Source organism: Sceloporus occidentalis, unplaced genomic scaffold (assembly GCF_023333645.1).
Source record: "Sceloporus occidentalis isolate IW3139 unplaced genomic scaffold, rSceOcc1.0.p SCAF_209, whole genome shotgun sequence".
Taxonomy (NCBI): Eukaryota; Metazoa; Chordata; class Lepidosauria; order Squamata; family Phrynosomatidae; genus Sceloporus; species Sceloporus occidentalis.
Window position 1 is genome coordinate 761,544 of NW_028317189.1, and position 69,940 is coordinate 831,483.

General features: G+C 44.3%; 7 protein-coding genes across 7 annotated transcripts in view; 3 read left to right on the forward strand and 4 right to left on the reverse strand.

Annotated features, from left to right (window-relative positions):
* Window positions 1–3,977: 3,977 nt before the first annotated feature.
* LOC149277589 (receptor expression-enhancing protein 4) lies at window positions 3,978–11,815 on the forward strand. The gene is made up of 8 exons (XM_089502698.1): window positions 3,978–4,009; window positions 5,846–5,918; window positions 6,462–6,538; window positions 6,750–6,870; window positions 8,584–8,697; window positions 10,862–10,994; window positions 11,261–11,430; window positions 11,750–11,815. The coding sequence occupies exons 1-8, from the start codon at window positions 3,978–3,980 to the stop codon at window positions 11,813–11,815; spliced, it is 786 nt and encodes a 261-aa protein (XP_089358824.1).
* A 4,872-nt stretch (window positions 11,816–16,687) lies between these two features.
* LOC149277590 (8-oxo-dGDP phosphatase NUDT18-like) lies at window positions 16,688–18,023 on the forward strand. Its single transcript, XM_089502723.1, has 3 exons — window positions 16,688–16,843; window positions 16,942–17,155; window positions 17,479–18,023. The coding sequence occupies exons 1-3, from the start codon at window positions 16,688–16,690 to the stop codon at window positions 18,021–18,023; spliced, it is 915 nt and encodes a 304-aa protein (XP_089358849.1).
* Window positions 18,024–21,049: 3,026 nt separating this feature from the next.
* LOC149277591 (FHF complex subunit HOOK-interacting protein 2B-like) lies at window positions 21,050–30,327 on the reverse strand. The gene is made up of 16 exons (XM_089502724.1): window positions 30,283–30,327; window positions 28,884–28,962; window positions 28,487–28,686; window positions 27,753–27,857; window positions 26,496–26,615; window positions 25,171–25,373; window positions 24,941–25,049; window positions 24,529–24,605; window positions 24,092–24,281; window positions 23,583–23,743; window positions 23,381–23,497; window positions 23,123–23,213; window positions 22,891–23,034; window positions 22,601–22,741; window positions 21,421–21,521; window positions 21,050–21,152 (listed from the first exon to the last, which is right to left on the reverse strand). Exons 1-16 carry the CDS (start codon window positions 30,325–30,327, stop codon window positions 21,050–21,052), a joined length of 1,986 nt encoding a protein of 661 aa, XP_089358850.1.
* A 2,785-nt stretch (window positions 30,328–33,112) lies between these two features.
* LOC149277592 (dematin-like) lies at window positions 33,113–44,894 on the reverse strand. Its single transcript, XM_089502707.1, has 15 exons — window positions 44,877–44,894; window positions 44,369–44,443; window positions 44,071–44,226; window positions 40,806–40,850; window positions 40,610–40,721; window positions 39,026–39,076; window positions 38,250–38,390; window positions 37,772–37,878; window positions 37,540–37,645; window positions 37,122–37,159; window positions 36,985–37,033; window positions 33,616–33,623; window positions 33,474–33,539; window positions 33,308–33,388; window positions 33,113–33,226 (listed from the first exon to the last, which is right to left on the reverse strand). The coding sequence occupies exons 1-15, from the start codon at window positions 44,892–44,894 to the stop codon at window positions 33,113–33,115; spliced, it is 1,167 nt and encodes a 388-aa protein (XP_089358833.1).
* Window positions 44,895–55,688: 10,794 nt separating this feature from the next.
* On the reverse strand, window positions 55,689–58,239 carry NPM2 (nucleophosmin/nucleoplasmin 2). The gene is made up of 8 exons (XM_089502740.1): window positions 58,182–58,239; window positions 57,680–57,765; window positions 56,898–57,017; window positions 56,729–56,822; window positions 56,126–56,265; window positions 55,982–56,007; window positions 55,835–55,865; window positions 55,689–55,733 (listed from the first exon to the last, which is right to left on the reverse strand). The coding sequence occupies exons 1-8, from the start codon at window positions 58,237–58,239 to the stop codon at window positions 55,689–55,691; spliced, it is 600 nt and encodes a 199-aa protein (XP_089358866.1).
* A 3,307-nt stretch (window positions 58,240–61,546) lies between these two features.
* Window positions 61,547–64,124, forward strand: PBDC1 (polysaccharide biosynthesis domain containing 1). The gene is made up of 6 exons (XM_089502725.1): window positions 61,547–61,588; window positions 62,132–62,197; window positions 62,502–62,561; window positions 62,779–62,919; window positions 63,161–63,272; window positions 64,030–64,124. Exons 1-6 carry the CDS (start codon window positions 61,547–61,549, stop codon window positions 64,122–64,124), a joined length of 516 nt encoding a protein of 171 aa, XP_089358851.1.
* A 2,760-nt stretch (window positions 64,125–66,884) lies between these two features.
* LOC149277595 (exportin-7-A-like) overlaps window positions 66,885–69,940 on the reverse strand; it is a 19,607-nt gene continuing 16,551 nt past the window's right edge. Inside the window, 6 exon segments of the mRNA XM_089502692.1 lie at window positions 66,885–66,978; window positions 67,485–67,612; window positions 67,716–67,814; window positions 68,057–68,217; window positions 68,321–68,459; window positions 69,203–69,417. Of these exon segments, the coding sequence (XP_089358818.1) occupies window positions 66,885–66,978; window positions 67,485–67,612; window positions 67,716–67,814; window positions 68,057–68,217; window positions 68,321–68,459; window positions 69,203–69,417 (836 nt within the window).

The following is a 69,940-nucleotide window of genomic DNA, read 5'->3' on the forward strand; positions in this document are numbered from 1 at the left end:
CTGTGTGCCAGTTCTAAAAGCGCGGTCCAGCTGGGGAGATAGAGGTGGAGGCATGTCTGCTAAGCAGAGGCACCCTATATGTGATCCTAATTTACTGCATTTGCTGTTTTATTCCTGAAGTTCAGTTATTGACCCTTGGCTTGGCTGACTACCCTCCTGTGATTGTGGACTTGGCTGTTCTGACCTGTGCACCATACCTGGCTTGTCTGACTACCTGCTCTGTGTACTGACCTTGGCTAGTATGACTACCCGTTTAGTGTACTGAACCCGACATTGGAACACTACCTGCTCTACGCACCTGGCCTAGCTTTCTGTGGCACCTGTCCTGGCATTTACCTTTAGCATCACCTGCACAGGTATCCCGCTACTCAACTGATTCTTTGCTACCTGCACCCAGAGACTATTTCTTTGTTTCTTTGTTCATTTATCTAAAGGCCCAACCCTTTGCTAGGTGTTTCGGGGTGAAGAACTCCTGCAGTGAGTGATCCTGGTTCAAATCAATCGTAACACATATCCTTTACGCTGGTAATATGGTTTACTAAACATTGTCTGCATGGTTATTTCTAGATGAAAACCTGGCAGCAGTTCACATTCTGTATTTCTATGTAAAAATTAGATTTGACCTCCTGCGGTGGGATGATTCTCAGCTATGATAAAATTATGTTTTTTCATCTAAAGCGTGTTGCCTGGTGAATGGATTGTCAGCCTGTTATGGGTTAAAGAAAGGGTCTTGCGTCTTAGCTGCACAGAGTCTTCTGAACACCTGGTTTGGTAATTAGGAAGTAGCCTGTTTATCCCGTCAAGCCGCAGGGGTTGATTCCGTCTGGAAGCTTGAGTAATGGAGAAATGTTTTTATTGAAACTATACCAGACCCTGGCTGCTGCTTAAATGGTCTCCGAGGTGCCCGACTGTTTTGTATTCAATAAAACTGTTATTTATTTGCTGAAGGAATCATATAAAGGCCAAAGATATGTGCGAGGAATCTGCCTGCCTGCCTGCCTGTCTTCGCAGGGACCTGTTTGGGGTTCTGCTGAAGGCCTCCTGTGGCCACCGTCTGCTCACGTCTCCTGTGGACTCCCAAAAACATATGGATGGAAGCGGCTGAAGCAGCTGTGCTAGAAAACCACATTTCTCCTTTCATTGTTGATGCTGTAACCCGTTCCATTTTTCATTATGTATGTTGGGATATTTTTTTAGGCTGCTTTATTACTGAGTCACTTCCCTGGACTTGCTGAATAATGCATGCCCAGTGGTTTTGGTCATCAAGGTCCACAGGGTGGGTTTCTCATTACTCTGGGTTTGCCCCATAGCCTTCAGAAATCAGAGCCGAGGGTGCGGGGAATGGAATCTAGATCAAACAGCTTCCCACCGTTTTCCTGCGCTTTCACCACTATTTGACACGGCTAGTCCGAGCTCTTCCTGTAAAGGCGATATAGCTTCCTATATTAATGTAAATCTTTATGTTGCCGGATTCCACCATAGAAAAAATGGGAACAAGAATTTTACCAATAATTTCCCAAGCAAAAAAACCCCAATACTTTTCCACAATGAAAATGCTAAAAAAGAAACAATTTTAACCCACAGAGCTTAAGGAAAGACCAGCACCCTGAACATTCATACTCCCAACATCAGGTCTCCAAAGACCATTGTTGGAAGAGGGAATAGAAAGAGGTGTGGTGGGCATGGTTTGAGGTGGGGCTGGAGCTTGACCACCCATCTACCTTACCACTCCATGATGTATTGAAGCAGAACACCAAAATGTTATTTCATATTGCCGCCATCAACTTTAAAAAGTCATGAGGTGACCACATGAGAAGTGGGATTGAAGTGAGTGCCGCCAACCTCAATGGGCCACTCAAGGAGATTCTGTGATCTCCCCACAAACCAATGGTCCCTTCTACCCGCAAATGTCGGACAATTGGGCAGCTCGGTGGCACGATGCCTGAAAATTGGACAGTCCCCTGCAAAATGGGACACTTGTGAGCATATTCACCGGGGGAACAAACATAATTCAGAAGTTCCAGGATGTTTTTCATTTTATATATAGTTTTTATTAACAGTTTGCCACGCTGTAATCCCTTGGTTTGGATTGTTTTTTTCTTAGTTTTATTGAATTAAAAACATATAGGTCTATTGTTTTTTGTGGTTATATTAGTTATGGCAATCATAATGCTTTGTCTAGAAAGGTGACAACCCTAGGGAAGGTCTGCAGAGGTAAACTAGTTCACAATTTTGACTGAGATGCTATTAAACATTAAAGCTCGACATCATAAAAGCCTCGGAAGGGAGTATAGAGCTTCAACCTAATAAACAATACTATAAACAATGCATCGACTCGCAAAGTCTTCTTGTGTGGATTGAAAACTGGTTGCCAGAACATGATTAAGGGACCATGTACTATGTTACCCACACACTTATCTACTTATTGAGTAGAATGTATTTTATTACTGTCAGTAGTAAAGTTAGAATTGTGTAGTTATATTCATATAGTATATTTATATATATATATATATATATATATATATATATATATATATATATATAAATCAAAATGTTTTTAAAGGGAAAGTAAAGTTTTATATCAGTATAACTGGTTATAACGCGATATATTTCTTTTATAAAACCATATTGCAAAGGTAGTTCAGATCTATACGAGTTCAAACTTGTAACTTTGTAAGCCTAACCCTGTTTTTTTTAACACAAAACTGAAAGCATGAAGAAATCTTGTGTCCTGGTCTCAGGATGCCCATAAGGTCCAAACTTTTTCATATAATGTATAAAACTTTTTCAATGACGTATAAAATGTGATAGTGGTGTTAGGTTTTAAAAGTGGCCCCAGACCCACACATACCTGGGAACTTGTGGGCTTGGGCTACCTGGAGCCTACCCTTGTGGGACACGGCCACGATTTCCCACTGGCATTGCTGGGCGGTCCCGATGACATCACGGGAAACCCCCCTATTTAAAGGGGAAATGGGTGGGGAGTGTCAAAACCCCACTCCTGCGACCCGGATGATTGGGGTCTTGACCTGGAGAGGTGGCGCTTCTCCCGGGGTTTTCTGGCCATACCCGGAGAGTTCCAGGTATGCCCACCTATAGTGTGGTCCAATCAGAAGAGATGTTCCATCTATAGCGATGAGACCACTTGTAACAATTTGCACCTGGATAACAATGTATACATAACCCTTAAGACTCAGATTGCCCAACCATTAATTATATTATTAAAATTAACTGAAACATCATTGTGTATAACAACAATAGTAACTACTAATAACGCATTTATAACACACTGGCTATTTTTCTGCACCCTGACCATAACTTTTTTTTTTAACTAAATGGCTCTAATACTGGCCCTCATGGGAACCCCTCATTCAGTCACATGCATTTAAGCAGGGACCATTACACGCTGGTAGTATAAACTGTAATTATCAGTCTTATAGATGATCACAGCCGTGTAGAATAGGAAGGAATCAGCTCCAGACTGCGTGACCCTCATTATCTGCCCCTTCACCCTAAAATTGGGGCATTAACCCTTAGTTTCAGGGTCAGACCATTAGAGTTCCATGGTATGGATACAAGATTTAGCAGCGTCCTCAATTGGGAGGCAGAAGAAAAAAGCCAACTATGTGATAATTTGTATCCAGAATTTATTATGTTTTGTCTCCCCAAACTTCTGCAACAAATAGTTAAAGGCGACAATATATGTCAAACTCTAGCGCTGCGCACACGATACAGAAGCCGGCATACAAAAAAAAATACGGTCGTCAGATTAGGATTGTTTCCTTTTTATAATGCAGCCATGACGCATTCCCATGGTAACAGAAGGCAGGTATGCAAGGCGTGGCCTCTGACTGCTCTTCGCTGATTGGTTAACAGTTGTTTTCATCCAAGTTTGAGCTTCTGAGGGCTGCGCCTCCCGGAAGCGGAAGTGTAACGAGTTTCTCGGGCGAGTGAGAGTCTGAGAGAAAGAGAGCAGGATGGTTTCCTGGATGATTTCCCGAGCTGTGGTGTGAGTATCAAACGCGTCAAAGCGGGGGCATGTATTGATTTAACAGCACAAGGGCTGCCGTGTCTCGCTAACAAGCGCGGTATATCTCCGCGTTATAACTTTATTTGACGTTATTACTGTTAGATTGAGTAGAATATACAGTTGATATGGAGGTTACCGGTAATCTGCCCGGCACCTAAAGGGTTTGTGTGTATGTACGTTTTGTGTAATAATTCGGGAGTTGTGTTTAACCGACATTGCTGCTCATCTATGTGCCACAGCTTTCCATGCAGCTGCTCTTTCCTGTCTGTGGCATAACATGTCACAGGCTGTATAAGGCCCGTGGCCCTGTAATTACTGGCTTTAGACTAGTAGCAGCATGCGTGGCAGAGGACAGGTGTGGATTTTATTGGGTTTTTTTTTCCTCTCAGATGGCTGACTGATGAATTACGTCCACTGGGATTCAGCATTCTCAGTGTATCGGTCACTTCTAGTCACTGTCGGTATAACAGGAGGGTATCCTGATTTAGACCCCAGGCCTCTTAAAGGGACTGTTTATTGCCCATGAATATACATTCATCAAAAATGAACTACATTCTTCTTCTGTGGACCAATGATTCTTTCCTATGTCTGATTGGATGCTTCAAGCAGCCAATCAGTAGCAGGAAATTCCTCCCATTGACATCGATGAGTGCGCTTTCTGCACGGGGCACTAAATAGACAGCACTGAAGGTGATGTGTATATGTCCTGCATGGAAAATACCGTAGCCGGGGGTCGGGGGAAGGGCGAATGCATATGGCCAGAATCTGCAGACTAACCTTCATTCATTTGCAAAAGGCACACGATGTAAATTGAAATGGACCCCTCACCTGTGCATATGATGGCTTGAGTGGCCCTTTAAGTTCCCTCTGGCGCTGCGACTACTTGTCTGTTACTGGCCCTTGCGCTGAGGTTTGTGCTGCCGGGGTTTGCTGCGGGCCTGACTCTATTTGGGCATAAACATGAGATTTGGCAGTAGAAGCCCTGGGTGCTGGATACACAAAGTCCTTGTCTCACAATAAACAGCGTGTTTCTGTGAGTCACCAGTTTAAAGTGGGAAGGCCACGTTTTAGATAATCCCTGATCGTTATTCATACACGTATATTAACATGCTATGGTTTTCTTTATCGCTGTATGCAGGAGCTGCCATCATAAGCAGATGGATCGATTCTCTGCTGTCAGATAGTTCTAATTAGTTTTCTGAGGAGCTATAAGCAATCTCCAGGACTATGTTGCCCTCCCTCAAACCCTGCTGTATATCACACGTACTCATAATACCCGTTTACCTGTCCGGAGCCTGGCCCCGTTCCTGGCCCTGCATGGTGCCAGCCATTGCACTGCCAGTGTTGGGTCAAAACTTTGTATTACAAAGTCCCGCTGAGCACAGATAATTCTGATTGGCCAGGGAGTTCTTGTGCACACCCCCCAGCCTGTCTGCCCCTGCTATGGGGGCTTGTGGGTAGTCTACTAAAACAATGCCGCTGTTGCCCAAGAGATATGCTATGACTTTTTTTTCTTGAGCAAATAATAAGGATGCCAATACAGTCTTCTGCGAGGGAGTATTAAAGACAATTTACACAAAATATCCTGGTTATGCTTGTTGTGAAAATATAAATCGGAATTTTAAATTAAATACAATAAAAAAACAAAATGAGAAATAGTTTTAGTGCTGGGCATAATTATGTTTCTTAGATATGATGTGATTTCCGTCTATTGCCAGAGCATGGCATGATTCTGGGTCTGTACGTTAGCCGCGTCACGTCGTCTCATCATGGTGTGAATGACTGAGTCTTATTCAGAGATCTGTTCTGTTACAGGCTTGTATTCGGTCTCTTGTATCCTGCATATTCATCTTACAAAGCTGTGAAAACAAAGAACGTGCGGGAGTATGTAAGTACCTGGAATCGTACCCCCAGTGATAATACCCATCTGTAGAAATATATCACTTTGACCGCACCGCACTCCCTGTTGCACCTCCCGGTCCTTTCTCCAGTAGGAGTGCCAGACGTCAATACGACCTCCAATATCTTCCACGCCCCAGTAAATCACCAATTACCCCACCGCTCTATCCCCACTTACAATCTATTGCTTGTATATTCTACGATCATATTCCTCCGTGGTACCTGTATAAATCCATTGGTTTCCGAAAAGCTTTCCGATCCTGCTTGACCCTCGCAGCTCGATACCCCACGCGTTTCTCCCAATTACAGCTCACGTGCCTAAATCCTCATGTATATCGTGTGTATGCCAAACGCTGATAATGATACTGGTTGTATGTCTTTTTTTATTCACTTACCACTGGATTATTCCATTTGTGAATTTGAACGCAGACCTTCATTTTTAATTTTTTTTATATATATAGTGTGAGCGTTGCCACCAAATTACCGTTTTATTAAACGTCATCCTTCCCGTGTCCCTGATTTCCCTTCCTAGGTACGATGGATGATGTACTGGATCGTCTTCGCACTCTTCATGACAGTGGAAACCTTTACAGACATCTTTGTTTCCTGGTGAATCTCCCAATACCGTTCTGTTTGTCGGTCACCATTTATCTTTCTGTGTTCACGCAAACCCTCTGCCTTCCTCTTCTTTAGCCCTGTCAGGTTCTTTTCCGGCGACATCTTTCTCTCCGTCTTCCATACACGATCTCTCTGTTTATCCCCCTCTTCGTTAATCTGTTTTGTTTGTTTTTGCTCTCTCTCACATTCTGTCTTTCCGCAGGTTTCCGTTTTATTATGAGATTAAGATGGCTTTTGTGATCTGGCTCTTGTCTCCATACACACGCGGAGCCAGCCTCCTCTATAGGAAGTGTATCCATCCCGCGCTTTCGCTAAGGGAGAAGGTATGTACCGTGTTACTTATGTGCCAATAATAACCCGGGAAATAACCCGCGCTATATTATATTGTTTATTTTAACATCTTTTAATTTATATTTTTTAAATAAAAAGTATTGAAAATAAAAACTGTAACAAAAAAAAAAAATATTTCCCTTGTTTTTAAACGCTTCATTGAAATGATGTCCTAACTGAAGCACCCCACGTAGAATCATACAAGAGAGAAGAACATGGGTACGGCATGTAATGGTCTCTCCTGCAGAAAGCGTGATCTGCCCCGCATAGCGTGCGATTCCGTTTGCGATTTTGAAGGAATCTCACTTATTTTAACTATGCGTTACCCATCGGCACCGAAGCTCTTCTTTCAGCGAAAGCTCCCTGGGGCTGGCCCTCCGTAGTCGAAGGTGAAGTCAGGGAGTTGAAATTGCGACTCTAATACAGACTCCTGGGCTGGTAAATAAAGTAGGAATTTAGACTTGGCTGCTTCTTTAAAAATATTCTCGTCGTATAAATGTTACTTGATACAGCGTAGGGTATAACTTTTTCTTTTGTGCTTCCGTCCTGGCCGCTTAGGGTGTTCTTTCTGTTCAATAGCAGCCCCCTATAACGTTAGTCACAGTTTTATTGGAGGTCACCTGCGCAGGTTTAATATGATTAATATGTATTACGCATAGTCATTCCAACAAACAGGAAATAAGTAAATTATAGTCTAGGAGTAATTATCTGCCTTCGCGTTCATCCGTGTCTTTTTATTTTCACCTTTCAATAATACGCTTGTAGCTTCCTGGCTGGCGCCGTGCGTTCAAGTCACGGCTTTATGGCAGGTATAGAGAAAGGGAGATTTTTACTTTTTTTTAATGGAAGTGGAACAGCCTCACAGCAGAAGTGGTAGCGGCTAATACAGTGAGGGAATTTAAACATACATGGGGTAGTCCTATGGTTATCCTGAGTCTAAGATGAGACCAAAGACTGACTTGGAAGTGTTTACAGCAGGAAAAAGACTAGACTAGACCTGTCGTCATATCATATGAAGAGCGCTTGTAGGTAACACGTGGACGGTAATTGAAGCGCTAGATCAGCCGTTTTTTGCCACAGGTCTCGGTTCCCGTAACGAAAGACAGTGCTTTATTTATTTTTTTATAATAGGCAAAAATGTAGTAGATATTAAATAGGGGGTTGGTAAATGAAGCGTAGGATTGGATAGCAAGAGAAGACAAACATTACGTAGAAAGCTTTTCACGTTATTTCTGTAGTGGGAATGTTTTCATTTTCATTCAGATCTTGTACTGATTAAATAACATATTAATAAAATATATTACAAATATATATATATATTGCTGCGAGGCATTAGTCTGTGTGTAATCTGTGCGTACACCGCTTTCCTGGTGCACAGACCTATTTGTGCGCCAGCAGATTCAGTAGTCGGTTGGATACATTTTTAAAATCACAAGCAATAAAACCGGTACAAAAGGAGAAGAGAGCCCTGCTCTTGCGCCTGTCCTGTTAAGTAATGCGGCTCTGTGCAGGTAAATGCAGCTGCCCCCCCAGGCTGCGCAGAGCAACGATTCCACCAGCTGCCCCGACTCGTTTTTATTTATTTATTCATCAGGAAAGTACAGATTGTGATGCTGCAGAAGGGATCCGACGCTCTTTCTTGCGGTTTACTTTTTTTTTTTTTTTTTATAGGTCGTCTCTAAATCTCTTTTTTCTGTTCTTATCAGGAAATCGATTCCTACATTTCCCAGGCAAAGGAGCGAAGTTATGAATCCGTCGTGAGCATCGGGCGCAAAGGCCTTAACATTGCAGCCACCGCCGCTGTTCAAGCTGCCGCCAAGGTACTGCTGTTTAATAATTCCGTTTAATAACAGGTGCCATGACTACCCTTTGTCGTGGAATGTGATAATTGGAGAGAATATATCATCCGGTTAGTGAATCATTCTCAGTGTCCCTCCCGTGTCCAGCGATTTCCTGCTCTCATCTCCTTCTGTATGTTTCATAAATCACGTTCCAAGTCAGGCATCATTTCCCTTTCCTGGAATAGTGTATTGAAGTCGGTGACTACACGACGATTAACTCTTGAGATTAACACAAACATTGGCGCCCCCCATTTCAATTTCATTCAATTTCTAGTTTTTGGTCCATGTCGGTATCTTGAAGTTATAATAAAGCAGGTGTCCCATCAATGGATTTATTTTAATTTGATCACAGGAACAATATTTAATATATTTACTAGGAAATACGGAATAAAACGGTCAGTCTGTTGTGTTTATGGAGGATCAGAGGTTAAGTAATGCATGTCAACCTACCTGTGTTGAAACTCTGGTTTATTAGGGTACACATATAATCCACTTCGTCGCTACTCGTTTTTGCCCCTATCATTATCTGTCATTTCAAACATTTACAAATAGAGCTATACATCAATAGCCGGCGCATAGTAATGAGGGAGCATTAAAGCAGAGGAGTAGTGTACGTATTTGTGTGTTTGTAAGCTGGTGTAAATGCGTGTTTATGGGTGTGTGTGTGTGTAAGAGTAGTGTATGTGTATATATATATATATATATATATATATATATATATTGTGTGTGTGTGAGGCAGGGCTCGACAAATCCCAGGCGCCAGGTCGCCATGGCGACAGAATTTTGTCCTGGTGCCTAGGTGTTTGTCAGCCTCTTACATCCACAAAGGAGTCTGGGCAGACCAGCACAGCCACTCCGAGCCCGCCCCCGAGCCTGAGCTCCCTCCCACGGAGTGATCCTGTAGGCTGAAACCGCGGTTGCAGGAAAACCAGCAATCGTGTTTTCAGCTGCCACAGGCAGCTTCAGGGAAGGGGGTTGTGTGTTGATTACCTGGGGACCTGACACAACACCCCCCAGCTGCCTAATCGCTCTATGAGAGCGACAGTGCAGCGTTAACCCCTTCAATTAGGGGTTAATTCTCGTTTTGCACGGGGCTCTGCTGCAGGCAGACCAGCAACAGCAAAAACGAGCCCCCACAAGCCCTTTGATGATTCCTGTAGGCATTGAAGGCTACAGCAGTCATCAGAGACTCCCCCCTGCAATGGCTGCTCTATAGACCAGCAATTGCGTCCCAGCTGCCAGAGGCAGCTTCAGGGACAGGGGGAGAGGGTTCTTCGGTCTCCACATGAGTGTGGAGAGCAGCCCCAACACCCCCCTGCTGCCTGATCGCTCCATGAGAGCGACAGTGTAGCGTTAACCCCTTCAATGCCACAATTGTGTATGACACATTTGTGGCATTGCAGGGGTTAATATTAAATATTGATATTAAATATCAGTCAATGCTGTGCTCCAATGGAACATCAGCATTGAAAGAGTTAAAAAAAATAAATAATAAAAAAATAACCAGCGCTGACCTGAAAGTCCAGGGTGCTTCCAGGTCAAACGCTGTGAGTTTAGTAAGTGGGCTGATGATGATCAGATCACTCCTAACCAACTGTTAGTTTTAAAAAAAAAAATCAAAAAAAAAATCCTGGTTTCTAACTTTTTTAGCTGGTGCCTACAGTCACAACAAATTTGTCAAGCCCTGGTGTAAGGGCAGTGTATGTGTATTCATGGGCAGGTGTGTGCAAAGGTAGTGTAAATAAAATAGCCTCTGTTAAAAAAAATAAAAAATATATATATTCTTGCCTCGGGCGCAAAAGATGCTAGCTACGGCTCTACACTGGGGATATATTTTACTTGTTGGATTATTATATTTTCTAATATTGCCTTTAGAAAAACGGTACCAGTCTGTCTGCGTTACTCCTTGTGATGCAATATGATGTCACCATTGATGACTCCTGCATCTGGAAATAGATTACCTGGAGATTTCAACCAACCCTATAGTTTTGTTGAAATAATGGCAGAGTATTATACATAATAATAAGGCGAGGCACGGACTTCATTAGATAATGAATAGGATTACATGTTATATCTTGTACTCAATGAAATAGGGTTTGGGGCATGATCTTATACTTGAGGCTTTTTTTTTTCTTCTCCACAGAGCCAAGGCGCACTGGTGGGCCGCCTCCGTAGTTTCAGCATGCAAGACTTGCGGGCGCTCCCAGATGATGCCCCCATACACTACAGAGACCCCCTGTATCCAGATGCACCAGAACTGCACCGCAGGCCAATCGGTGAGTATTACCAAATGAGGAAGAAAAATGAGATACACGATATATTAAGTGATATACTTGGGAAACATTCCCATTATTACTAAATGGAAACGAGTGAGTAGAATTCCCATTTTTGAAAAAGTCATCAGGTTGTCCAAGTAATCGCGCAAGAAATTGCACCAGGCCCCCAGCGTGTAGGGAATTGCTATGCATTTAGATGATCACCTTGTGACTTTATCTGCATTGTCTTAGTAAATGTTATGTCTACTTCTCTTTCACTATTTCAGGTTACCCGGCCCCTTCCCAGAATGACAGCGACTCTATGGACGAGCGATGGTCAGACTCGGAGGTGTCGGAGACCAGGACGTCAGCACGAACACGGGGGGGTCTTCCACCCAAACCCTTACAGAGGAGTCAGAGTCTAAGGGTAAACAAGAAGAAGGTGCTAACCCGAGAGGTGAGGGGCTGTGACCTGCACAGAAGGTAGCCACACGGCAAGTTATGTGTAAGGTCAAAATTTAGGAGAGAGGCATGATATTTTTCTCAGAAGCCATAAAGCGGGGGGGGGGGGGGCTGTAGAAATTGATAATACAAAATGTTAAGTAGCTGCTGTAAAACCATGGAAGGCCCCTGGTGGAGGGCTTAACGTGGATCTTGTAGACGCCGCCCGCAGCACTGAGTATCCTATAATCTGGGGGCAATAAGAACGCTAGAAGCAAGACATGAGAGGCATATCGGGACACGCAGCTCTAACCTGTACCTCTTCTTTATTTCAGGGCTCTACAAAAACTGTCAAACCCAGAGCCAAGAAGAAGGCTGTGCAGTCCGAGCCTGAGAACTAGCGTGTGGACGAAGAACGAGGAAAGCTGCCTTTAATACAGCCGAAAAACACTGAATTCTCACACGGACCGCGTGTTACAATCTCTGTATATATTTAAATGTCTAGGAAAGTACAAGTCTGTTTGTATACATCCATGAACCCACATTATGGTGCAGGATCAGATATCTTCCTCTGTCCTGGAGGATATTTTGGCTCCAGATACCTTCCGAAAGACCACTTTTCTCTCTCATTACGCTTTTTCTTTTTGGAACATCTTCCCTTGCATCTTTCTCCTCTCTCTTCCCAATATATTTCCTGGGGCACTTCTTCCCTGCCCGTTCGGTTTGGGCAGACCGCCTGGTAGCGGGTGGAAGGGGTTAGAGGGAGATTGCCTGGCGCCGTGCACCGGGTAGGAGTAGTTGGCACAGACTGATTTTTATGTACTGGTTGTGCAGGTTAGGGATAGGGTGCCTGGCGATACATACTGAATGGGTTGTGAATAGAGTGCCTGGCATTAAGTAATGGCAGGATGGGGGTAGGTCTGAGATGCCATCAAGTAACCCTAAATGTTTATTGTATAATATTCTCTCCCACTAAGCTCAGTACAACTTCACCCCTACCACACTCTTAATGTTATCCCCTGAAGCTTGGTCCGATATGGTGGTTCATGCTTTAAATCCTGATTGTGTGATTTGACCCCGGCTGTTGACCTCAGTGTATATGTCTGTGTATTATATGTGTGTGTGTATATATATATATATATATATATATATATATATGGCAGGAGGTGCACTTGAAAAACTCGCTGGCCATGGTTTAAAACAAATCACTTTAAAATGCTCTGCACTGAGGAGACAACCTTGTTAAATATCTACAAGAAGGTTACTAATCCCGACCCGAACCCAAAGCCGTAAGGCATCAGGAAGCATCTGTTCTCTTGATTCCTGGTGGCTTTGCCGGTCGTTGCGCCCGCACTCTCGCCGTCTCTGTGTCTTGACACTTTCGGTAATTAATCTTCCAGTTGGACTTCTCTGTCGTAAGGTGTGATGTATGGATCTGTGAGGCCGGGGGGCCGAGCTGCTGTACAGCGCCAAGGCGCAGTGCGGCATCGAATCTCCTGCTCGGTGCCGTTCGAGGCTTAGTGTCACGGTGGCTGCGAGTAAAGACCGTCGTATGTTTTTATGCTGTGCGGTGGATCCGGGATGGAATACTACTTACGCATTTCTTATCTCTTCCCTTGGCTGCAGCCGCCTCGCGTTCGCCGTGTCTTTCGTGGGAAGTGCAGGTTCTTATTTTGGTGGTGGATACACTAATTTTAATGGCCTTATTTTTTAATAATTAACATAATTTATGGTTGATGTGCTGTTTTATTTCTTAAAATGAAAAAATGTTTTGTTACTTGGATGTAAAAATGTGTATAAATTCCTGTTTTCTTTCTCTTCTTTTCAGAAGTCAGGGTGATCGTGTTTGCGTTAAACTGGAAAATATACACGCTGCCCCGCGCAATGCATTTTCTTTAGGAATCCCCAATTAAAACGTTTATTTGGTCACTAGATGTTTCTTACACGTTGAGTCTTAAGCAAAGCTTTTAGCGAATCCCCCAGGATATAGTCCTGTTTTCATAAGGGAATAGTCAACGTTTTGTCTGTCCGGTATAAGTGAATGCTGTGAGACTACGTGGTTTTATGATCCCTTCGTGTTACATCTTTAAAGTCCTTTAGTCAAAGTTGATCGGTTTTATTGGGCCAGCATGGAAAAAGAAGCCAAAGTTTACGTGAGCCTTTTGGACCTCAGGGGTCTCTTCTTCAGATGGGATGAAAAAAAGAGACCTGAAGTCCTGGAGGTTTAGGTCACTTTCTCTATGTCGACCCAATAAAAGATATCGACTTCAACTCTAAAAATCCAACGCAACTGGACCGAGAGGAATTCTCTGAATACAAGCCAAACATTTCACTTGTGATAAGCAGAGCACGTAAGGCGAGAGGCTTCTCTCTCTACCGTCCCATTAGCGTGTCCCATTAGCGTGTCCCATTAGCGTGTCCCATTAGCGTGTCCCGGGGGATGTTTAGGGCCTGGAGACAGGAGGGAGAGGACTGATCGCCCCCTAGTGGCATTTTTGTATCTTTTATGATTTCAGGGTTTAGAGTCTGCAATGATCGTGACGATTATGGCTGGGGGGAGATTATTAACCCCCCCCTGTATAGGAGCTGAGATATTGTCCCGCACGCACATTCTAAGCCTCTATTGTGCCAAACGCGTGTCATATGAGCTCTGTGTAACTCGTATCAGAATGTATACGCACTGGGTGTTTATGGCTGTATAAAACGGTCGTTAATATTTAATACATCTGTGCAGCAGTCTTCTGCGATGTAGTAAAGACCTCTTCAGACTCATAGATGCCGTCTAATACGTGCCAAAGTTTGGCTGCGGCACAGCACATGCGTCGAGTAGTCTGGCAGCCGGGTGCTGGAGAGATGCCGGTTATACCGTCAGACTTTGATACAATGCTCTACTTGTCGATCCTATCGCATCCCAAAGTGCCTGATGTTTTCAAACGGTTTGTATAGTTTTGGGGAAAGTTTCTGTAAATTTTGATATGCTAAAAAATAAACTTTCTTTTTTGTGCTAAAGCAAAATTTCTTTAAGGCGGGGGCTTGTGGGAAAGGGTAGGGCCTGTTGCCCAGTGGGCTGGTAGGCAAAGGTAGAGCCTATTGGGCTGGTGGGCAAGGTTAGGGCCTATTGCGTACTTACACCGAAGTCATAGTATATCAAAGGTTTAAATATAACAAGCGGGGCTAAAGGGTACTAATCGGGCTGTCTATATGGCAGGGAAACGGGGCAGTAAATTCACACAACGTATGGATGGGGAGGAATGCAAATGGAAATTCGAGGGATCAAGGAAGGATACTTTGATGGAGTGGCTATCAGATCTGGAGGTGAGATGCTTGGGAAACCTGTGGCAGCTGCAATCAAAGGCTTTCAAGGCACTTTAATAGCCTTGTGTCCCCTTTAAATTCCCATTCCCATCTTCCCAGGTAAAAAGAATAGATATTAAACACCAGCTTGTGCTATTCCATCCTCTAAAACATGCTGTAGATGATGGAGGACGTAGTAGTACGTCGGGGTGTCATCCGACAGCCCGAGGTCTCCCCTGTCGGCAGTTGCTGGCTTCCTGCTGCCTGATCTGGTGTAATGCGGCTTTGCGTGCGCACCGGTTACACCGGCATAATGGAGAATGAATAGAAGAATGGTAGACTTGACTGATTAGACCCGGTGGGGTGGCACAGAAAGTAAATACATCTCTGCCTATGCTGTATGTCGCTTATAGAAATTCACAGACACAGTTTCATGGGCTTAGCGTGTAAAACACGGAGGATTTGGGAACAGACAGATCCACTTGTTGTATTTTTCATGGCCGAAGCACCCTGGAACTCTAATGGTTTGACCTCAATCTCAGAATGAAGAGGCAGATTCTCAGAATCATAATCTCAAGACGATTCTTCCTATTCTACAGTGCTGTGATCAAGTATGGGACCAGTATTTTAAGGTTGATATCCCTGCTTGAATGCAGATGACTCAAGTGCATCTTCAAATAATGACACACATGGTAACGCATTGAGTGATGCACTATTTGGAGATCCTATACAGTCTCAATATGTCCGGCTTGCAGATGAGAAGAGAGGGAATTTAAATGCTTAAATAGATTTAATAAAACACACGGGGTGAAGTTTATTTCAAAGTAGGAGAAGTTTTAGAAGAAGAGACCATAATTTAAACCTAGAGACTTAGGTGTAATGCAAAGACGTTTTACCTTGCTGGTATGGTGGTAGATAAGTGGAACAGCCTCCCAGCAGAAGTGGTATTTAACCATTCATAGGATAGGCTATCGTGAATGTAAGATGGGGCCAAGGATTTAAGGTCTGTGAATTTAAATCAGGAAAATTGGCAGACTAGACTGCTGACAGATTCTGTGTTTCTTTGTTAAGATTTATCCAAAGGCAGCTTTCAGCCCGGGTACCAGCATATAGATTAATGAAATGTCGCGACACCAATATGGCTCAGGGAATAGGGACATATAATTAATCGGATTTATATCTCGTGTGAATAGAGCTCAATGTACTATACTAGTAAGAACCTTACGAACCGTCTTCCGCTCTTGTACTCTAATGGGACGCAGAGGCTTGGCAGGCAGTAACCAATCACTGGAGGGAAGGAGACACTTCCGGGTTCTCGGGCCGGAAGTGAGCAACAATGTTGTGATAATGGTACTGTTACAGGACAGCAGTTCCTGGATAGAATGTGTAACGATAGACGCGCTCGATTCATTCACACAGCTGTGTGCTGATGAGATAAGGGATATATTTATTATCATTATTAATAATATTATATTGTTTATTATTATATATGGCTATTCGTTAATATTATATTGTTAACTATTATTGTATATTGCTATTCATTCATTAATATTATATTGTTATTAATTATTATAATTATTATAATTTTTATTTATATACGCAGCGCTTCTTACATATATTCCAAGGGTCTGACACAACTAGAATCGACAGACTGACGGATCGATACATTAGGTAAAGAGGGCTGTCCCCGCAAGCTTACACTCTATAATATATAGAGTAATAATGTGATTGGCTGATTTTTCACTCCCTGTGTGTTTTACCTGGTTATATATCACGACAAATAGAGATTTATTCAGAATTTATGCAACTACCAAAAAAGAAGAAAAAAAAAATAAATAATCATATGATGTTCAAAAGTTCTAAAGAGTGAGACGACCGCAAGGAAAGAACTTTCAGAATGAAGTAAAATGTGACATCACTATGTTCTGATGTCATTTTCGTTAATGTATATGTTCACCCTTAATTGGAATGTTCTAGGTATGTCCTCCGCCTTGGAGGAAGAGCTGAAGACCCTTCTGTCTGGAGGTGCTATCCCGGCTCCTGAGACATTTGATGTGGCCCCTGGGAATCCCCAACCTCTGAGACTGAGACACAATGTCTGCTACATCGTCATGGGGGTGATACTGAATGAACAGGTGAGACAGCCATGTCCAGCAGGGCTGGGTTACTGATCACGTGAACACGTGACATGAACACTTGGCGTGTGTGGAGTCGCATTGTGAATTCTTCGCAGGATGAGGTGTTGATGATGCAGGAGGCGAAGGCTGAGTGTCGGGGGAGCTGGTACCTCCCGGCCGGGAGGCTGGAGAAGGGGGAGACCCTGGTAGAGGGCGTCTGTCGAGAGGTGAAGGAGGAAACTGGACTGGTTTGCCAGCCTCTGACTCTGCTCGCCGTGGAGGAGAGAGGAACTGCCTGGGTTCGATTTGTGTTCCTGGCTCAACACACAGGTATCCGTGATAATTATTGTGTCATTTGTCTGAAGACTTCCATGGGTAGAAGAACGGAGATGCGGCTATTTATCAAGCATCCCGACATCTGAAATAGTGGAAGAAGACCACTGTTTGTCTAATCTGTAACTTCGAACAGCTGATCACAGGCCTGGGTCCTGTCTGCAGACACACAGTGAGATGCTTGTCTGTACTATGCCATATCCAGTGTTTTTGGACCGTCCTCATACTTTCATCCATGTTAACCCAACAAAGTCCCTTATTCCTCGCGTTCATCCCTAAAGTCACACTAACGTACTGCCTGCGTCTTCCTTCCTTCCCAGGTGGATCGCTGAAGACTTCCCTCTCTGCAGACGCGGAGTCGCTGCAGGCTGCGTGGTGGGACACGGTCTCGGTCATGCCTCTTCGTTGCAAAGATATTGTCCCCCTCATCCAGCTGGCTAAATCTTACCACCGCCGACCCTCGCACCCCCCGACTCTGCCAGCGCTCCTCCCTTGCCCCCACCTCGCCATCCGCTTGCTTCTTCTGTGCCTTGGTCCCCGGGGGGAAATGTGGGTCCTGCAGAGTTCCGCTGAGCCTCCCCACCTTCCAGTTACGGCGTGTGGGCCACGTAGGGGAAGCATCCTTACCCCTCTGCGAAACATGCTGGAGGAGCCTCCCCTGCACTTGGGCATTTTGGGGTTACAGCACCAGGGTGGGGAAGGAGCAGATGGGGTTTGCTTCAATATCATGGCTGGACTTCATGCCTCACAACCCCCTTTAATCACAACAGAGGCCCTTTGCTGGGGACTTGTACAGGATGAAGAACTGAAGGTAAAACTTGGACATATTCTAAAGAAAAATACTCTTCTACCGCTGTATAGCTAATTGTGAGAGCTATAACTATACACAAGGGTTTATTCACTAAAGAGGGAATTGGCAGGAAAGTTGCAGTTTTATCTTCCTGACCTTGACTTATATTATGAAGGACCAACCCCTGTGAGTTTCTGCCCCAGGAATAGCTTGGACGACCGAGTAGAAAACATTTAAATCAGTGAGGTTTCTTGAAAGTCACTTCACTGATTAAGCTATGCATTATACAGGGCCGACTTAACCCTTCTTGTAGAGAAACCTGCCTAGGATGGCCCTTTTCACTGCAAAGTGAATTCAGGGAATTTACCCAAGTTTCATAGGTTTCCTATAGTTAGGTTTTATTATAGATGTAGGTGACAATCATTAACACGTTACGTTTTATTGAGATAAAAAATGTATATATGTATATATATATAACACCAATTCAGGCAAATCGTACACCTGATCACACGGTACAAAAATACCCACATATTTCAAATGAAATAGTAAAAGTAATGAAAAATAAATAATTTTCTAAATGGGCCCCTGCAGAACAGTTCTCATATCTATGTCATGCCCGTAGATGGCACACAGAGCCAATGTAGGTTATATACACCAATCTGGCTGAGGGTTATGGGAGTTGTAATCCACAAGGCTATTGGTCCATTTTTATTTAAAGGAAATATATAAAACTTTATTTGTGGGGAAGGGGACGGCAGCAGGGATCAGGCTTTTTTGTTAACATGCCAGCTTATCACACAGTAGATCAGTAAGCAGTTCGCTGGCACATTAATTCCCGTCTCCCAGGAAGCCATGCGGTTTACCTGTTAAATACGCAAGACTTCCTCTGGGCCTGGGGTAAACTGGCACTGACAAGGTAAACTACAACCCTCCTGCCAACGCCTAGTTTAGTGAATAAAACCTACTGAGCATGTGCCATATAAATACATATATAGATAAATTATATTATCTGCACTATAAACAAAAATATGATAGTTTCACTGTGATGTACATATCGTGGGACTTCCCGGAACAGGCTATCCAGGCAGCCTTTAGTGAGCGGGGGTTGAGGGAAGTGCCCCTCCTCTGCGCAGAGGGGAAAAAGAAACCGCCCCCGCGGAGCCAAGGCCAATCCCAGAGGTGATAATCAGGTATGATAATGTGCTCCACCTGATGCTTAGCATCCAAGCGTTGGTGTTATCTAGGAGTCATCTGCTAATGTTTTGTTATAGCTGCCTCTGTGATATATGAGGAAGAAGAGTGTGTTCAGCATAGACCTGATGTACTAACGGGACATAATATGCACGTAATAAACGCAATGACGCGGATAAACGATCTCTCTGGCCTTATTTTCATGTTAAATTAATATTTATGAATATTTTAAGGTGTCTTTAGTTATTGAAAAAGGGTCACTGTCTCATTTAACTCCTCCACAGCTGTGACGGGGCTCTAACATTTATTAATAAATTAAAAACGCAATTTTGAGGACCCCTTAATGTCAGGCACGTCATGCAAAAACGGTCAGGTGACATCCGGGGCACGCCATTTCATTAAACAAGCTTAGAAAGCGATCTACGATTACTTTCTTTGCTTAAACTGTGTTGCTGTAATGCCTCGATGGCGAGGCATTCACCAACATCGAGATCGACGTCAGGGGCCACTGTATGGCGGTGGACGCCCGTTTCAAAAGAGTTTAGGAGAGGAGCAACGATTGCCTCCTAAGCTTCAACGGTGTAGCTGAGAGCCTCGATAACGAGCCTCAGTCCCAAAGGGTACAAGAAGTAGAAAAACAGCCTGTTCCTTAAGGGGTTAAACAAAATGTACATTGCCCCCCCCCCCCCTTCTGCAGCTCAACTTTCTACTGTAGATCAGCTCTGAAATACACACACACTGGTGATGTTGGTCGAATGCAAAGAAAAGCTATATGATGATATCTGCACATGGTATACGTATATAATACGTAAAATATACATTAGTAATAATAAAACGGGGGGGGGGGGGGCGGTACCAAAACATACACCATAGCACAATATTAATAATTACTGCAACGTGGAACGGTCACCAGTGACTGGTTTTATTCTGCGGAAATCACTATATAAGGTTTAAAAGCCAGTTTGTCACTTAAATGTGATAAATTACATATAAAAAACATTAAAACAGTCAATAAACCACTTTCATCTTCTAGTGATGATTTGTCTTCTGCACATGAACAGCCTAATAAGATTCTCTGAGGCCTCCAGACTGCCTTTAAGAAATACATTCTCACCGGTTTCTCTACTCCGCGTATCCGCTTTACGCCGTTTATAGGGAATCCGTCACCTAAGGTGCGTTGGGGACGTGGCTCTACAGTAAAAAAGCTCTTATTAACTGAAGCAAAAACATAAATAAAAGGGCAGGTTATGAGTTAATTAGGATGTGACATCACATACAAGGTGACTCAATGGACCCAAGAGTATTTAATGAACACTCTCTGTTGCTGCTGACATCATAATTTTGCGCTCTGCAGCAAGGAAAATACATCACCGCGTCTTATGCTTGTGTGATGTAAAGCGAGGGGTTAAAAATGGATAATCACAGAGATGGATGATCTGTGACACCGGAGGCTAAACATCTATAAGAGAGGGCAGGCAGTTGGAGTATAAACAATATCTCTTGTATATGAGGAGGAAGAAGCAGGAAGGTATTCTCTGCCACGACAGGGTCTCGGAGATCTGATCTATGGCAGGAGTGATGGGAGTGGGTCAGGTAACCACAACTTAAATTTAAGATCAAATAGGGATCAGCTTCCTTTATAAGAGCAGAAATAACCAACATAAAAGACTCCAAGAGGGGTAAAAACATTCCGGGAAGCTGCAGCAGCACAGACTTCGAAGCATCCTCTGCCGCATTAAGGCACAAAGTTGGTGAAAAAGCGATCCACTGCGATAAAGTTCTGGGACTAAGATTGGGTTTCCCACACAGTGGGAAAACTTCCGATATTGCACTTTTCTTTTTGTTTGTTTGTTTCTTTTTGTTGCCGCCGGGGTATTTGAGTATTTTGCACCCCGTTAGGATCGCCCTGATCAGTTTGGAAGAGGGTGGTGGGTCACGCAAGCTGCCGCCGCCAGCTCTTTGCAGAACTCCTCCAGGACAACAACTCCGCGACACAGGGTCGTGTGACTCAGCCTAAAAAAGAACAAAAGGGGCTCATATAACAGATTACACAGACCGCACGAAACACACGGAATTTTCTTATTTTCCCACAGAACGAGAAAAATAAAAACCTCTAAAAATAATGTATTCTGCTGTTTTAGATCAGGTTATTTCACAAGAAAAAAAAAAAGGAATGATGCTTATCAAAATATTCATTCAAAATACGCATTCGTCAACCGTATCACTTATCTTAAAGAAAAGCTGCAAACCACCACTCCGGGTCCCGTTTTTATATACTCACTGCACGTCAGGCGAGTCTCCCAATAGCTGACGCTTCACGAGGCACAGAGTTTCTTGGAAACGAGACACCCGGAGCGATCGCTGGGCGAGATCTGCGACCACCTGAAGGACAGCGAGAAGGATTAAGTCAATAAGAGAGAAGAGTGCCGGCCGTCAAACAATAGCCACATTATAAGAGGCTGGAGGAGCGCCCGACGGAGATGAAGCCGTCACCGAATCTATGAACTGGAAACAAAGGACAGTCCGGATTTACTAATGGAACTGGGAGAACATGCGGGGGGTGCAACGGAGAAAATATCTGATCGCATGCATTGGGAAGTTCCTTTCCTCGAGGACGGCATCGATAAGCATGTTTATATCTTAAAATTATTCTGTATGTAGATCATTACGGGCCGTACAGCCGACATCTTGTTATTTTTACACTAGGTTTAGTAGTAAAAAAAAATAAAAATAATAAAAAAAGCTGGCAGTTAAATGATGCGAGACCGCATCTTTCTCGACAAACGCCACGTTATCTGCCGTGGGATCCAAACACAATTGTGGTTCTGCGATGGTACAGACATAGCTCGACGTGTCTCTTGGCATTTGCTGCTTCACCCAAAGCATGTTGTCTATCATGTCGAAAAATAATCAAGAAAAAGGGTTTGGGGTCAAACGCATATCAAATTGTAGCCCATTGTACCTGTATCGTGTAGTTTATTTCGGTCACTAGGTTTTGTTAAAAAAGGGGAGTTAAGAAACGGTCAGAAAATAATCCCCTGACAGGTAAGTCAATTTATGAACATTTTTATTTAGGATGGGATGCCCCTGACCCATAGAGCTTACAGTCTAAGCGTCGATTAATCAGAATTTAAACCTAATCAAGATTAGGAGCCGGTGGGGTCAGCCGGACTAGCGATAATATAACATCTGGCGAGATGGCTGGGAGACGTTACGGGAAGAACCAGGGGATGGCGCTACAACCTTCTGCTACTTAATCATTACGGAGGAGTACTGCATAGTTAGACTGTAAGCTCTATGGGTCAGGAGCATCCCATCCTTAATAAAAATATTCATACATTTACTTACCTGTATTTTTTTAAATGATCTTTTCTGTTACAAAACACGACTCTAAAAGATTAAAGGAACCCCCGGACTTAAGTAACTGCGATTAATGTATCGGCGTTCCCATGTCGTCTCACCCTGACAAGGACAGAGAAGAGGGAGCGAGCCCCTGGAGCCAGGCTGATGAAGGGATCCAGCAGATACTCCTGGAGGTGCGGGTGCGGGAACAGGGCGAGACGCCCCAGCAAAGACGTGGCGAGGAGATTCATTTCGTAGGGCTGATAAAACAGGGGAGAAACACTATTGGTATTAGAATAGTAATACTCTGGGGGGGCAACAAGTTTATGGTCTCATGGAAGAAGTAAAAAGTATAGAGGGACCATGAATGTGGTTCATTTATTATTAGGGAAGGATACTTTATATGTACCTGGTCCAAGATCCCCCCTAGGCGATCAAACAGGACTTCCAGAAAATGCCCCTCGTAAAATTCCTGCCCTTGGTGACCGGCTAGCAAAGGATGTGGGGTCAGTGGCCATTTCCAGCGAGAAGTCACCTTACAAAGCACCTGGTACTGTGAGAAAACATACAGAACGATTATTAAAGTCATGTTTTATGGGGAAATGTCCAAGCGACGTACACAAAAGGGGCGGCTGCGTCACCTGCACCAGGGCATCCTGCAGGTAAGAGTCATAGCCGGAGTCTGAAGACTTCATCTCCTCGGGTACAAGTGAAAGGAAACTGACGAGGACAAGAAAAAAAAAAAAAAAAAGTGATAATCACTACGGCTCTCCATTTTTTCCCCGCGCGGGATTATTTTGCCAGGTTTGCGGAGACCGCAGCGCTCCAATTCTTTACCTCTCCTCCCCAGCGATCTCACGGCTCTTTCTTGGGTTTATCGCAGTCTCTTCTCCACTTACCTCCTCACACTCTGCTCTCTCCCTGCCGGTTCTGCCCTCTGCTTTGGGTTTCGCTCGGTCAGTCGCAGCTCATTATCCGAGAAGCTGTCTGTAAAATAGGGATCCTCCTCCAGCTCTCTGCACGGACACGCCATTAGAGTATTTTAACACATGTATCTGCATTACTCTCAGTAACAGTAACGCGGATAAATGAATTACTTACTCTGTGCCCTCCCAGGCGTCTCCGTCTAGCCCCTTGCTCTCATCTTGTGCCCCACTTAGGTATCCTCGTGTTTCCAGGTTCCGGGTCACGAGATTATGGAGGGCAATTTCCGACGGCAGCTGGAGAATCACCTCAAAAAGTCGCAGCGAAGCTAGGCTTATCTGACCAAGAGACAATGGTGCGTGTCAATGCCAGGCAGCTGTGTATAAGCCAAAGTGTGCACAGCATGGGGTAGCTTCGGCCAGGGGAGGACTGGCAACTGCCCCTGGGCTGCTCTTATTTGAAGGTTTTGGGTCAGTGTGTCTACAGTTGTAAAGCAGGATTTACACCCTAACCGGGTCCTTTCTGTGCTACTTTCATCATTTCCCCCCCAGTCTCAGTGACTGTATAGGTAAGATGTGCCCGTTTTTAGCACCGTGCCTTTGGCCTTCACTTGCCTCGCTGGCTGAAGGTTGCCAATACTCCCCTGACTGACGTGTGAGTTAGTGATGGATAGCTGGGATTATCACCTCATCGGACAGGTGGTTGCACCTCTGGATAAGCCGGGCCCGGAGCGGTGGGCGCCGGTCATTCCTGTTCTCTGGGTCGGTATCCTCTCCGAGTACGAAGCTCAGCAGCTGCTGCAGTAGCGGGGAGGCAGCGAGGTGCTGGAACAGGGCAGAAAGGAGAGCTGTGCTGCGCAGGATGCTCAGTTCCGATCTGTCCGGGAGCAAAAGGAAACCATATTCTGATGTTCCCCGACTTATATACGGTTCTGTCCCGACTACCACTAGCACCGAAAGATCTCTACTGCCCCTTAACTCCTTCTAGTGGCAGCCAATGCAAAGCCTGTGAGTGGAAGCACGCTCCTCAGTATCACCAATCCCTCGCTATTCTAGAACTTTCTCACTACTTGTTTGGGGTGAAACCACAACTATTTCTATATACATACACCGGGGTTACTCACACCTCCAGTAGTTCTGGCTGCAGCACGCCGAGCAGGTATTTCTCTGCTATGGACCTGGATATTGCCGTGCCAATCACCTGCGACAAAGATAAAAAATCTGGAAAATCAGAAAAACATTAAAACAATATTGCTGGTTGTGGCCTTCAGAGCACAAGAGGCCATACATTGTCTAAAGCCAGAGTGTCCGGTGGCTTACATGTAACGCGAGGTAGATTTATTTCACTGACAGGGTGGTAGAGGTTAATAAGGAAATTTAAACACGCATGGGCTAGATATACAGCTATCCTAAATCTAACACAAGACCGAGGACCAGTTAAGGTTTAAGTCCCTACAGGAGGCATAAATGGCCACCACATTCTACGCTTATACGATTAATTCCCGCTATAGTTAAGCGATGCGGGAGACGTCTCACCTCATGCGATTCCCGTACCAAACAGTCACAAAATTCCACCCAACAGAAGAACCTCCTTAAGGCTGCGTGGTCACCGATGGAGTCCTTATCCTCAGTGCCCATCTCTGTCCTGCATATCGGGGAAACAGGTCGGATATTCAATGCTGTGCTCAAATACGGTCAATAGCAACAACCTCTAATGCCGAACCGCATGACCCGGAGATGCCCCACGTTCCCCCCGTTCCTCTGACCTCCAGCCCGTGTCTTCCTGGACAGTGATGTCGTAGGGGTGAGTGGTCGCGGGAATACACGCACTCAGCTCACACAGATGCTCAGCCACGAGTGTGCTCAGGTCGCTCCGTGCGATGAGGTTCACCGGGCCTTCCTCCTGCGCGGCTCGGAGCACCGCTAATAGGGCTTCCCTCGCTTTCACCGCCAGCTTCCCTTTCTGTGACTGAGAGACAAAACGAACTTTTCATTCCCGGAATCGCACTCTCCCCCTTTACGTTACATTGTTGTCTGCTGCAGAAACAGTCCTTATACCTGGTTGCCACATGTTCATAATGACTTAAAGAATACATGGTGTCCAAAAAAGGTTCCCCCACCAAAAAAATTATAAAAAAATATTGTTATGAAAATATTTGGTAATCTTTTTATAAATTATTATTTTTGACAGAGACGTCTGGGTCTTAAATTGTCTACCTGACCTGCAGGGGGTTATGGGAGATGTAGTTTCAGCTGTCACAGGTCATCATCATGGCAAAGACCAGGTCTGTAGTTAGGTAAAAGCTGGGGGTCCACCCAAGACTAGACCTGCTTTCCTCCTTTCCTTCCCCCTTTCCTCTACATCTTCTATAGCACCGCACTGTGAATGAGCTGCTGCTCTATAAATAAAGTGTACCGTAATCACGTAATGCTTCTATCTCCTACACTCTGCGTTGTTTATTCCCCCCCGGCCATGCCTCCATTTACCCGGCAGTTACACAGTCTGAGCAGAGCTTTGAACAGGTTCTGTCTGGGTTTGCGTTTGGGTGCCGCAGATGATCCCTCGTCTTCCTGCTCCGCACCTCCAGATCTGCCCCCAGCCTCTGCCTAAAGAAAGAAAACATATATATATATTTTTTATCCACTCTTTTGGGCGCATTATTTTCCGCAGTAGAATTACAGTTCAAAGCAGAAGTAAAGGAGAATAAAGTACTACAGCGGGGTGAGCAGCTGTGGGCTCGGGCCAAATGCCTGCTTGATCCAGCTCATTAGATCCGCAGGGTCTCCTCGGGGGGATGCTTGGGGACCGGGTTATCGGGAAGGCGGTTTGTTGGAGGGCTGCCCACCTCCATGAAGTACCGCGAGAACAGGATTTTATACTGGGGTAACGTGTGTGCCCTGACCCAACGGATAGCAGCTGTGACAGCTTTGGGGACAGGGCTTAACAGGCAACAGGCAGGTGCAGGACTCCTCGCTCACTGACGTGATGAGTTTCTGCCTTAATAGAACGCTACTCATCTGACTTGTAGTTTGCTGGATCATGTTCTGTGTAACGGTTTTGGTTACAGGCAGGCTGTACGGAGTCACGTACCTCGAGGACATGGATGAGCAGCGAGGGGTCCTTCTCCAGCTTGGCGCACACAGCACTCAGAAACTGCAGCTCTTCTTTGCGATCTGTAACACCGGCTTGTCCGGCCAGAGCGATCAGCTTCTGCGGGCAGCGGAAACCATAATAATAATTTTAATAATAATAATAAATTATAATATTAGATATTATTAGAGCAATTGCTCTGAAAAATACCCCTCGTCTTATAATCAGGGTCGTCTTTTTCTTATAATCAAATAGGTCTGATTATGAGACTAAGATCCAGATCCCCCGCAGCGACCTGGATCCTCCTGTGTTATGCCCCCCCCCCACTTACCGGTGCTTCTGAGTCCCCAGTGCTTAGTCCGGGCTGCGTGTAGAGCTCTACGCGATATAATTGCGTAGAGCTCTACACGATACAATCGCGTAGAGCTCTACACGCAGCCCAGACTAAGCACCGGGGACTCACAAGCACCGGTAAATTGGAGGGGGGGCATAACACAGGAGGATGCAGGGGACCTGGATCCTCCTGTGTTATACGTCCCCCCCAACTCAGAAGCACCGATAAGTTTGGAGGAGGGAGGGGGAGTGTTAAATGGGGGGTGTAAGGCATTTCTGGTGCTCTGTGAAATGCCTTTTAACCCCTTTAATGCCACTCTGCCTCCTGAAATGCCTTTTACCTCCCTATATGCCACTCTGCCCCATAATATGCCTTCTAACTCCCTAAATGCCAGAGTGGCATATAGGGGTACAAGGCATTTCTGGAGGCAGAGTGGCACATAGGGGGTCAAAAGGCATATCATGGGGCACAGTGGCATATAGAGGGTTAAAAGGCGTATCATGGGCACAGTGGCATTTAGAGGGTTAAAAGGCATATCATGGGGCACAGTGGCATATATGGGGTATAAGGCATTTCTGGGGCAGAGTGGCAAGCCTGGGGGCAGATGTGCATAACTGGGGGGGGCAGGTTGGAAAAAAAAAAAAAGGAAATAAAAAAATATTTTTCTCAATCATAGCTTTTATTAACAAACAATTGTTCACATAGTTTACATGAATTAACATTTACTGGTAAAACTTTTTTCCTATAGGGTCGTCTTATATTCAGGCTTTTTCTTTTTTTCATAAGTTAATATTCAGATTTTGGGGGGTCGTGTTATAATCGAGCAAATACGGTAATAATAATAAATAATAATAGTAAGCCCCGTGTCACATCACCCACTTGACTCCCAATTCCTCTACACTTACCCACCGCCCGGCACTTACCTGCACAGGCCGATGGACGCTCAGGTAGTGCAGCAGCGGCCGCTGAACCTTGGAAAGGAGACGGCTGTAGAAGAGGAGGACCTGCTGCCTCATCCCAGGAGGATACTAGAAATAAGGAGACATGAGCCTCATGTAACAGCCACCTTCCGCAACGTCCCCGCTCTCGGGGGTTTATTCACGAAAAAGAAGAGTGCGCAGGAGAGTTACCATTGAACATCTTCACTACAGTGACAGTAACTTAGGCTGAAAAGAGACCATCAAGTTCAACCTTTATATACGTTATAACTACATGGGATGAAAAGCTTGGCAGCAAGACAATGTATGGTCAGACCTTCACTACGGAGAATATTACCAGTTTTTTTTTTTTTAGTAAATAAACTTATTCCGGAGATAGATGAAATTACTCCCCATATTGTCTTATCAAACTACACAAAAAGCCAAAAAGCTCTCTTTATTCACATTACGACGGCAGAGCTGAAAGAAGCGCGGCCCAATAAGTGGGTTAGAAGTTCGGAACCAAATCAACTATCAACATAAAACGGAAAGAAGTTTCCTCCTCGCGACAGGGAAATGTGAGTTTTATAAAGAAATCTGGGCTCCTTACGTGAAATTGCTAATTGACTTATTTTAACTCCAGGCTCCCTTATCTTCTTTATATTGACATATTATTTTGTATCCGTTTCTATTGTTTCCTTTTTTTTTTTTTTTTTTACACTTCTAAAGCCAGCGGGTACCTCTGCTTTTGCCAGGGTGCATAGTGTCTCGAGTATCTTATGCTGCAGCAGGTACTCCATGCAGGGCCCAGTAGGGTCTCCAACCCCAGCAGGGTCTCCATTCTCTCCGTTCTTCAGTTCCCTCTCTTCGTACACCAGGATATCCAGCAACTGGCGGAGGCGCCATGGGATGTCTGTGTCGCGTGCGTTGCGAGACTCATCTGCGGAGATAAAGACCGTCGCATCGCATTTAGTGCCACTCAGTAATGAAGCAAGCCTCAGGTATAGTGAGCCAGCACTCAGTAATCGTCTACTATCCCACTGAGCATCCCCCTTACAACAGCCTTCAACCATCCCCTGCTAATCAGATAAAACAGACATAACGAGGACATTAAAGGTCGTCACGGATGCCTCTCACCTGTGGTCTCGAGATAATACTGAGTGACCCCCCTCCAGTGCTGTATGAAGGACTGCAGCAGGTCCTGCGCCGGCTCTCGCTGGGAGGGAAATAAAATACAGGAGATAGAAACGCATCCTCTGATAACCAAGCACTGTAATCACTACTTATGAAACAAATCTCAACTTTAATCCCCAATTGTTGATACACGGACCTCCTTAGATCACAAGCTTCGGTGTGTTGGAGGAAGACCCTCATTCCTAATCCAGTTTCCAGAACACTTTAAATACTCGGCACGCGAGCAGCCTTGGGTTGACTGCTGGATCACATGACCCTGGTACGGTTCTGGCTCCCGGTGCCGGTTCAAAATAGTTTAGAAAGGGCCAGGTCGGAAACTATTTTGAACCGGTACTAGGAGACAGGAACAAGGGGACACAGGGGTCGCACCAGGACCCCTGTAATTACACCACTGGTATCTACTTTTAATAAAGATTACATCTAATAAAAAAGATGGTCAGTACACTTCTTGCACATGCTCAGTAGAGCTCATATTAAAATCAATGGGAGCAGCAGCAGCAGCAGCAGCAGCCAATCACATGTATGCAATCCAAACAATTGTTTTGCTAGAGTACATGTGATTGGCTGCAGCTACTCCTATTCAACAGAAGTGTTACTGAGCATGTGCAGGAAGTGTACACACTAATACTTCCTGTCTCCATCAGAGGAAGCCAGGGGAGGAGTTAAATACATTACATTTATTTATATAGCGCCAGCACCTCCAACACGCATTAAAAATAGAGAATAGACTTTTCCTTCATACGAAAGCATAAAATCCTCAGCGGTGTTGTAAGCTGCAGTGCTTTACTGTTATTGAATAGGTATGCACAAGTCGCTACACCGTGTATACGCAATGCATTGATGAGCGTCTTAATAGAAGATAGTGGGGTCTTCGGGGGGCTACATTACGCCAACCTCTTACTCGTTCTGTACGCGAGCATCTATATATCCATTATAACTTTTGAATAACATGTGAATTGCTGGAGCCGTGTACGCGGATTTATAGACACCTGTGAGTACGCGGTAATGCAACACTGACCGGAATGAAAGGTTTCACGAGAAACATGTAGAATTATGTGCTCGGGTTTAGGTAGTTACCATGGATACCCTTACTTTAAAGTATATAAGTGGAGAGTTATTGCTCAGTAGGGCAGCCTGCTTTGCTGATCTTCATTAGTGGCCCTATTATAAGAGTATACCAGGCGGTTGGTGAGGGGACCTTATCTCATGGCAGCATTAGCTGAAGGGGTTAAACAGACGGGGTATATTACTGGCTGCAGCTTCCATGCTTTATACAGACGCGTCTCCTCTCGGCCTGTAAAGCCTCGGACTGAATTGGTCCGCGGTGTCCCAAGACACTCACCGATTCCACGGCCTGCTGCAGAAGAGCTCCGAGGCGGCTCCACATGGCCCCGGGACACACACCTCATCGGCCTGCGGGCTGTCCGGTTGACTCAACCCAAAGAGGGTGGGGGGATGTCCCTGCTACCCACTGCCGCCCGAATACAAATACACATATACCACGCTCTGCCTTCCCGGTGCCAGGCCTCACCAAATCCCCGGTATTTCCTGGGTGCTACCCCACGCCCGCCCTCTCCCGCTCCGCCCCCCTGCACACGGCTGATCCGCCTGGGGGATAGGGAGGGTGATGTCTCCGGCAGGGTGGCGCCTAAACGGCGCCCGGTAACCCCATAGAGACCTGCATATAATGCCCAAATCGTGACGGTTATTACTACAGGGGGCAAGAGGGCCCTGGCCCAGGGAGCTTACACTCTATTGATACTGACTGAAGACATTAGAGCGTTCCTAAACTTCACCATGAGGTTTAATCTCCAAATGGAGAGCTGCGGCTTTTAACACCTCGACTTTATTGTACGTCATGAAGGACCAACACTAGCAAGGAGGGCTGAGCTGGCCCTGTGCAATTTATAGTTTAATGTGTAAGGCCCTGGTATAAGCTTATACAGTGGTAGGAGCTCACTGGGCTCGGACCTTCGTAATGTATAGTGAAGGGAATGAGACCGTGACTCTCCATTCAGTGAATAGGCCCCTCTCTCTCCAATGATATGGTATCGTGAATCTGGATGGTGTGCAACGCGCTCCCGTAACGGGTAACGGTTTGTGATTTCGCAGGCACGATTCCAGACGCCTGTGGCGCGGTGTTACGTCTTCATGGGATTACCGGCCTTAATACATAATGATGTTAAGGCGTTAGCGCTGCTCCTTTTAATGAGCAGCATGAGGATGGCGTGGGGTCTGTGTATTTACCAAACTTCAGCCCGTCCCCAACCTCCGTGTACGGACGATTGGGGATTGAAGATGGAATTTGTTGTTTAATAAGTAGTGATTACTGTGCCTGGTTATCAGAGAATGCGGTTCTATCTCCTGCAGCAGGTCCTGGGGCCGCGCAGGACCTGCTGCAGTCCTTGGTACAGCACTGGAGGGGGGGTCACTCGGTATTATGTGGAGACCCCAGGTGAACACGCGTCTCCACATGTCCTCTTTAGTGTATTATTATTTATTGGTGATGTCCCAGATTTTACCTCTTCGCTGGAATTCACTCCATAAGACTTTCCTCTTCTCATTCTGACACTAAATACCAAGCTGTACAGAAGAGCATACAATCTATTCTCCCAATACCCGCAACCTGCATTCGGAAAAACAAACCGGTAATTCTCCCCGCTTTCAAGATCTCCAGGCCGCCGACTCACCCTCATCGAAACAGTCCTTCACCTTCTGTCTCGTTCAACCACCTAACAGATTGTAAGCTCACAAGATCAGGGCCGCCTTCTCCTTCTGTACCAACGTGTCTTAACGTGTACTAACAGCGCTACGGAATCTGTTGGCGCTCTTTATACAAATGTAATGATGGTGTCATTCTGGATCAATTTAAACCCCAACTATTTAGCCGCTTCTGGGGAGTTTTGCGGTATTTAGGTTCAGTTTTTTGGCCCCTGGTTTAGAAATCCCATCTACAGCGAGAAAAGAACGCGAAATCAGCGAGGATATCCAATTACCTTTAATAATATTAATAATAATACATCAGAAGCCAAAAATAATAATAATAAAAGCTTCCACACAAAAGGGGGGGGCACAGGACACATGTACATGGAGCATCGTATGTGAAATATTTCAGGGGGGGCACGTAAGGGAAGGAAATAGTTGTGGGGGACACACATAAACGACAGGTTGTGAAAGGTCACATGACAGGCTGATATATATGTATGTGCGTTAGAGAGAAGTCGGGTGCGTATACGTGAAGGGGATGCGATGAGTTGGTTAGGGGGGCATTGAAGTGACAGGACGTGTGACGAGAATGACGTAGGGGGGTACGTGTGTACCAAAATCCAGCATGTCACAAACCACACACACACACACAGCACAGGGCTATAATAACTGCCCTCGGAGGCGCATGGTGAACGTGGGAGGGATCTGCCCGGCTGTCGCTTAGACGGTCATGAAAGATAGAGTCGCGTTTTGCGGCAAAGTGAAAGCACTCACCCATTGAACACGCACACGCACACAGCGCCGGCAGCTTATAACGTCAGGAGATAGCACCGCGGCCTCTACTCACTAAACGGGTCGTAATCTCAAGGCCTGTATCCTGGTTCTATATCTAGGTGTTAATGCTAAAAAGTATGTGGTCATCGGTAAATGTTCTGGTGTTTTCAGGATGAGTGATTATTATATGAGATATATAGAATATCTGTTGCATGGGGTATAGGACGCTAGAGGCTATGGAATATAATATGTGTTTTAGAATTATATAGTGTTATGGAGGTAAAGACGAGTCCTTTAGACAACAGGTTCCTCGAGACAGAATGAACCTTCGGAGAGTGAACCTCTGATGGGTGCACGTGATTTTACACCATTTTTGGTTGGTATAGAAAGAGGTGGGTGACGGCTAGAGATGGGTCCAGGGTACCGAATATGGCCAGGGACTGATCCTATAGAAGAGCTTGACGTATATGAATATATAGGTGAATGTTAAGTTATAGAAGGGCGAGCAGTATCTGATCTGTGAGCGAGCCTTTGGGGTGGTTTCCTGGTCATACAGGGTCTTTCCTCTGAAACACTAAGTCATCTTCCCTAGCCCTCTGATTTTGTAGGGATTGAGGGCTCTCTCCCCGAATGTAAGTCAAACAGCCCCGCTCTTCCCTAATGTGAAAAGGACAGTTAAAGCCCCCGCAGTATTAGAAGAGAAGCAGTTTCCTCTTGAGCTCATTTCTTCTCCAGAGAGGCAGCTTCACAAAATCATCCACGGGCATGGAGAAGAGACGCTGGAACTCTTCAGGGGAGAGGTATCTCTGAAAAAGACGGGCGGACAGAGGTGAGATTAAAGAAATTCTAATAGCCCCTCCACTTTCATCATTAAGGACTCGTCTTACCTCCAGTTGCGTTTTATCTACTCCTGGAGGCAGTTTCTGGCGCCCTCTGTTGGTCACAATGAGCATTTCGTAGGGAAAAATCTATTTAAAGAAAATGGCAACAATTATTAGGTATAATTTGCAGACTGCACAGCTAAGTCTAGACCCGCAGTCACTAGACGCACACCTTCTGCTCCAGCATGCTAGGGAGAGAGTTCCCTCGGTCCATCCGTGACCTCTGACCTTCCCCGTTCTGCAGGATAAAAAGAGGATGTGTGTCCCAGCGGAGAACAGCTTCTCACAAATAACCCCGTGTATGGAAACCTTACCTGGAACCCTGTGGATAAAGAGTAAAAGCGTGTAAATGACACTACGCAGTCAGCCCATAGCTTTCCGGGTGAGATACGCTACCGTTCACTTTGGGGTCACTCAGAAGGACATTTCTATAACATAATTACAATTTCAATTATCCTTTTAAACGTGGATCAGCGAACACAACGTGCCATTGGAACACAGAAGTGATGGGAGTGATAAAGGAGTGATGGGAGTGATAAAGGGCCTCTGTACGACTATGAAGGTTTTCCATTAAAATCAGCCGTTTCCAGCTACAATAGTCATTTACAACATTAACACTAACACTGAAATTGCACCCCTGTCCAAATATCTAAAACCAATTTACTATCCCCTGCTGCCCATATATATATATAAATATATAAATATTAGACCCTGCTGCCGATAGCAGGTATAGATCAACACACAAACCCAGATCAATAGAACCTGGCCAGCACCCAGATAACACACATACGATTTGCCATCTTTGTCCCCAAATAGCCCAGCACAAGTCTACTTTGTCTCCAAACAGTCCGGCCTGTGTCATCTTTGTCCCATATATACCCTGCCTGTGCCATCTTGGTCCCCAAGGCTCAAACCTCCTGCTAGTGCCATCTTTGCCCTTCCACAATTATACATCTATGATACACAAACACTTTTACAGTCCCTCACTAATTCACACTTTCATTCAGACAACTCATCCACACATTAACTCATGCACTCCCTCATTAAGATATTTCATCCACACATTAACTCATGTTCTCCCTCATTCAGACAACTCATCTACATATTAACTCATGCACTCCCTCATTCAGACAACTCATGCACTCCCTCATTCAGACAACTCATGCTCTCCCTCATTCAGACAATTCATCCACATATAAACTCATGCTCTCCCTCATTCAGACAACTCATGCTCTCCCTCATTCAGACAACTCATCCACATATTAACTCATGCTCTCCCTCATACAGACAACTTATCCACACATTAACTCATGTTCTCCCTCATTCAGACAACTCATCTACATATTAACTCATGCACTCCCTCATTCAGACAACTCATGCTCTCCCTCATTCAGACAACTCATCCACATATTAACTCATGCTCTCCCTTATACAGACAACTCATCCACATATTAACTCATGCTCTCCCTCATACAGACAACTCATCCACATATTAACCCATGCTCTCCCTCATTCAGACAACTCATGCTCTCCCTCATTCAGACAACTCATCCACATATTAACTCATGCTCTCCCTCATTCAGACAACTCATGCTCTCCCTCATTCAGACAACTCATGCTCTCCCTCATTCAGACAACTCATCCACATATTAACTCATGCTCTCCCTTATACAGACAACTCATCCACATATTAACTCATGCTCTCCCTCATACAGACAACTCATCCACATATTAACCCATGCTCTCCCTCATTCAGACAACTCATGCTCTCCCTCATTCAGACAACTCATCCACATATTAACTCATGCTCTCCCTCATACAGACAACTCATCCACATATTAACTCATGCTCTCCCTCATACAGACAACTCATCCACATATTAACTCATGCTCTCCCTCATGCAGACAACTCATCCACATATTAACCCATGCTCTTCCTCATACAGACAACTCATTCACATATTAACTCATGCTCTCCCTCATTCACTCAATGCATCCACACATTCATTCACACTCTTTACTTATATCTAACCCCTCTCCCTCCATTATCACTTTCTAACCCCTCTCCTTCCCTTATCACTTTCTAACCCCTCTCCCTCCCTTATCACTTTCTAACCCCTCTCCCTCCTTTATCACTTTCTAACCCCTCTCCCTCCCTTATCACTTTCTAACCCCTCTCGCTCCCTTATCACTTTCTAACCCCTCTCCCTCTTTATAGTTCTCTCACTTTGAGGTCCAGTGACAGGAGCAGGAGGCTTCTGTCTTTCTGCACTGTTGCAGTGCCCGCTGCTTCACTGCTGAGCGCCGTAATATGACGTATTACCGCGCTCAGCAGTGAAGCAGCGGGCACCAGCGAGCGGCTTTTAAACGCTGTCTTTTTTTTTTATGCGGGGGAGAACGAGGGGCGCCAAGCGGTTGCTAGGTGCCCCTCTCTCGTCTCCGCATCAAAAAAAGACAGCGTTTAAAAGCCGCTTGCTGGTGCCCGCTGCTTCACTGCTGAGCTCCGTAATATGTCATATTACGGCGCTCAGCATGAAATGCCGGCACCGGGACGGAGGTAGAGGCCTCGTGGAGGAGAATCTCTTCTTCGCATAAAAAAAAAAGACGGCGTTTGAAAGCCGCTCCCTGGCGCCCCCTTTTTAAATGGCGCCTATGGCATGAGCCATAGGTGCCATACCCTAGATATGCCTCTGCACTATCTGCACTGGATTTCTCATCCATTTCACATTATTTAAATGGACAAAATGTGCTTTTCTTTAAAAAAAAGGAAATGTTTTAGTGAGCCCAAACTTTTGAACAGAAGCGTATGGAACACTCCAGCTCTTACTATGTGTAATAAGCGCACAAGGGCTGTAACGTATCTTACTGAATGCAAATCAATCCATACGTTCGCTTTTTAATGGCGTTAGAAAACGAGACTTCTTTCTCTACCTTCTCACCTGTCTAAATTTGCTAAAGCAGGTAGGATGCTTAAATAATAATAATAATTTATACACTCGGGAGCAAATAGAGCTCAGTGCAAAACCTTCCAAGCTGGCGTCCAATACAAGTCAATTGAAATTTTACTGAAAGTTCCAACCCGGGGCGTTTGCTTTATCTCAAAACATCCCCCATTAGGATTTCAACTGCCAGAATATAGTATGTCTAGAGATGTAAAATTTACAGAAATTTTGAAGCCATGGAAACATTTTTTTTTTATTTTTTCCGGAAAAAATTGAAATTTTCAGTTTTACAAATGGGAACATAAAATGCAGTCTATATAGAAGTATCATGCTTGAAATTAAAAGTACAGCTTATTCAGCAAATAATAAACTAAATCTGCTTTTTCAAACTTTATTTTTTGTCGTAAATGGAACGAGGTCTGTATATGTTAAGAACATACATGAGAACAGTTAACCCATTTCCTTCAAATGCTCCTCCATTGATTGGACGGGGAGAGCGACCACAGTCGCCCAATCAGATTTGCCCCTTAGCACCAATTGCAAAAGTTAAGTAACTGGCATCTTTCATAAAGGTCTTCCTGTTTGAATGCCATGTCATAAACATATTATTTATCATTGGAAAAGAAGATATTCCACACTCTATTATGTTTAATTTTTTTTTTTCCCCATCTCTAATTGTGACTACTAACCCGTCCCTTCCTAAAGTGCCCCGGACAGTAAAATGGCGTTAACTCGTTCTCACCTGAACTTTCTCTCTGCCGGTCCGGGGCTGGAAACTCTGCAGACCGCAGCTAAAGGGAGTAAGATAGATGGTTGCTGTAAGCGCATTCACAACGGGACCACAGCAGTATCACTAAAGTACGTTTACTTGTCACATACCCGTGTCAAGCTGCTCCGTCCATAACCGGTATGCACCGCTGGAGATAGAGACATTGTGAAAAAAAAATGAATGATACGAGAACGCAAAGAATGGGGAGGATGTATTGCGGTAACAATGGTTTGGAGAAAAGAGAATGGAGAATAGACTGGAAGGGGGAAAAAAATGGTGAAAACTTGAAATGAGCGTGAGCTCACTGGGTGTGCGATGGAAGCGGTATGAGAACCATGTTTGTATTGTTAGGATGCCGGATGGGAAGGTGAACATGCGCGAGAACACACCGTAGGCTGGATGCTTAGAATGCTCATGTTGGGTTCATTGTGAGAACGCTAGATGTATGAAAAGGGGAACATAGGAGCTCTTGGTAATGCTGTAAATAAGAAAGCAGCATGGAGGGCATGTGAAGACAGGCATACGCACGCGTGTAGATGGTTGTCCGGTCAGGAAGGGAGCGTGTTTTCCTTCTCCGGGTTCCTATCTTCTGCATTTCTTCTTTTAATATTAGTTTTCCCAGGTTGGACTGGATCTGTAAGTAAAGCAAATGTTTGTGCCAAGAAGTACAGAATATAAAAAGTGCTGCGGCGTTAAGGTCTCATTGTTATTATTTATCTTCATATACATAGCTACATTCGCTGATCACTGGATCACGTACCTTGCTTAGCTCTTGTATGTGCAGCTCCCTCATCTCTCTCACATCCTCACCTTCCTCGCCCTCCTCATCCCCGTGCGTAGACTCCCTCCTGTGACGTCTCTCAGACTCTAGAGGCAATTGGTGAGTATAGGAGTTAGGAAGGAACTTCTTCTAGTGCAGACCTAACCTACATCAAAAGTAGCCATACATCCGTAGATACCACCGGTGATGCATATCTCCACCAAGCTCCATCAATGCTGTAATGTACCTTCAATCACAATATAGTGGCACAAGAGTTAAAGCAACTATTCAATAAGACAATGATAAAAAAAAAGAGTAATGTAAAGGTCATTCTTCATAGCCGGGTCAAAACATCAATCCTGACCATTCGTGGTGGCCCTGATTCTTTAGGACTCTCACTCGGGTCCAGCTTGTCTATGTCCCATGGAAACAATCACGCGTGTCCCAACACAGGTCATTTGGATCTTGTCTCTCATACCTACTACTGCCAGGGAAGGGGGGCACGGCCAGTAATCGGTCTCAATCTTTGCAGGCTGATTGGGGTCTGGAGGCCGCGCGGCCGGGAACTTGGAGGATTCAACGATGGGGTCGTCAGATAATCGATGGTATGCTGCAGAGTCTAAGAAATAGTAATGAACAGCGTTACAAAGTGTCTAAAGCAAGACAACAATCGGGCCACATTAATAAAGCCTGAAATGGACCAGTTCTGGGGTGGACTTGAAATAATTACTGATGATTTATTCCAGGTGATTGTCCCAAATTTAACATTTCAATATTCATTTGTTTATCATAATGGAGAGTCAGAGCTATGCTATCATGGAAAGTGAGTGTGATGTGTTAGCGAGTGTGACGTGTTAGCGACAGTTTCCAAATCGAAGCAGGACCCCCAGCCGCTCCCTGCATGGCTACCACCCTTACCGCTGACCACTGGGATATGGTATCATATACCAGAGCTCTTCCTATTAAGAATATATGATGCCTGGGAACATCGTGTTAATGGGCTGGCTAGGGGGATCTTCTTTGTACCTGCCCCACTGAGTACCCAAAAGGGTGAGTTGCCCCCTAGTTTGGTGGCAGAGGAGCTGCTGATCCTCCAGGACCTTCCCACCCTAGTTGGCTTAGGTCAGAATACACTACTACCAGTTAGTGGGAACAACAAGAACATGCACTAAAATTGTGTGAAGTCTCATATAAATTACTTCTATAATTATCCAAGTAAGTACTTTATTTTTTAATAGTGGAGTCAACACTCACCCCTCTGTTTGTAGATGGGGGGCTTCTTGTACAGATTGGGCTCCGCCAGATCTAGAGAACATGATAATTAAAATTTAAAAAAAAGATTCAATTTTGGAATATAGTAAAGTTTGAAGTGGTGCTGGCACAGAAAGGAAGTTCCATCTGGCCTGGGCTGGGGAGGCAAGATCAAAGCCAAGGCTATCCTACAGAAAATATATAACATTAAAAACAAGGATCTCCAGCACCACCTCCTTTTCGGGGGTTCCTCTTTCTAACTCTGTGCCTTCTCTTTGTATGTAATTTCATATCCCAGTAAACCTCATTGTCATTGTGAAGGCAGAAAGGATCTGAAGACGGTGATCACGTCACTAGTCCTGTCACATCTGGAGTACAAGGACACTTTATACGTGGGCACGGCAGATTACTACAAGATCCAGAATCCTCTCTGGGAAAAGTTTCATCACATATCTGGTGAACTGAGGAAACTACTGGTGGGACACCGAGTACTATGTAAAAGTAGACCATTATATTTACAGGAGATGTACACCCTTCCCCCCAGAGTCCTCTGCCTCTCCTCAACTGCTCTTGCAACAAGCAAGACACACAGCAAGGAAAAACAAGAAGGCCATTCACCTTCTGAACTCGTTTCATGGCTCTGGTACTCCATGCTTCCACCTATCAGCACAACAGAAAACCACCCCTCATTCATGCCGAAACTAAAAACTAGGACCTTTACGGGGGCATTCCCAACCGTCACCTCCTAATCTCTCTTGGCTTTCCCTGACAATCCACCCCCTACTCTCTTTCCCTGTCTGACATACTTAAGAGCATAGAAGATAGAGAGATAGATAGATAGATAGATAGATAGATAGATAGATAGATAGATAGATAGAGAGATAGAGAGATATAGAGAGATATAGAGAGATATAGAGAGAGATAGATAGAGAGATAGATAGATAGAGATAGATAGATAGATAGATAGATAGATAGATAGAGAGATATAGAGATAGATAGATAGAGATAGATAGAGAGATATGGAGATAGATAGATAGATAGATAGATAGATAGAGAGAGAGATAGCTAGATAGAGAGATAGAGAGATAGATAGAGATAGATAGAGAGATAGATAGATAGAGATAGAGAGAAATAGATAGCGATAGATAGAGAGATAGATAGATAGAGAGATAGGCCCCACTCCCTGCCCATTCCGACTCCGATCCCCATACAAATACATAAAGTTGGGGCTGGCCTTGCCCAAAAACATCATCAGTCCTGTGGAAGGGTTTCACGTAGCTGGAGCCTGGACGTTCCCTGGTAAGTAAGAGACCAGATCTAGGAGCTTGCCAGGTTTAACCCCTGCTACCTTGGGGATACGGGTTAGTATGACCTATCTATGGGCAGGACGTGCTGTTTGGTCCCCCCCGCTCCTATCCCATCTCTAAAAAATCTAACTAGGGGTTAATCCTGCGCCTGATCTCCAGGAGAGGGGCAGCTCTGGGTAGCCAGCGGTGGGAAGTTTTGCAGTAATGTGAAACACACAGTGCTCCCCGGCATTGTTGAACTCCTTGGTGTTCCATTCTTATGCTTGAGGTTGGTTAATACCTGGGCAGTGGAAATGATGGACACCTCCCTTGGGTGAGCATGTTCCTCCTCGGGTCCCTTGTATAATGGAGCCACTAGTTGTAGATTTTGTTTCAGCCCAAAGTGCAGAAACCTATTGAAGACAATATTTGAATGGTTTCCACTAAACAGCCTCCATTCAGGGTCTTTTATCAACCAAGGCACCAGTTCTACTTACCTCAGGGGAGGGAGGGGGTGATATGGACTTTGGAGAGAGAGAGCGCTGAAAGAGAACAAAAATGGACAACCATGAGAACACGATAGCAAGGGCCAAAGTCATGCCATAGTCTAATGAGACGAAAGAAACGTAAACCAATCCCTATAGCAACCAATAAAGTATTAGTTTTGTTGTTTCACTTTTACTACTTGTCACTAATACAAAAACAGTAAGTAAGAGTTGTGCGCTTTTTGGAATATTATGGATTTGAGTCACTCTACCCCAAAACATCTACCCCTAGCTCGAAAACTCCCAGACACAACAACTTAACTTGTAATTGACACGAAGATTTACGCCTGAATCCCTCAAAATAAAATCCCTCAAACTTCTGTGGATCTTAAGCTTCTAATATAAAATGTGATCTGCTTCGGGGGCAGAAAAAGATCCCCCCAAAATAACAAACAAAAGCAAATAGGCAAAGATAATGTTAACACAACACAACACACTGCCATTAAATATAAATTCCACCGGACCACAAGAGAAGATCCAACAACAGGGACTTCAATCATTGAATATATTTAAACAAAACCATAAGCCCAAGCAGCATTTCCATCGATCATCGATGGATTCAGTGTAAAGGGACGTTGAGCATCAAGCTTTATTTTGATCCAAGGTAGGATTTTTTCAGTATAGTTACTTTTCAGCCAACTAACTTCTCCATGTTATTAAATCCCAACAGTAGGTGATGGGTCTGTTCCTCTTGGTCGGACCCAGGCACAAGGTGTCATTAGCGACGTGTTTTCTCTGGGAAGCTCTCTGAATGACGCTTTTCACAGTGCGGAGCCAGGAGACGCGAACATCCATGAAACGCATGATTGTATGCCATGGGGCAGCGAAACTCAATGGAAATCGCTTGTGCATTATGCTTACACAATGTGCGATTTAAGTATTCTCAGTCGGAGATTCCCCGGAAGGCTGCCGTTCCAATTAGACAAAATTATTAAGTGCGCTCTACTGCAAGCTCAGCAAATAGACCCGATCTGTCATTTTATTCTTCCCTCTGACGTCACATAAAAACAGAATGGTAAACTTTAAACGTGTGTGTCATGTGACAATTAATACGCCAAAAAAAACGAATTTTTCACATAAATAAATAACACATTGGCATTCCAAAAGCAATGCAAGAATTATGGTGTGGGAGGGGCAAGTTACACAAACACACTATAACATATTTATACACGGGGGTTCGGCCGTGATGAGGGGGCTGCATATTTCTAATGCTGCATTAGGGCATTAAAGTGTTAAATCCAGCAGTAAGTGGAACAGCACCTTTAAATGCCATGCATTCTTTGGTTTTAAGAAGAAGGTAGGCAAGCGCTGGGACTGAATAGTACGTTTTAAAAAGAAAATGATCACAGTCCAGATTCTAGAACGAGGTGGACAGTCCCTCTGCTACAAACACTCTCTTTAATTGATTCATAAACAAATGCTTTATTTGAGCCACTAACGAGAGGAAGTAGCCGGGGAAATTGAGTCTCCTTTTAATTAAATGCCAGCGGCGAATCAACAATTGGCAAAATGAAGAAGAAAGACAGAACAGATATTACGTTATGAGATTGGAAGAGCGGCTGAGATGTGCAGTACATGCAGCGTAGTTACATGGCGATTACGTTGGGAAAAGAAAATCATTTTTGATGTTTCCTGAATATATGAGGGACGAAGCTAAACAGATCTATCAGTGTCCCAGTGTTTAGGAGCCTGGATTGATGCCAGCGCAGGGCTCGTTCTTGAACCTTCCCTGTAGAAGGGAAAAGGCTTGGGATGCATTAGCGGATGCGCATGGACAGTACACAGTGCCGGCTATACCGGGCGGGTTGAGCTGGGACGGGGTAACAATACACATCCAGTAGACTCCAAACTTGCTGAATATGTTTCTGTGTCAGTAGAATAGCAAAGCGATACAGTATGTCTGATAAATAGTCTCTAAGCAGCCATCAACGTAATGGATTTTCTACATAGAGAAAAACGGCGAGGCCACTGACTATCCGCTTCCAACATATCCTTCCCAAAGAAGGAGGAAAAAAAAGCATGATAAACAAATAATAAATAAGGTCTTACTGTCCGTGTTGCTCAAGCACCAAAAAAATCAGCAAATAATGGTGCCATGGAAGCAGCTTTCTGCTTTATTTCCAAAGGCTGCAGACCAAGGGTGGATCGTAACAGAACCCGAATTTAATATAACCCCCAGCAACCTACAGCAAACCACCTCCCTGTCCTCCTCTACCTTGATAAGCCTTTTCTCATTCATTCTCAGCCCAATGAATCCCATCAGGTCCTTATCAGCCCATATTCCGCACCCTAGCCCTTTGCCCCTATTAACTATAGGAAAATGACAATAATATAAATGATGACATCATGGGCTTCATTCAATGAGACACCTAAAGCTTACTTCATGTTGTGATTGAAAAAACAATATGTCTGAGACAATATTGCGGTCGTAGTTTTCTGGGCTTTATGCCTGAAAAGTATCTCTACTCAATTAACATACCCACATCAAAGTTATCTTAATTGAACTGCCTGCTACAAATGCATCATGTTTGAGCATCTTGACAGAAAACCGTGAACATTTTATGCATATTTACTAGTGTGGGCTTCATGCCAGAAATGTATTAATCTTAATTGGTGAAATCAACTTCAAGAAGAAAATGTACCTGGATTTCTGTCAATTTGTTACATTTGTATCAAGCAGTTCAATCAGACAACTTTAATGTGGTTATATTAATTGAGTAGAGATACTTGACTAGAGATACTATAAAGTATGAAAAATATATCAAAACTCTTTACCTTACAAACAATCTGGTGATAATAAGACTAACTTAAAGAGGATCGCTGCACATTCTTACATCTTATTTAACTAAATTAAGCTTAATTTGTCAATTACATTGATCTCATTGGATGATGAGAGGTTTGCTTTGATCTTATTAGCCTTGCAGGCATTGGAGTCTTGGAATCAGATACATAGATTTTTGCAACTAGCTGTCAGTTTTATGCCTGGGGGTTGACTTGCTAAGTGGTGATTATATATATATATATATATATATATATATATGTGTGTGTGTGTATATACACACACACACACATATATATGAAGCATATGATTGGCTTTTTATGCAAAATTCTAGATCTTAGGCTCATTGAATCCAGATCCATGTAAGCCCATATAAAGTTCTGTAAATAAAGGTCAAGTATTGTAGGATGACAGACAGATGTCTGTAAGGTGACTTACCTCTCGGCTTCGCAAGGTATCTGTGTGTTCTAAAAGGGTGTAAGTAAAATGCGGTTCGTAAATCATCAGATCTGGGCGCTCGATATCCAGTATGGCCTTATCACGAGGGAGGGCAGCCAGATCCTTGTACCCCAGCACATGACTGTCCATCCGGGCCTAGGGAGACAAAAATACACATAGGCTTATGAAGAACCTGAAAAACATTGTAGGACCATAATGTTAATGAGGATGATTGTATAGGTTTGTGGCAGGTAAGTGCTGCGAGGTCACGCAGTAAGGCAAAGAAAGGGTTACTCACAGTAATAGAAGAGGGGGAACCCGGCACGCTCGGCCCTCTGGAGCAAGTGACACTGCCAGGAGACGTAAGGGGGGTCTGCAGAAAGGGGGCACGTTACTAACAGACACATATTTACAATCACAATAGCTTATAAAGTGTCTATCATATGGTGGGTTTCCTATCTTACAGGCCTACGACTGATGGTGATCCACTGCCTAGGGACATGCCAAGGGATACGTGTTAAGTGTAAGGTTGTCCCAATTATTCATAATAACCCAAATATTTTTTTGTTCGTGTAGAATTATAGCATGTTAAATACTTAAATATAACATTTAAATGAAAGGCCTATAATACCAGTTCCATGTCCCATCCCCTCACTCCATCCTTACGAAGGCAGCGTGGAGCGTGAAGGAAGGTTATGAGGATCCGCATATCTGGAAGGCAAGCCGGGCTCAGTCTGCGGGTGGGCTCGCTGCCACAGCCGTCTGGCCCACCTCGAAAAACACTATACTATACTACAGAATATTACCTTCGAAAGTTTTTCCATTCAGCCGCTGTGTATCAGTGTCCCGTGCGCATGCCTGGAATCTAGAGGGGATCAAAGATAGATGAAGGATTATTAGATTGTGGGCTGATTAAGGCCCGTTGGATGTGACAGTCGGCAGATTAATCTGCTTCTGGGATCCCTTGTCTCAGGGAGCAGAAGGCGTCACTCTCTCTGTGTGATTAATGACCATCACGGCAACTAGCATCAACGCTATAAAGACACCCGGTCTCTGGGAGCCAAGGCAAACACTGGCCCCTGTATCAGGATGTATCAATATTCTGCATGGATCTCACAGACTAATGCTCTACAAGGAGACCGGTGGCAAATCCTGGCACGAGGCACGATTGCTATGGATGTGATGCTCTCGAGGCTTCCATGAACCAGATGCTATGGCTCACCAGTCAACATGTTGTTCTGCATCACGTGACTTCCCAGATTCTGCTCCAGCACTGCTGGGAGAGCAAATGTGATGTGATTGGACGATGGGTAACCAATCACAGTATAAACCCAAAGCTGGCTATAAGTACACAAGGAAGCAATAAACGAAAAAAGAAAAATGTGCCATAAAACAAATAGATGAATTAAAAGAACACTGACGTGAGTGGGAAGCGCAGACGCAGAGAGTCGCACCGGTGTGACCGCCTGGCCTCTAATTCCTGGTCTCTCCCGTCCTCTGCTTCCTCCTTGACTCATAATATACTTCCCAGCTTGTCTCATACAGAGCCGAGACAAGCCCGGCTGTCTAATACACAGGATCCGTCCTATAACCTTATTTAAAGACTAGAGAACACCAGATACATTCTATAGACAGAGATCCAGACCGCGTCACTCCTTATTCTATACAATGGGTGATTGCGCATGTGCTGTGGGTTTTGTCCTACAGAGACCTACCAAGACCTGAAAAGAGTACCATGTACTCGGAACATGTGTTTACTGGGTTGATGGGCGGCACGTGATCCCGTGTTCCTTATCTGTACACACAAGCAGCTGCACCCCACCCACCACAGCGTATCTCCATGGAAACCATCAACCCAGCCCATCTGGGAAACAGCACGGGTTATATAGCGGCATCTTCATGGAAGGAAACGGGGGCATTGCTGAGCACATGTATGACTGAAGGGGTTAATGACGGAATGTAAGCAACTACATTAAACGAAGATCTGGAAATCAAGCGTCATGAAGATTATATGAAATAGAACCCACAGCTATCCATTTACTAAACAGGCCTGGTGATGGGGGGGAGCTTTCTAAATCCCTCCATGGAGCAGTCATTTAACTCAACAAAGTGTCTTTTAACCCTTCACACACACAGGTATGGCAGGTCATCTCAGCCTGTCCTCTGCACAGGGGTATTTCACCAGGGCATGTCCACCGGCCCTCCACACACAGGTGTTCACGGCATATATCACTTTATCACAAGCACGGGTGTTCACGGCATATATCACTTTATCACAAGCACGGGTGTTCACGGCATATATACCTTTTATCACACGCACAGGTGTTCACGGCATATATCACTTTATCACACGCACAGGTGTTCATGGCATATATCACTTCATATCACATACAAGTATATCACAACTCCCCCATCCACACATTGCCATAAAGGTGCCCTTTAACATGCTTATTTCATAAGCCCTCCGACCCTCCAATTATCACCGTCGCTGCCTCCTGTATTCCCATACAGCACCCGCCGGCTTTTCTTCTAGCTCATCTCTGTCTCTACTGAGACATCTCCGGGCATGTGAATCCCTGTACACGCGTGTTATGCTTTCTGAACGGCATATGCACTCATACAGCATTTCCATAGCTACAGAAGTCCCCTATGCAGTAATATCATGTAATATTATTGCTGCCGTTACGTATCCTCTATAATGATTCTAGGACCCCGTCCACATTCAGCGTACATTAAATAACATAAATCTGCACCTTGCAGGTTAGCAGCTCAATACCACACACGCTAAACGATCCCCGTATTGCCCTCCATAACTGCCCCCCTCTGGACCTGCACGTACAGACTGATTGTCTGTGGATCCCGTGCCAGACCAACGCACATCATTCTTATTACAGACCCCTAAACGCCCTCTCCTCCAATAAAGCACCTCATTCAGGCTGCATGATGTCTCTTTCCGAGAGTGCTGCGGTCACATCTGTGTTAGGAGATATCCAGACTCCCTCTCGCTGCCACGCTGCTCCTCCCTGCACATGGAGCAAAATGCTGCAGAGAACTCTCCCAAACTGAGGAGGAGATAAGTGGAGAGCACGGGGTGTCTCTTCAGAGCGCTCATCATTCTAAAGACAGATCACACACAGAGACGCCGGCGGCATGACACGAAAGTGCAACAGGTAGAAGAATACGCATGAGACTGCGCAAGAGTCAAGAAAAGAGCGGGGTCTTCATAGGAGACAATTAAGGGGTAAAACAGAGAGGGGAGAATTAATAGTGGTAGCTTTCTTTGTTTAAATGTACTTTAACTCTCTTATGGAGAGGGTACAAGTGCAGGTCTATATCCTTGTCTTATTTTCAGGATAGCCTCATGTCTGCCCCATGCATGCTATATTTTCCTCATTGTATTGACGTCGACCACCTCTGCTTGAAGGCTGTTCCACTTATCTAGGCTGCTACTTTCTAGTCTGAGAACATTGCTTCTATGTATACCCCAATGCCCTCACCAAGATAGCCTAAATGCATTCATTCATATATGTTTTTCAGGGACATTGTTTCTTTTTGGCCAAATGATGATGTTTACCTTTTCAAATGCACATGTCTTCCCTCCTACAGGAATATCTCTTCCTCTTTTTACTTAAAAAATCCTCTCTCTTATTCATGTCTCTCTTTTTCCCCCTTTTAGCTTCCCTGAAAGACCACAAGCCCTCTGAAAGCCACCATCCTTACACAAACATGTACACATACAGTTTCATCCTAACACACAAAATAATAAAACATACACGGCCATACTAACACACAAACACACATTCCTGCTCACACACACACATATACTCATGCTAAAATACAAACACTTACACATATACATTCATGCTAGCACACACACACACATACACATTCATGCTCACACACGCATAGACATTCATGATAATACACAACACACACTGCTTGTAACAGACACACACTAACACATTCACGCTAGCATACATAAATATTCCCTCCCTTAGAAGGGGGGCTTTTTTTCTGACTGTCACACTTTTTACCGCGGGGTCATGTAACATTGTGTTACGTGGCACCGCTGCATTCCCACCTCCACGGACAAGTCCTCAGAAAGAATTAACCGACAGAATAGTAACCCCAGTGCTACGTTTTGTCTCTGGATTTTTATGACCCAAGTGCATTATTTTACATTTATCAACATGAAACTACAGCTGCCCACTCTAATAATTTACCTAACGCATTAGCCATTTGGTTTATTCTGCTAGGAATGGCTACCCTGTTGCAAACCTTTGCATTATCTGCAAAAAGACAAAAGGAGACAGGAATACAAGACAAATGATAGAGAGGAGACGGAGTTAATAGTAGGACTACCTTGAGCATAGATTGTAAACAAAAATAAGATTGAAGTAAAGACATGGCGTGAGTAGAGTATGTATGGAAATGCAACTAGAGAGAATGGAAGTAGATTTATAAATGGGTTTCGTTATTAAATGCTGTGATTGTGACAGTTTCTTAACACGATAAGAAAAGAACAAGAAAAAAACAAGAAAAAAGGCAGAATAAAGGTCTCAGAATACCGGGAAGAAGGAGGATGGAAAATGATGTTATAGACACTACACCTAGAGAGGACATGTCAGGAGAGTAGGCAGGTCAGCAACGTACTTTGAAAGAAGAGAGGGACGCATGGGAGGAAAAAAGCAAGGAGTGATGAAAGAAGGGAAAATAGCTAAAGGAGAAAAAGGAGGAGAGGTCACCGGTACGATACGGAGTGGATGGGCTCTGGGAAGAGATGACACTTTTTAGTAATGATAATTTCAGGTATCAGGTCCAACACAGCCAAGCTTGGGGTCTGAAGTCTGAACTGACCTGAGTCGCTGAACTTGAATGTCCACAAAACATTTTCTGCCATCTTGGGATCAGCAGGCTCCTTCACGTTCAGCTTCTGAGCAAATTAATATCTACGGGGACTCATCTTGAGAATCTTACACACACTTGGGGACTCGCTGTCTCAATGGCGCTGAAACGTTGCCATTTATTAAGAGAAATACCTCTAGGTACTGATATTAACTACAGGAGAAAGAATTAGTCAAAAGAGGAGAACTACAAGTAAAATGTGACAGAGGGGACGCGGAGGCAGAAGGAGAGATACAGGGGAAGATTACTTGGTTGCTGGGGTGGATATGGGTGAGGAGAAACTATTAAATAGGCAGCGTAGGTATGTGGGGATGTGAAAAGATAGGGGAGAGAAGAACCAGCTAACTGAACATAAACAGAGGAAACGAGCAGGCAGTGAAAGAACGGAGACACAGCTGAAAGGAACACTAGGACAGGAGCAGGACAGAGACTGAAGGAGACACATGAAGCAGCGAGTGCACCTGTCTCAGCCGGCCATCTGTCTGCGCTGTTCTCGGTGCGTTCTGCTCAGTTTTACAGCCAGGAATGAAGAGCAGTGGATTCCGATTCAGGGCGAGGGCCTTCCTGCCCAACCCAGGACATCGAGCATCAGCTCAGCGGGTCAGGACCTTCCAGACAGATCGTTGAGTTCTGCTTCTGCTTTGTAACTATATATATGCCACCACCCTTCAACAAACACAGACCCAGCTCCCAAAAACAAGACTACGCAGAGGCATATAGGATGTATGACAAACGTTTATCTGTTTTAGTGTATGTTAAAATGTACACGTAGCTTGCAACAGCAAGATGATGAGTGATGAACAATGTAACATGACTCCATTAACTATGCATAGGCAAATCCAAAAAGGGAACAAGCGTACAAATACAGATTTTGTGGCGCTGCTGGAATAATCAAGTACTCAGCGAACACCCAGCAGATACATACTAACTAATGTTATAGATGTTATAGAAAATCATGGCGCTGCCTTAATAGCATGTGCAGTATGTATGGGCTGATGAGTCCTTATTCTGTTGGATGTTCCACTTACTATGCAGGGCAGAGCTGTCTTTCAGGCAGGGCAAAGGGGCATCTGTCTATGGTCTAAACATTCATTGGGGTCTATAGAAGGCTGTCCTAGTGTCTGATTGAGGTGAAGGGAATGAAGGGAACCAAAGGGACAGAGATCGAAATGAAAAAAGAAGGGATACTGAACTATGGGTGTAATGGGAACCCTGGCGGTGTTTGGGTAATATAAAGGAGGAGGCACAAGCGGAGGACAGATCACAGTCCTATTAAAATTAAAGATGGCCCTGATCCGGAACCAACTTAACTCATCGTCATAACAAAAATCACCAGCTTGCCCCTTCAGCCGAACACGTCTCCTGACACCTAACATCCTTAACACCAACCGGCTTCACAACTGGGTCAGCTAATGTTCTGGAGGTGTAGAAAGGGTTCTTATTGATTTCAATGGGAGCATTTTCCCATCAATGATTGGCTGAATCATGCAGCCAATCAGTGGCGTCCTATGTTAGACATGTATTCTAACATTCTGATAAATGGTAATGACTTTTTTTTCCAGTTTTCAACAATGTGTATTAAATGACTTACAAACTACTTTAATATGCATTTTTTGTTGAGTATAGCGCCTGGGACAAAGAGATGAGATTCTTCATCTTCCCACAATTAACTGATATACAACACAATGTACCTAACCCATACAACACACAAATAAACAGCTACACAATTCTATCAATCCATTCCACTGACCTGTAAGTAAATGTATAATATATGCTGATGTACACAAGTATTTAAAAGGGGTCGCTATGCACAGCTAGGGAGGTCCATACTTTTAAAGGGACCCTCCAGCTATCATATGGACTTTGATGAGTACAACAGCTGAGCCGTTCCCTTTAAATTTCTGTGTGGTTCCCCCCTGTAAAAACATGGAGGAATTCCATGCTGAATCCCCATATACATTGTCTATTTGAGTTCTATAGAAGCACTTTCCTGCCACTGATTGGCTGCTTCCGGATCATATAGGGAATGGGGTGCCACTTGGCGGTATGTTCTCCCCTGGGCAAAGCATAGCAACCATTCCAGGTACACGGCCACCGAGGTTGTACAAATGACGTTGTACACACTGTTATCGACGTATAGTGAAGAAAACACAAGATTTCTTGCACCAAAGTGCAACAGATATTCACGAGAAGTATTAAAAGACATGGAACTTGACATTGACCTGGTTGAGAATCTGACCGGGTCTGTGAGGGAGTCTGAAGGTGGCCATACTGACTTCTGACATGGTATCTCATTGCTAAGTAAAGTTTTAGACTCCCAACACCCATTGCATTTTTCTCGGAACCTCTAGCTAATGGTTTGTTTCCAGCTCGTACATCTTCAAGACATACAGACGTTGGGTGTTATGCCACGGACGGCGTATCATTAGTACAGAATCTGTAATGGTGAATCTTTCTGCATTGGGTACGACTCGTGGGAAATATTTCCCATAAGCTCTTACTGTTCTGCATAACCTACATCTGATATTGTTTCCCGACGTACCTCGTTCAGTCTCTTTTGGTAATGGACATGCGGTAATTAAAGGTTTTATGATATATAATACAAGACATAGAACATGCGTCCGTCCTGATGGAGGCTCAGAAAGGACCCAACATGTAACCCACAAGCTGCCTAAACATCCAATCATTTATTTTATAATACATCATCATTTTTAACAAAAAAATTAGAAAATTTGGGATGCACTGATCTAGACAGAAGAAAAACCAAAACATCTTTTATAATAGAACAGTCGCACATGTCAGCGATGAGCCACGCATGCACATACAAACACGCATGTAAAAATCTCACTACATTTTATGTATGAGGTCACAGTGACCGATCATACACAATTATAGCAAAATCTAATTCTAGGCACCGTTTCTGACCTAAACGTATGGTATTCCCAGAGCCACACGGAAGGAACGGCCGCGTAACACGCAGGCAGTATCAGGAACAGACAAGCACCTGTATGAAGAGCCGCACACACCCCTCCATGCCATATATACTGAGGTAAATGAAAATAAATGGCAACTTTACGGTCATATAAATAGGAATTCACAAATCTCTCCACAGCTGTTAACACTGTACACACACACACACTGTTAGGGATACATATATTGTGCGCGCACCTATAAATATACGTACTCAATGACCAGGCCCAGGTCCCTGTTACGCAGTCACAAGATGCACAGTCACTAATACTCCTCCTACCCCCCTTACTGCCCCCTCCTCCCCCCTACACACCCTTCAGTCTCCGCTATTCCTCCCCAGCACCCCCTGCCCCCCCCCCCACCCAACTTCTCATGCACCCTTTCCCTCCCGCAGTTGTGTTACCGTTGGATCCTGTGCTGTACAGGCAGTGTCAGCATCATCCGCTGCTCCTGACTCCTGTAACCATGGTAACGGTTAATCCTCAGCATCACTAGGGAGCTAGTCGGTCCCCTCCCTGCATGCAGAGCATCATCAGCCCCTCCCTGCAGCCTATCAGCATACAACCCTCCTACCCTGCAGAGCATTACCCTGCAGAATATCACGGAGGGACGATATACGCAGTCGCTCCCTGTAGTATCTCCAGACTCGGTCTCCCTGCCTCCATCGCATCACGGAGTCCATCCCTACCATATGACACAATAGCAGCAGCATTATAGAACATGCTCTGCGTCGTTTGCTTCTATCGTCAGAGCTCCATCAGAACAATATGCAATTAAAATGTATTAAAAGAAAACAAAAAGCATTAATAAAGCCTCCTTTTCCACTATTTGCCACCTACGCTCATGTCTAGATCCAGCAACGACAAAAAAAAAAAAAAAAAAAAGATACTCTGGTTTCCAAGACGACAACTTTTTTTGTTAAAGGCCGTTATTTTCTTTTCATGGGAAAATAAGGGCTTTTTTTTTAATTATTTTTTTTTTTTACCTATTCTCTGTCTGCTAAGTCTTGGCGTTTAATCCACTAGCCATCTATCCACATTTCACGAAACAACCGAAAATGGCCCTTCCACGTTTCTGGTGAAATAGCAGCAAACAGTGTTTGGAGGTTACGATGTACAAAGTCAGCAAATACCAGAGAGAGAACGGGAAAGCTAACGGGAGGGGGGGAGATTAACCTGACTCTGTACACATCAGTTGTATTGTATAAATGGGATATTCTCCCGATCCGTCCTATAAACGGAGACACAGACCTCTTATTTAATTAATTGTGATACCGTGTACCGGCCGCAGTCCCCAACAGCTAACGTTATATACAGTATATATATATATATATATATATATACATACACATGTGCTATTAGATATGATAAGCTACAAACATCTGGAATTGCCACGTTAGGATTTTCCTATCCTTTCCTGCCATTTTTCACTTGGAGTCAGTGATCCCTGTTCATTAGGTATATTTTACAGTCAAGCGCATGTCACTATGTCCTACACATCGCTGGTTGTTCCCTGTTACCCCAGCTCTGTCACCTGATTTCCGGGGACTGTTTAGCGGCCGGACCCCGCAGGAATGCCCACTGAAACCTGGGCACGATCACTAAATGGCTGTAGTCCTGTTAGTCCGCTGTTCTGGGAATATGCGAGACTCACGATGGCGCACAGCCTGGGCTGGTTCCCGATAGAGAGCCCACCTGGGAACCCTGGTTTTCTTCATGTCATCTGGAGACCAGGGTTTGGTAACCGCGGTCGTTGAACTTTCGCCTGGCTAGACCTCGGACCCCACCAGGGGACCTTTTCATCGCTGTGGTTCGGGGTCCAGCTCACAAATCAGGGAGTTTTTTTTTTGACTGGGACCCCAGCTATCCATCACTACCCCGGGATTGCAGCACCTTTGTGTCGTTCGGGTATTGCTGCCTTCATTATGCTCTTAATCAAGATCTGCATATGGATATAAGTCGGCCTCAAGTTTTACCTCAACACCGGTTCTGTCTGATGTTTGGGGTAATTTGCTATAATCGCTATTTTCCCATTAGCGTCGTACTTCAACTCTGTGTGTACAGGGGACCCGGTTCCTGTCCTGGGCTTCTGAAGCCACCTTAGAAGCCCAACGAGATGTCTTTATAACAAACATATGGAATGGCAAGCAAATAATGTACCGTATTTGGTTGAGTATGAGTTTCTTTTCCCCCAGAAAATCGGAAAAAGCGAACCTTGCAGGGTCACCTGTTTAGAAATTACAGGGAAAAAAGTTAACTTAAAACTGATATAGCGTGGAAAAACAATTCACACCCAGGAGAGACATACGCTGAGGTCAAGTATGTGCTGCAGCCGTTTGTCTATAGATGAGTCTTGCCAACAAAAAGCTTGGTCTGAAGAGAGACCACGTATTTAATACAGAAGGAGCTGGTGTTGAGTTCTGTTATAACCAGTAATGTTGCACCATAAAGGAACAGGTCATAAATCACATGTGACCATGAATGGAAGAGTGTCCTTCAAGGGTGATGGGCAAAAAGTAGATGTTGGTGCCGAGATGTAGCACGCTAAATCATCCCTGAACTGGCATAAGGAAATTGCATTATCAGCACTGGAACGCGAGGGGGAAAAAGCTTCGCCACCTTTAGATTTGGCTCTACCTAATGTATCTCTTTGTTAGACCCCTTGAATATATGTATTGTAGGAAGCACCATGTCACCTGTTGGGAGCCCAAACATTTCTTAGGTTAACGATGCCTTTATTATTCAACACAAGTACATAGTAGGCTCAGATACAGCTTTTGAACGTGAGGGCTACAAGAACCTCCAGTGTTCTTTTATAACACTTTTAAATTTGAGCCCTTCAGAACCTGCTGATGAATTGCTTCTTCGTTTCCAGACAGTAACTGGACGATGCATCACCCTGCTGGCTGTCTTTGTCTTAATGCTATTTAAATCCACTGTGTGCAGGCAGATCAGCTCCTGGACCAAAACGACATATTGACTTATGTGCTATATTTACAGTCCAACTAAGGCACTCTACACACACCAACACTATCCTACTGACAATATAGCCATCACCCACTAGATGCTGCATCCCCATTGTACAGTGGCTTTGGAATAGATACAATCGTTACCTTTTAACATGAGTTGTGTGATGGTATGGCACTAGCCTGTGGCATGCTGTGGTTTTTAAGCCTTCTGGTAGAAGCTGTGCTCTCACGCACATCTTAATACAGAAAAACAAAGATGGGCCAACATCAAGACAGAAGAGGAAAAATAAACCCCAAAGCACTAAATCATTCCCATAGAAACAAGAACTTTTATTCTGTAGAGTACGAAACAGATGGCAATACGTTTAGTCCGTTAGAGTATCGAGCGTTAGAGAACGCAAACATTGCATTCAGGTTGTCCACTGATAATACTGCCTCTGTTGAAACTGTACCAAGGTAAGAGTCATGTCTCTCCACCCCATGTGTCCAGATGATTGTAGCGCAAAGTTTGCACACTGGTAAGTTTAAGCGACTGGTGGAAGTGACCATGTAGACAAAGTTGGAAGCAGGGATGAGGTGGGAGACTAGGAAAAGCTGGACCTGCAGAGAGACATAAGTTAAATATTAAAAAATATTAGGTCTACTGAGACCTTAGGTTAGTGGTAAGAATAGGACTACAACTGTATAGTTGTAGCTATTATGGCTTTTAGTGTTTATATGACCTTCACAGGTATGGTGGAAAGGGTGAGGGGAAAGGCATTTACCTCACACATCTTCATTTCTTAGCAGCTGGCTTCCTGCCTCTTCCAGCACCTTTGCCCTAAACAGAAAGAATTACACCGACCGCAAAACCTTTATGTCCCATTTGGACTCAGAAATTAGGTCAAAACCAGATTTAATACACGGACGGAATGAATGTACCTTTTTAGCTGGACTCTCTTCTTCAGAGCTCCTGGGATGATGGGGTGGGAAGAGAAGGAGACAAAAAAAAAAAAAAAAAAAAAAAAAGTTAGGCAATAGGTGTTAGCCTAAAACCTCATGCATTTGTGAACAAGGAAAGACACTTACTCTTCCTCTTTATCCATTTTCTTCTTCTAGGACAAAAAGACAACAGTTACCCAAAAGCTAAACCTGGGGCCAGTGTTGACTGGACCATTCCATGCAGCAAGCTCTACATATGGAGAAGGGATTTTGGTCAACTGGTACTTGTACCTTCGCCTGGGCTCCTTTCTTTGTGGCAGCCGGTCTTTTCACAGCTTTGGGAGGAGATTCCGGGTCTTCTTCCACTTCCTCCTCCTCGCCCTCTTCCTCTTCTTCTCCCTCCTCTTCTGCCCAAGAGTAGTCTTCTTCCACTAGAAGTTAAGGGAAATCCCATGGAAAAGGTTGATTATTAAGTTACTTCCCATGCTTGAACACCACACCGAGCCAATTCTTTATGACGCTAATAAAACACTTTACAACCTAGACGTTCGTAGGCCACAGTGATTGGCTAGGTTTTATATCGCACATTTGATTCTTTACTATAAGAATAATATACAAATATGCAGCTCTTTGTGATCACCATGTAAAACCTAGACTTGTTCCAACAATATTCTGGAAACCTCATTTTAAAGCAATAGTAAAACAATTAAAAGTTGCGGGGATGGTTTCAGGCCCTAAAGTCAAGGTGGCTGCTGGACCCGTTAAGTATCCAACCCATTTGGGGTACTGTAGCTGCCTGCTTTCCCTGTGTTTTCATAGAAGTCTGGCTATTTACAGAAAGTTACGTGTATATACACACACACACACACACACACACAGACTTAATGTACTTACATGCAATGTGTTGACCACTGATAAAAACTGGGCCAGACCCGGCTTTTAACCGGAACGTGATTGGGGGAGTAAGTTCCAGGCCAACCATGGTAGCCTGCGAAAAGAAGGACATTTATCCATTGTGTCACTGGCCAGCGTACCAATCCAGATTAATGGGACGAGTACTTACCATGGGCAGAATAGAAGGTTTTAGGGTGGCAATCGGTACTGGTTTTGCATCAGCCCCCTCCTCCTCTGGCACTATCTCTACAATGTGAAATTCATCCTTGGCTTTTTCTCCTAGACAAACCTGGTGTAAAAAATCCCCATCATGAAGTTTAGATTAAAAAAAACTGGCATGAAAAGCATATGCAAGGATACCGCGTGCACACAGTCATAAGAGGTTTTTCCCAAGGGTGCCCCTCCATCTTAAGGGGAAGCTGTATGGAGAATGGAAGTTTTTCACCTTAAATATAAGATACAGTATCATAGGTTGTCATAAATGTGTTTTTTGTTCCAATAAACCCCCTTTATCCGCAGACCCGGAGGCCGCAATTTTTGTCGGTCATGTGATATTTTGGGTGACTTTCCCGGCTCAAACACCACTGAGCCGATTCTTTATGGCAGTGCCAATGAAGTCCATCCCTCCATAGACTTTCAATAGCCAGAGTGTCCGGTTGAGTAATTAAGACTAAGCAGTTCCATTGTTTTCCCAGAGACAGCATGATAAGGAGTCAAGGTGTTTTGTCTAGCACCCTGGGCTAAAATAGACCTAGAACACACAAATGGCTATGCCTCATTTAACCTAAATGAAATGTGGCGCGACTTCCCCTTTAACCCTTGTTAAGAGGAGTGGGTTTAAAAACAAAAAAAAAACAAAACACTATTATCGGCCCCTCCACTAGCAGATTTCCCTTCTGTTTTTTGCAAGACCTCATGCTCTATGACTCTACGTACAAACGAGGAACTAACCGTTCTCAGAGCCAGCTGGTGTTCACACTTGTCTTCGTCTGACACTTTAAACACAAATGTTTTATTCTGGTCACTCAGCTCACACCCTGTAGAATAAGGGCAGATGTTACACGGCAGGTACAGACTACACAGACCAACCCCCCCCCCCACGCATGTTTATTATCACTACTAAGCCGATATATCACCTTCTGTTTCGTGGCAGCGCCCAGCGTTATAGACCTGGCAGGGAGGGCACCCATGATTGTTTAACGCCAGTGTTAGAAAGAGCTAAGGTTTCCTCACAAGGTTCCACAGCCACAGATAAGGGGTAACTAAGACCACTGAGGCTCGATCCACGGACCGCAGGGACATAACCAAATGAAGAGTTTGCCCCACAAAAATTTCCACCCTACCATGAAATAGCAGTTTTGCACATGAGCGACTCAAGTGGACACCAAAAGCTCAAGACAAGCAACGCCATATTTCCTTTTCAGAAATAAAAGCCTATAATCGCCCCTCTTACCCCATATAAGAGACACGGGTTTCTCAAGCTTGCTGGTGTTACTGACAGTAGAAGCCATGTTAACAGATCACACTCTGCATGAGACAAGAAAGCAAAGGATGAGGAACAAGCACGATCACATCTAATAACCCATCCACATCCACCGACCGGCAGGCCCGGTATACCCATTATACAGCACTGCAGAATATGACAGCGCTATATAAAGCAGATACAATAATTAATATGCACTAGCATTAAAAACATCTACCCAGATCAAGCTCATCAACTGACCATTAAACATCTAACGCCCACAAACATAAGGCTATGAGGGCAGAGACTAAATAAAAAAAAAAAAAAATATATATATATATATATATATATATATATATATATATATATATCTCTCATCACACTACAGACCCTCTCTCAAAGGCCCACTGACTACACACCACCCAAGCTGTCAGATCAGAGGAGAAGGAGGGAGGTGAAGGCTGCTTTATAAAGGTGAAGAACCACATGAGGCTGATTAGCGTTTAACGTAAAGGTGTGTGGCCGTCCCCGCGGGCCGAATCAAGCTGTTTGGAAAGGCTTTAACCTCTAAGTTACCCCATATTCTTATTTAATTTCTGATCTGTACCATGTATTTCTAATAACCCAGGTAAAGGAACATAAGGTCACCTAACCTATAGGGAAGATTCACAGGCTACACACTGATCCCTGGTGCGGAGGGGTATAGGATTATATATTGATTAGCCCAAAAAATATGCCGGGGGTTAACGGAAGGGTCTGTGATGCTATGATATAAACCGGGTGTCTTCCTGTCCCGGTTAAAGGAGTGAAGCAAAAAAATCTGCGCACGTTCACTAAACATGTCACTCGGATTATTTGTCGATAAGTATAACTGGAGATATTTGGTTTAAAAGTCCATTCCATGGAAGCTGAGATTGGCGGCAGCCTGTGGCAAAACCAGCATTATCTAATTCATTTCTTTGCTTCTCCGCACTCAATATTACAAAGGCTGCCTTAACCAATCAATAACCATAGTTGAGAGATGGTGTACTGGGGAGGAATAATCCCAAGAAAGATCCTGAGAAAAGAAAGTTAAGATAGCTGCCCCATGGTATACAAACTACGTGTTTATATATATATATACTACAGGTTTTATATGTATAATAATATATATAATATTCTTACAGAGGTGTATCCACTTTAAGAATCAGACCCAGCGGTGCCGTTATGTAAAGCAAAGGCACAATTTATTGGCCAACGCGTTTTGTGCTTGGGTTCTTAATATTTTAAGTAATTAGGAGATTTTTCTGCTGGTATGGCAACAAAGCTGCTTATTATATCCATGCCCTTTGGGCCATTCAGGGTTTCCCATCATTCATTTGGGTGATATTACCGTATTTGCTCGATTATAAGAGGAGGTTTTTCAGAGCAAATGCTCTGAAAAATAACCATCGTCTTATATTCGAGGTCGTCTTCTAATCAGACCTAAAATAGAGGTCTGACTACAAGACTAAGATCCAGATCCCCCGCAGCGCTGCAGGGGACCCGGATCCTCCTCTCCAGCAGCCGGTGGGCGTCTGCAACCTCCACTTCTGCCGGGGCTTCTATGACGGAGCACCGGCATCACATGACCTTCCGGTGCTCATTCACAGAAGCTCTGGGGGTAGTGCTTTGCCAAGGAATCTGGAGCACGGGGAGAAGTCTAAAGAAGCATTGGTAAGTTGAGGGAGGGTAAGAGTGGCTTATGGGGGGGCTTTAAAGGGCTTTCTGAAGACAGAGTAGCATATAGGGGGTTAAATGTCTGAGAGTGTGACGGGACCGACCTGTACCCCGGGTGGGTATGCCCGCCAATGATGCTTCCTCCGCCCCATGGCCACCGGGACACCAGCAATTAACCCCTTCAGCGCCAGACAGAACCGGCGTACAGAGAAAAGGGGTTGCCTTACCACTGTGGCTAGCCGCAGCTGAGCTACACAGTGGGGCTATTGTCCTGTAAAGGACAATAAGTGATCATAGCAGAGAACACAGCTCTTCAGGAACCTCGGCGGCACTGTAGTATACAGAAGTATAGCAATACAGCGCTCTACTGCCGTGATAGTTCAAAGTTCCGCCATGGCAAGCCGGACGTGGGTTCCGTAACCGTGACGGCTAACCCCCACTCTCCTAGAAGTCTTATCGACCGGGAATCTACAGACGGCTCCCTCCCGGGACCACCCCTGGTCGACACCACCCGTGGGGTATTATTATTATTATCCTTTATTTATATAGCGCCAACAGTTTACGCAGCGCTTAATACAATACATAAATTCAAGGGATATGACAAGACAAGAATTGACAGACTAAGACAAACCGATACATTTGGTGGAGAGAGCCCTGCTCGCAAGCTTACATGATAGTGCTGTGGTTGGGCCGAGGGCGTCTGGGCTATGCAGGGTTAAAAGTCTGGGGGCAGCACATGGACAGAGTAACATATGAGGGGAGAACAAAAGCCTAACAAAAATTACAACATACACTGGGAAATACAGGCATCACAAACAATAACTATTACAGACGGCACCGATTAAAATTTATTAAAATGAATATCAGGGAGGCAGAGTGCCATATAGGGGGGTATTATGCATTTCCGGGGGGCAGAGTGGCATATCTGGTGCAGATGTGTATAACTGGGGGCAAGTTGGCAAGTAAAAGGAGATCAAAACAGAAAATGCATTTTTCTCAATCATAGTTTTTATTAAATATGAAAAAATAGTTTTATTTACTAGTAAAACTGTTTTTCTTATAGGGTCGTCTTATATTCAGGCTTTTTCTTTTCTAAATTAATATTCGAATTTTAGGGGGTCGTCTTATAATCAGGGTTTAGTTTTTAAATTGCTATATATATATTGCACTTAGTTTTTAAATTTCTATACAGAGTACGCTACAAAGTACACTGCTATAATAAGAGCTAGCAGCGCCCAAAGGTGTCTTATCACCATAGCAACCACGTTTACTGTAACTGTCCTACCCCAAAAGCCCTAAAGAATATTTTTTATAATTTCGGGTGCTATTGGAACTAGAAGCTCTCCGAAGATTAGAAGCCATAAGACTCTTAGCTATGTGTTTCGGGTCAGACAAGTAATGCTGTGACCCTATTAATTCTCCTAACACATTATATTCCACCTGCAACAACCTGGTTTCCATGGTAACTGTCTCTCGGCCTTTACGTAGAACCATATCATTCATTGGCTACATGACCCATGACTCCACCCATCAACCAGAGGGAAACGTTACCCAGAATCCCAATGGGCGGGACAGTAAAGATGGCGGAGCAGGATTCATTGGCGCAAGAAGTCATAGGATTTTCATAGGTGGGAGGTCAGATGTCAAAGGTGAACACAATGGCGGCGCCTGGTGAAGCGATGGGAGGCCTGGGGTCCCTGGTAAGTGGGCATAAAGCGTTGGCGGCATTGAATGCTTAATATGGTTATGGACATTTTCGGGCGTTTGCCATGTTTTCCTGTATTTACCCCTCTGACGGGGCGACCGGGCGGGGTTAATGCAGTGTGTGTGTGTGTGTGTGTGTGTGTGCGCGCCCTAGAACACGTGACTTACTTGTTTTACTTCATTTTGGGGTAAATACAGATTTTCCTATGTAAATTAAATGGTTTACTTTTCCTACTTTAAACAATTTCTTTAGGGTCTTGCTTTATTATTCATGCCCTTCAGTGAGTTTGTCCAAAGATCACAGTAGGAAATAGAATTTCAAACTCTGCATTCATTTAAAACATGAATAAATTGCTCATAAACACCCCCGGGTAATATACTGCTTTAATGTAATTTATTTCCAGTATCTAAGGGGTTACTTAGAATATTCCGCTACCAGGTGATCTAACTTTTAAAATACCAGCAGCGAGGAAACACGGCTAAAAAATACAGAAATTATAGATTATTCTATATCTCAGTCCGTGACCTCTCTCTTCCAGGGGGCCGCCGAAGCGCTATCCGTGGCTCAAGCGTTGTCCTTACCGGCGGAAGCGTACGGAAATGATGTAAGTACAACCGTTTGCAACTTTGTAAGAATCGGGCGTTGTGGATAAATAGTAATGCTGTTGCAAAGTTTGAAAATGGTACTCGGTTGCTACGGCAACAAGACCACAGTGATCTGTCATAACACTATGATACGCAATAAAGCGATAACTAAGCAGCAGCGCTGTGGAATATGATGGTGTTCTATAAATCCATAATAAAAATAACCTGTGTTATTTGGTCGCAGTGGTATTATAGAAAATATAAAAATAAAAAAACTCCAACTGCAAAAAAATTAATTTTCTTTGTAATTTTTTATTTTTTAAGCCCAATGTGGAGATGATTTGGGCAATGAAGGCCTATCAACACGCAGAGGTATATTTTAATGTAAGTATGCATTAACTAATGTGGCATATAAGAGGTGGGATCTGTTAACCCCCTCTACACCTCCTACATAAATAGGATTTTATATATATATAATATATTGTGTGTGTGTATATATATATATATATATATATATATATATATATATACGTATATAAATATATATTTTAAATATAAAATGTGTGTTAACTAAACTCCACTGACGTGCCTCCTCCATTAGCTTATCTCCTCGGTGGATCCCCGTATCCTAAAGCTGACCAAGACGGATGACCTGATTTACAAAACGTTTAGAGAAGAGTTTCCAGACCTTCGTATCGACAAGATAGACGCGGAGGAGCTGAAGTCTGCAGAAGCCAAAGAGGTGAGGCCACTGAAAGCCTCCTTGGTCCCGTACATCTTTAATGTATACGTCTCCTCCTTACATAGACCCCCTTTGTATGACGGCACCCAGAAACTGCATACATTTTTACAGCTATGCCGGCAAATCCCCCTAAACCGAAATACTATTTATTATCGCCGTTGGCTCCCAGGTGTCTAATTTAGCGTTTCGTTTCTATGACTTGTATCTGTGACGCGCTGCCGCGTTGTTTTCTGTCTTGAAGAGATGGCGACCCTTTTGCATGAAGTTTGAGAAGCTGGTAGAGGACTTTAACTACGGGACCTTATTGAGACTGGACAGCAGCCGTGATTATACAGAGGAGAACACCATCTTCTGTGAGTGATACACCCGGCCAGATGTTTGTATGAGAAACACGTCGCTAAACGGCGGTCGGGGTACAATTCGGGTCTCCTTAGCCATTGGGGGATGTGGGAAGGGGAGCGCACGGAGCCCAATTATTAGAAGAGAGACGAGAGCATGTAAATGTATACTTAGATCCTTCCAAATACTGAGGGATTGGGGCTTAAACATCATAATTTCAGTAACGCTTTAAAGAATATGGGAAATGCTTTTTTTTTTTCCCAGCCCCCGCGCTCTCAATAAAGCCCGCTGGGCGAATCCATACGGCGTAACATATTGGTTGGATCCGTCCCTGTCCGTGTGGGATGGTTCGCACGTGTGTGGTGTGCGGCTTGGATATTTTCTATATCCATTCATTAAAGTTTTACTGAAATGATGTTATTAGTGTTAAGAGAAACATTTTTTTTTTTTTACCATGAAGTGGCAGTCGATTTCCATAACGTTTCCCTTTATACTGGTTTGAAATGTCATCTATTCAGTGATAACGGTACGGTTTAGGCATGCAGGGTCTCATTAGGCAGCGAGGGGTTAAGGTCCGTTGTAATTGCTGCTTCATGGCATGGATCTGTTTATTTCAGAACGCTCATTTCCTGTGATTTTGTATTTTCGGTATTTTTTCCCCCCAAGAATCACAGCCCTGCGTTGGGGTGGAATTAGGGCTGGTATTTTAGGCTCTGCTGGTTATTGCTTACTGTGGGAAGTGTAATAAGTCCTCGTTATTTTATTTTATAGCGACCCGGATCCAGTTTTTTGCTATTGAAATCGCACGGAACCGGGAAGGATATAACGATAAAGTCTTTCAGCGCAGAGCCGCAGAGGGCAAATAATGAAAGCGGAAGCCGGATAACCCAACGGATGGAGACAAACAGGGTCATGCAGGGTGGCAGCTTAAAAAACGCTTGGAAACGGTGATGGTTTCCTGCTAACGGCGAATCCGCGGTGGTGTCTCCCTCATCCCCTTCTATGCCTTACAAGCTTTTAACAATTTGCAGCCGCGATGGTGGCAGAATCACAAAGCTTACGGACTTTCAATAAAACGCCTTTAGTGGTAGGGCCGCCTCGTCATGTATGTAAACTGTCACTGTAATCCCAAACTGGGAAACGGTTTCCACCGTATAGAAGGTGGAGGTGCCAACTTTTCCACTTACTTTATGTGTGTGTTAATGTTTCCTCTATGTGCTGGTGGAGGGTGGTCCTCTTTGGGGGTGGAGGGTATACCGTACATATGGGACGGTCTCGGTGTATTCAGGCCTGATGGACTTCAGACTTTATTCAAAACAAATGGATGGAGATTCCCCCGTGGTGTTTTTGTGCCGGCTGTAACAGGAAGGTCGGGGGTAATCCTGTAAGGGGTTAGCGTAATGATCGGTGGGTAACAGCGTGGTCGTTCCTCTACCTAGTGACGCGCCAGGCTGCCGGGCTGGGTTTATGAGCATGCAAACTACCAAATACACTTGCTTCTGAAATTTTTAGGCAGGAAAACACCAGTTACTGCCACACGTATTTTAAAAGCACAGCCTCTGTGTCCCCTCTCACCTTACTGCAGAAATATCTACCGGCCGGGTAATTGTGACCATTACACCATCCAGACAAGGGCTAACTTATAGTGCAATAATAAACTAAAATCATACACCGTACATCAGGGCCGTCTACCATTTACAACCGAGACCGGCTTCTCCAGTGATGCAGATGGCAAGTCCATGTCCCCGGGCCTGCGATAAACCCTCAGCGATGCCGTTCATTACATCAGGAAGTTTTCAAATGGACTAAATCAATCACCTTACTATAGGAACTGGGCCTTATACACAACCAGCTTACCCTGCATCACTCAGCTAACAAAAAAAATACACATGCTGCACTAAAAGCATACGCTTAACACTATATATACCTAGACACACACACTATCTCCTTCCTCTCCCTTGCATGCCTAACCAAAGGCTCACCTGACACTTGATACCATACTACTTACATTCATGCTAACACTACATACATACATGTACACACACACACACTCTCAATTCCTTCTTCAATTATTCTTGCAGCTCATACACCACTCTCACATTTTTATGTATATATGTGTTAGACCCCTTGGAACTCTTTCATGGAGCTGTCGGGGAATACGTATGGCGCGCATACAACCCAAGGAGCTTGGGGGCAGTGTAAGAGGGCAAATGCAAAGGGGTGATTCTGATAAACCGCTTCATTCATCTGTAAAGGGAAAACACAAAGCATAATTTTAAGTGATATAAATATGGTGGGCAGAGCACCCCTATAGATATGCTTTATCCAGGGCCATCCAAGCCATTCTTGGAGAAGAAACTCACTTGGTTTGACCCTTCGTAAGGTCAATCGAAGTTGGTGAGATTAAACTGCAGCTCCCCTGTTAATTCCCTCCTCGTTAAGTAAACCCCTAGTGTGCTCACAGTGCATTTTGGGACGACATCCCAGGGTTCCAGATGCACCCAAAATAATGTATTAAAACAAAAAAAGACTTATAAAAACACTAGTAATTTAGCACAATGTTGAGCGCATAAGATTTGCTCCACACAAACATTTTATCTTTCAAATAAAAAATCATCTTGATCTAGGGATAACAGTCGCCACTTTAAAGTATAATGCTCTCCAAACACTCTTCTTAGCTGCCAGTCCCTTTACCTTATTCCTGGTACATCGAGGACGTCTGCAAGCGGGATAGAAAACCAAGTATTCTTAGGTTTCGGTATTAAATTTGTTGTTCTGCAGTGTCTGATACTTTTTGTGGAAGGAGAAGAGACTGGGTTAAGCTCTCCGGCATCACCGACACGAGGGCTCTCCCGAAAACCTCGGGTTAGTAAACTGCCTGCAGTGCTCAGCCACCTTTCGTAACAGGGCTGCAGTCCCAGCACTACTGAACTAAAGAGGTCCCAGCCCCGACTGGCCTTCACGCTGCGGATTTGGGTAAGAGGTATCTTCGTAGCAGGGGCCTAGTTTAGTAACATGAGTGAGGAAGCGAACCAACCACAGGACCAAGATATGAATGATCTTCAGAAGTCCTAACTCGGCTTATCTCTATAAACTCCCCCTGATCTCCCTATCGGAGTTAAGAGATTCAAACCAAATCTGAGCTTGTTCCGTTATCATGTACCCCCCCCCCCCAATAAAAAAGAGGAAGAGGGCAGCGTCCCTCAGTAAAGAGGATTATTTATTACAAAACGTCCTTGCAGAACCTGCTTCACTCTTTCAGTGCATTCTCCGCAGAGCATCGAAACCACAGCACAATACTCCGCCAATCCTCCGTACATCCACGCCAATGGGGCAGGGGAGCGGGGGTGGGCATACTGGTCACTCAGAATGACACATACATACATATATATATCTATATATATTTGTAATTTGGTAGGGGCTCAGTCCAGGTGAACAGGTGTCTCTCTTGCATTAGCTTGTAAGCACACTACCCACCTCCATTCTGTGGGGAGGAGGAGATCCACACGCCAAATCATTCCCCCTTCCGTAGAAAGAATTCAAAATGTTACCAAAAAAATGTGCAGGGTTTTGTACAGGGGAAGGGAGACGGTGGGGACATAAGGTGGTTCTGGTGGTCGGAGAGGTCAGCTCATCATCTCATTACTGTTGGGGGCACAGGAGGAGTTTTTCATCGACTCGTTTACTTCTCGTCTGAAGGCGGAGAGATTCTGCGTAAACCTGAATGAGGGGAAGACGACTGTTACAACAATGGCCTTTCTGAATGAGATTTTATATCGTTCTCTATGTAAATATATAAAACTGAAAAACCCACAGCCAGCCATAAACCCCAGAAAACCTGACGACAGTTGGTGCAAGCCACCAATATCGAGTTCGTCACTGGAACGTGCGTATGAATGAATATAGCATCTCACACTTTTGGGCGAAGAATTCTTTTTCTAATGCTGTGAGAGCTGTCTGTCTGATAGTATGTAGTTTGATAAAACTAGACATGGAATATTGGCATTCTTGCTATATCCAAGCTACGTGACATTCCAGGAGGCCTCTTCTAGATGCGTGGTAACATCCCGTGCACTGATCGTTGCTATTGTATTGGCCCATGGGGTCTACAGTAACACGCAGGGCTTAGAAATGCTATAAGATGTAGCTGGTTAATGCAAAAGACCCCCCCCCCCCCCGTGCACCTCATCGGTCTCCAAGTCACCCTCATCATGTAAGAACCGCACCTGTCCCTGTTCTTGGTGAGCAGGTTCCTTTCGATCCCCTCCATCAAGTTTTCGAAGCACAGATGCATGGCTTGCTGCTTTTCGGGCGGCTGGCTGCTCACAATGCTACCCCGTAAATCTGAGAAATACTGAGAAACAAGGGGCAGTAAACAATCTGACCAAGAGCAATACAGGACATGGCGCACAATGGGGGCTCTCGATTAGAAAGAGCGGGGCCAAAAAGACTGCTACCTTCTCATTAAGGAGGATCAGACCCAGCAAAGGTCTGCTCATCGACCACTGATTTCGACAGTCTTCAAATATAATGATGTTCAGAACCGTGGAAAGCATCTGTGAAAGTACAGGGGGGAAAAAAGGGAATGAACGGGACATGGAGACATAAGAACTAAGCATAATAATAATAATGAAACACACAAACAGTAACACTCTCCTCCATCGCATAGTGCCACTGAGACACTCCTATACTGTGTTTATTGAGTATGTTAATAACTGATACCAAAAGTGTGTTTCATGATGATCTAATTACATTTATCAGTGTGTATCGGGGGTGGGGGGTTTATTTTGGGTATTACCTGCTGGATCATTTCGGGGTGTTGCTGCATGATGTGTAGGAAGCGCTCGCTCTCTTGCGGCGGCGGAGCTCCTCGTTTCTTACCGGTCCGGGATAACTGCTTGAAGAGGTACGTGACGATGTGGTCCAGGCAGGAGCAGCAGCCTGTGCACACCATGGTATCTTTTGGAAGGGGGCACACCGTTAAGAGAGGAAACAATGGCACCGACAGGAGATGAGCCAAAACACAGCAAGCAATGGGCTACTGGAGCAGGCGGTTACTCACCCAGAGCCGTGAGCCCCTCAGAGATGGAGGACAGAATGTACATGATGACATGCGGCTCGAGGCTGGCGATGAAAGACATGTGATCCTGAGTCAACACCTCCAGAAGCGAGTAATAGGACTGACTTAGCTTGGGGTAATCCTGCAACCAAAGGGGGCAACACTTAGCGTTACTGATTCTGAAATCAAAAGTAGGGGCGTAAACAGTAACAGAACAGTCCGAGCTCGGTGTAATGAAACAGCCCTACTGGGTACACATACACAGGACTGACAGAACACGGACTATCACACTAAAAGTGATCCAAAAGCAGCACAATGGACTCTGTTTGTGGCTAGATCCAAGCTGCAGGAGGGCGTAACAGGGGTCGTACACTGTAACAGAACCAACAGCTTTAGGGTAATACTAAATAAATGGGCCATAGGGACTGACCGCGTCTGAAACCATGGTTATATGTGCCTGATGAAAGATAAAATGAGATACACATAATCTAACGGGCCTGGTTATGCCTGCGACAGACAGCTGCCATCCTATCAGACAATGAAACAGGAGTAATGAAACTGAATGCGATGCAATAAAAGGCAGCAGACACAGAACGAACATTCACATGAAACACAATTACACAGTATATATATATATTATATTATATATATGTATATATATATATATATATATATATATATATATATATATATATATATATATATATATATATGTATATATATATAATTATATATATATATATATATATAATTATATATAGCACACAAATGTCAGATATGTACAGGGAGGAAAGTCAGAGCGGGTGTACAAACCAGCAGATGACCACGTGAAACGGACGCACAGCACACGATACATATAGATATGTCTAGAACGCGTCTACATACCAGCAGGTCACTGTGTGGCACAGACAGCAGCAGCTTTACGAACGTCTGGAGGGCATTATCCAGGGCCTCATCCCCATACAAACGGAAGACCCCAAAGTTCACGTAGCTCCCGCTCAGAGCCGCCTTTAGCACAGAGAAACAAATGGAGATTCCCTTCAACTTCAGCACATAAAGCTGTTCTTTCGGGAGCTCCCCCAAAGTTAAAATTCTGTTACCTGGGAATAAAAAGGAACAAAGTTGGAATAAAATGTTAATCGGGTGCGTCGTGTGCATAGGCGATACACACTGCCCGAAAGTCTCTTCTAACAAAAGCAACATAGACATTTATATTATAAATATATAATATATTATATTATGTAGTATTTACAATACACTGATATATATATACATACATACATATATACACACACAGTACTGTGCAAAAGGTTTAGGCAGGTGTGATATAATGCTGTAAAGTAAGAATTTTTAAACAAATAGGCATGTTTAACAAAATGCAAAGTTAGGGAACAGAAGAAAAATCTTAAATCGTTTTATATAAAAATCTTAACTCGTTTTATATAAGTATTTGGTGTGACCGGCATTCAAAACAGCATCAGTTTTTACACAGCACTAAATGATATCAGCTTATGTCGCTTCCCTGCTAATAAGAAACCTTTTCCATCCCACCGGTCAGATCTCCTGAGAACCTTATGATCCTGGCCATGGCAATAACTATGGAGGATTAGGCTAATGTGCGCT

What these genes read in the sequence shown, in the direction of transcription:
- LOC149277589 (XM_089502698.1), top strand. Translation starts at nt 3,978, where the DNA reads ATGGTTTCCTGGATGATTTCCCGAGCTGTGGT. An exon ending in ATGATTTCCCGAGCTGTGGT is followed by an intron (nt 4,010 to 5,845) that starts GTGAGTATCAAA and finishes GTTCTGTTACAG; the next exon opens with GCTTGTATTCGGTCTCTTGT. An exon ending in ACAGACATCTTTGTTTCCTG is followed by an intron (nt 6,539 to 6,749) that starts GTGAATCTCCCA and finishes GTCTTTCCGCAG; the next exon opens with GTTTCCGTTTTATTATGAGA.
- LOC149277590 (XM_089502723.1), top strand. Translation starts at nt 16,688, where the DNA reads ATGTCCTCCGCCTTGGAGGAAGAGCTGAAGACCCTTCTGTCTGGAGGT. An exon ending in GGGTGATACTGAATGAACAG is followed by an intron (nt 16,844 to 16,941) that starts GTGAGACAGCCA and finishes AATTCTTCGCAG; the next exon opens with GATGAGGTGTTGATGATGCA. An exon ending in GTTCCTGGCTCAACACACAG is followed by an intron (nt 17,156 to 17,478) that starts GTATCCGTGATA and finishes CTTCCTTCCCAG; the next exon opens with GTGGATCGCTGAAGACTTCC.
- PBDC1 (XM_089502725.1), top strand. Translation starts at nt 61,547, where the DNA reads ATGGCGGCGCCTGGTGAAGCGATGGGAGGCCTGGGGTCCCTG. An exon ending in TGGGAGGCCTGGGGTCCCTG is followed by an intron (nt 61,589 to 62,131) that starts GTAAGTGGGCAT and finishes TCTCTCTTCCAG; the next exon opens with GGGGCCGCCGAAGCGCTATC. An exon ending in AGTCTGCAGAAGCCAAAGAG is followed by an intron (nt 62,920 to 63,160) that starts GTGAGGCCACTG and finishes TCTGTCTTGAAG; the next exon opens with AGATGGCGACCCTTTTGCAT.
- LOC149277591 (XM_089502724.1), bottom strand. Translation starts at nt 30,327, where the DNA reads ATGTGGAGCCGCCTCGGAGCTCTTCTGCAGCAGGCCGTGGAATCG. An exon ending in TGCTCATCCATGTCCTCGAG is followed by an intron (nt 25,374 to 26,495) that starts GTACGTGACTCC and finishes TTTGTCTCTCAG; the next exon opens with TCACAGAAAGGGAAGCTGGC. An exon ending in CAGGAAGACACGGGCTGGAG is followed by an intron (nt 25,050 to 25,170) that starts GTCAGAGGAACG and finishes CCCGATATGCAG; the next exon opens with GACAGAGATGGGCACTGAGG.
- LOC149277592 (XM_089502707.1), bottom strand. An exon ending in GTTCCCCCTCTTCTATTACT is followed by an intron (nt 44,227 to 44,368) that starts GTGAGTAACCCT and finishes TTGTCTCCCTAG; the next exon opens with GCCCGGATGGACAGTCATGT. An exon ending in CCCTTCCCTGGCAGTAGTAG is followed by an intron (nt 37,879 to 38,249) that starts GTATGAGAGACA and finishes AATTGCCTCTAG; the next exon opens with AGTCTGAGAGACGTCACAGG.
- NPM2 (XM_089502740.1), bottom strand. Translation starts at nt 58,239, where the DNA reads ATGGCTTCTACTGTCAGTAACACCAGCAAGCTTGAGAAACCCGTGTCT. An exon ending in ACCCGTGTCTCTTATATGGG is followed by an intron (nt 57,766 to 58,181) that starts GTAAGAGGGGCG and finishes CTTATTCTACAG; the next exon opens with GGTGTGAGCTGAGTGACCAG. An exon ending in AAAATGGATAAAGAGGAAGA is followed by an intron (nt 55,866 to 55,981) that starts GTAAGTGTCTTT and finishes CCATCATCCCAG; the next exon opens with GAGCTCTGAAGAAGAGAGTC.